Here is a 71,350-nt window from a genome sequence, read left to right as displayed (position 1 = left end):
TGTTGTCTGCATTAAGATAGCAGATTAATCTCAATGTTTGCCATATGGTTGACGTATGAGACAAGAAGATGGTCACAAGATTCTCGTAGGCATGCATTTAAAAGGTGGTGACTATAGCATGCCAAAAGTATATCTTTTTTAACGGCACAAATAGAGTAGGCATGAGATGTCATTTCTTACAAATTTGACTCTTGTTTCAAACTTGCATAGGTCTATAACACAAGATCATGTAAACCAAAAACATTATGTTTCAATATGAAGGATTTGCAATAGTTAGGGATGCAGCTCGCCATGAGTTGCGTTCTTGATTGGCCTCTGAAAATTTCGTCTGTCCTTCCATTGTCATATGGCGGTAGATAACTATATTTGGAGACTCTGTATATTCTAAGATACCAAGAAATTTAATGTTTGATCCAATTTCACAAAGTCAGTGCCTTGTTGTATGTCCTTAATAGTACACAATTTATGCCATGTTCAAAAAATTAGTAGAGGAATTGACGTGTCAACTTGCTACAGGATTCATTGACATACTTGTCAAGCTCTTCTTGAGTTTGGGCAGCCTACCTTGAGTGACAGACCACATGGGTGATAATAATGTCCCAAAACCAACTTGAGCGTCCTGGCCAATATCGACGTTCCTCATAGCCAGCTAGCTCCAGCTCGCACCCCAATGCAAACACCACCGCTGGGGCACATATATTTATTCATGAAACGTTGAACATTTTTCAAGTTTTTTACTATTTATAAGGCTGTTTCATAATTATTTTTTGTTGAAAGGAATCTCGAGTGACTTCTAAAAGAGCTTGTTGAATGATTGGTTGTCTTGTTTTTTTAATCTTTTTGTATTGAAACCGAAACTTCCAGTGACTTGGTTTGGACCTATTAATCACTGGCCTGGCCTGAGCCTGGTGAGGAGAGGGTCGGGTCGTGATGCCTATAGAGCTTATCATTTCTCCTGTTATGATTTAAGTGTGAATTAACCCTGCTACTAACAATGGCAACTCCTCATCTCAAAACTAACCGATGTATTGTGGTCTGGCATACGTTAACTTGGTTTATAACATGTTTACTTTTGCATCCATATGAAGTCCTGAACGATAATGACTAGCACTAATACATACATAGCAGCAAATGGTCACTACAAAGAATAAGTCTTTTACCGACGACTAAAAAACGTTGGTGAAAGTCACTATAATAATATTAATGGAGATCATGAATTCATATCTACAGCTGCTAAGGTAGAAAAACGTAATTATTCGAATAACTTGCAATGGCTCTATTAATTTCTGAGTTTGAGTAGTTCGGGTTTCTATTAGCAATGAACATAGAATGCAATGGCACTATTAATTTTTGAGTTTATGAGTTAATATATTCAACTATCGAATGCATGAACCATAAAATATTCACCTCCTTCTCCGTAAAACGTGCGAAACTCTGCACGCATCTTCAATGTAAATGTTTTTGTTTAGCACGTGCCGGTACATGTAGTCCCACACATCGGTGAGGACCGATGCTCATCAATGCAATTTGAAAAACGTCGCTGAAAATCTATCTTAATTGACACTTCTTATTGGAAGTCGGTAAAAACCAACTTTCAATGACGGCTAGCGATCCGCCAGTGATTCCATGTCTCTCTCTTTTTTTTTAAAGTGAGCATATAAGCTTTAATTTGAAGTTTTTTCAAAATCTTTAATTGTAAATTTGTTTTTATTGCCCTTTAAGTAAGAAAAACCAGATAGAAAGTATTGACATGAAATATGCACTTGTATATCCTTTGATCACATTTGCCTTTCTTTCAATCATTTGATATTCTTTTACTTCCTCACAACACTGGTTTAATTAATGTTATGCGAGGTAGGACGAATCCATTAATCCTGCAGATAGATGTGGTCAGAGATTTTTAAATTTGGAAATAAAAAGATCATTCTTTTACAGTAAGTCGCTGATTTTGAATCATTATAGAATTTGATCGACATATCGGGTTTGTTCCTCTTAAATCATATATTCTTCATCGGTTTTGGTTGATTTTTCCATTAGTCCCCTTTTTAATCAAAAGGGAAGTTTTATATAGATGCATTTAAATAGTGTCTGGCAAGAACTCACACAAATTAAGCTAAACCAGTCGGTGCCTAAAGAGAGGACACAATAAGTACATATATGGTGCATTTTATCTAGGAAACACGACGCAGCTTCTTGCCTTCCTCAAAGCCAGTGCCCGAAAACGCAGCGTGAGGATCAAATTGAGTACAGCAGGATTTGAACCTGCGACCATTAGGGTAAAATATCAACCAACCGTCATATTGAGTTGGTAGTCCATAAGGATTGGTGCGGAAAAGGCATGCACTTGCAAAGCGAATTGACAAATGAAACATGAGGGTCGAACTTTGGCTTTTGATTTATAAATTTTCAGTCAATGGAATTAAGATTAGAGATGCATGTTTCTTGAAAATGAGCCTTTTCGTAGTTCATCTGTATTAGTTAAGATTGTCACGGGCCTGAGCTTTTCTTGGTTAATTACTATAAGAGCTGAGCTTGAGCACAAGAAGGTTGGTTCATTTGGCATATGATGTTGCTCAAACCATTACTTATTTCATATGGTGGGTAATATTAAGATCTGTGGATTAAGCCCCGGGAGATCTGTTTCTCTGCCATTTGGAGAACAGAAATCTGAAGTACAAAGTATTACAAATCGGATAAAATCCATTAGGCATATCTTTACTTCTCCAATGCATGATTTGCTACGCTGGCAGAATGTCTTCCAAGTTCACATACATTCTGGTTGCAACTTTCGTTGCTTTCACTCCGTCGTGCTTTTAGAAGCAATAGTCCAAATAACAGAAGAACGAGGTAGGCTTGATCCTGCAATTTTTTCCGCAATAAGTGCAGGTTGTTTGGGCAAGGGAAGGTCCAAAGAATTGTTCCCAAGCATGAGAACTACCGTGGACATGGATGGCCTGGTTGCAGGATCTTCTTGAATGCAAAGAAAGGCAATATGCAAACACCTTAGCATTTGACCACTTGTTGAAGTAGAACCATCTTTAAGGACTGGGTCGATGAACTCTGTCCCTTTCCCTTCACGCCACAAGCTCCATGCCTGCTAGCCAATATAGTCTGAAGTTATATGTATATATTTTTTTTGTAGAATTTGTAGCACCCCATATTTAAGGACTTGACAACAATTTTTTGTATTCTTAGAGTTTAAACACTAGTCATAGGCTATATTACCAGTTGTAAAATTCATAACTTCAATGATTGAAGTCAAACTCATCACTCGGACCTTAGGTTTCACATACGCTGATGTGTGATTGAAGAAGGGGAGTAGATTGTAGCTACTTACACGTGAGAGCTTAAGAATAATGCTATGTTAATTTGGAGAAATTTTCAAAAATTTAAATGCTCAATGCCATAGCACCAATTGTCCTATTTGTAGGTTTTTGAGGTGCAAATCAAAGTTCAGGTCACATGTTGAGGTATAGATACAGATGGTCATTAAAGCTGTCAAGCGGTGAAGCTATAATAATATGGATGTTCAATTCCTAGGTGGCCAACAAGATCAGGAAGCGTTCTACTTAGCTTAACAACTCCATGAAATCCAATTGCCACATGGGATACTGCAGCGGATGAAGTTGCAAGTAGCAGACATGGAGAAACAGAAAAATTGTGAGTGCTTATGGTATCAGTAGTCGATAGCCGTCGTCTCATCGGCACCTCTGGAGACTGCTTTTTGAAAGAAACAGTTCTTTGTATGCAGTTGTATGACGAAAAGTGCTATTCTGTTCGAACATTTTTGGAGAAGATTAAGAGAGACTTACATGTTCAACGAGACCAGGACCCTGATGGGTTGCATGAAAACGTATATCCAGTTGGCTGCCAATGATTTCCAACAATAAAATACCAAAGCTGTAGACATCAGATTTTGTAGAAAACACACCATCCATGGCATACTCTGGAGCCATATATCCTCTGAAGAAGCAAAGGAAATGCATGGCAATTCAAAACTATTATTGTTGCTAAACGCCCCTTTAAAGGCTCTTTGAATGGCAATTCAAAACTCAATTTTAATAGTGTATGGTGGCGTCAAAATTATTGATTTTTTTCAAAACTCAGTTTTGACAAAATTCAATTTTCATAAAGGGCCTCAATGCTGCATCCGCCGGCGGCCTGGCCCCGGGTTTTTCATAATAAACTAGGTTTCTTCCCTCTCCTTCAGGTTTTAGTCTTATCATCCAAATACACAAGGGAGTTTTAGAACTCCCTTAAAAATCATTTTTTAATAAAACATGGTTTATTGAAAACCAGGAGATACTCCAGTTGCTAAAGGAGACAAGTTTAGTCTCAAACAGTGCCCTAAAAGTGAAATCGAATCTAAGGAAATGGAAAAGATTTCCTATTCGTCTGTTGTGGGAAGTCTTATGTATGCTCAGGTTTGTATTCGTCCGGATATTGCATTTATCGTTGGAATGTTAGGCAGATACTTAGGGGATCGTGGTATGGATGATTGGAAAGCATCCAAAAAGAGTTTTGAGGTATTTACAAAGAATGCTCACATACAGGAAGTCAGACCAGTTGGAGATAATTGGGTATTCAGATTCTGACTTTGCTGGGTGCCAAGACAGTAGCATAGCATGTTACGAGGCATCCAGTTATGCTTTGTGGTTACAGAATTTTGTCACGAGACTGCGCATTGTGAATGGTGTAGAAAGACCACTAAGGTTATTGTGTGACAATAATTCAGCAGTTATATATTCTAATAATAGCCACAGTTTGTCAAAGTCGAAGCACATCGACATAAAAGTTTTTGGCTGTTAAAGAAAGGATACAGAATGGTCAGGTGTCTTTAGATCATATTGGGACAAACTCTATGATTGCGGATCCGCTTACTAAGGGTTTAACACCTAAGGTCTTTCACGAACGTGTTGTTTGTATGGGGGTGTTATCATTGGATGATATGCTGGTTTAATGGGAGTTTGTATTTTGTTTGCTCTTATGTATGAACACATATTCAGTTTTATGCAGAATAAAGTTTAAAGTTCTTTGGTTTCATTCTGTATTTATGTGTTTTTTGATCTCCATAAGGTTTTTTAAAGTTGGACCAGTTGAGAATAGACATGTTGTAATCACATTACATGTAATTCTCATGTTATACATCCATATCAGATCTATGTCATTGGTTGTGTTAACATTTGTGATCATTGAAGGTTTAGCTAATTTTGATATAGCAAAAACCTCTTTGGTTCTGTGTTGATATGATCATAGATGAGATTGGTGAAAATGACGTTTAATAAGATAGCAGTTATGAGCTCTTAAGGTTTTATGTAATGTCTGAATGTATAAAGACATACTTGGCCCAAGTGGGAGATTGTAAGATCATTTAGTTGGCCGGCATAAGTTTATAAGGAATTTCAGACATTATGACTGCCTTAAGGTAAATATTCGCTTAAGTGATTGCGTTTTGGAATATTACGTTATTTTATATGGTATGAGGTAATTTTAAAATGTATAGATACCTGTACGTAATTACGGACTCTTTGAGGGGTTGAATCTGTAATTGTCCTTTATATAAAATGGTAGTGGTCCCTGGGGTCGTGAAGATGGTTGCTTGAAATGTTGGTTTCTAGGGTTTTCTCTTCCCCATTTGAGAGAGGCCTCACGCGCACCGCACGTACCCTGGAAGACCCTGCTGTGATCTTCCCTTGCACCAGTTCAGATGGATTCAGGTACGCTTTCGTTTCAGTTTAAGGTTTTGTTTAATTCAATAATTTAGCATGAGCATGATCCTGTTTAGGGCATATCGTTTTGTGTATGCATAAAGGGAAGAAATCTCAACATTTTATACAATAGAATTTGCAGTAGCTACCTTTAACATAATACACCTGCTTTCATAACAATTACTAACACGCAAACTCTTGTGACAAACGCATTTGCTTTCAATAAACCATGTTTTATTAAAAAATGATTTTTAAGGGAGTTCTAAAACGCCCTTGTGTATTTGGATGATAAGACTAAAACCTGAAGGAGAGGGAAGAAACCTAGTTTATTATGAAAAACCCACGGCCAGGCCACGGGTGGATGCAGCGTTGAGGCCCTTTATGAAAATTGAATTTTGTCAAAACTGAGTTTTGAAAAAAATCAATAATTTTGACACCACCATACACTATTAAAATTGAGTTTTGAATTGTCATTCAAAGAGCCTTTAAAGGGCCGTTTAAAGGCTCTTTGCTCCCGCGAGGACAGAGACTCCCGTGGCAAAGAAGCGATTATTAGGAGAGCTCTGCATCACCAGCGAGGTCAGGTTGGCTACAAGGATCTACCTTGCCGGTGAAGTTCTGGTCAGAGTAGCGCAACTAGCAGTGGTCGAGCCATATGATTGCCTTTCTTGGATTTTAGAAGAAGCCAGGGCAATGCACTCCCAGCAAACGTCATCAGGGATGTCGACTCGGCACAAGGCTTGGCCATAGACTTGGCTGGAGCCGACATAAACCTTCTCGCCGTAGAAGCCATAGACAAGTACATACACTATCAGATGAGAGAGCAAGGCCTTGAGGTTTTTGTGAAAGGGGCTGCCAACCTTGTGTTGGGTCGGGTCCAGCCTTAAGTGGACCCGATCCGGCCCGTCACTTAAGTGACGAGTGGAAGAAAAAGGAGGGCACGCGATGGTGCCCCCCTCTCAATCTTTCTCACGTCTCTCTCTCTCTCTCTCTCTCTCTCTCTAGGGTTTCTTTTTGGGGGAAAAGAGAGGTGTGCTCTCTCTTTGTGGCTGCACAACAAAAGGAGAGAAGGAGAAGAGGAAGGCTAGGAAGAGAAGGTTGCGAGCTTGGCTTGAGCAAGATTCGATTCCAATGAGGAGGCCAAACGCATCTCCTCTCAATCCACGTTTTGGGCATTCCATCGGTGATATTTTTCTTTGTTTTCTCATATAGTTTTGATGAGATATTATTTTTTGAGGGTTGGCTTTGTGTAGCCCCTCATCGGAAAACTTATATCATTGATTGTAGTGGATTGAGTTTTGGGTCGTACTACCTCGTGGTTTTTACCCTCATTGTTTTGAGGGGTTTTCCACGTAAAAATCCTCTTGTGCAGTTTGGGATTGTTATTGCTTTGGTTGGTTTGCTTAGCCGTTGATTTGTTGCTTATTGCATGATCGGTTTGGGTTATACTTCGTTGTTGAATCATTTGTAGTAGATTTGTGCTTATCTGCATTTTATCCCTGCAAAGTGGTATCAGAGCCAACATGGTGGATAACAAAATTGATTTTGGTACTAGTCGTATGATTAGTCTAAATGGGACTAATTATAGTCTATGAAAAAATAAGATGAAAGATCTCTTATATGTGAAGGCTATGCACCTCTCAGTTTTTGCCAAAGAAAAGCCCGATTCTAAGTCTGATGAAGAATGAGAATTTGAACACGAACAAGTTTGTAGTTTCATTCGACAATTTGTGGATGAAAATGTTTATAACCATATTCAAGATGAAAATCATGCATGTAGTTTGTAAGCAAAATTAAAAAATCTGTATGCCTCCAAGACAGAAAGTAGTAAATTATTTCTTCTGAAAAGATTGATGAATTTGAGATTCAGGGAGGGCAGTTCAGTGTCAGATTTTCTAAATGATTTTCAGGGGGTCATTAGTCAGTTATTCATTATGGGCGTTAAATTTGAAGATGAGATTTTGGGATTATTATTGTTTGCTACTTTGCCTGATTCATGAGAGACATTTAAAGTCTTGCTTACTAATTCTGCAGCTAATGGGGTTATTTCTTTAGAGACTATTAAGTCAGGTATTCTCAATGAGGAGATGAGAAGAAAATCTCAGGCTTGCTCTTCTCAGACAGAGGTTCTTTTCCCAGAGAACAGGGGGGAGAGTAAAATCAAGAGTTACAGGGGCAGAGATAAAAGCAGAAGCAAGTCCAAATCGAGATATAAGAATTTGGAATGCCACCACTGTGGAAAGAAATGACACATAAAAAAGTATTACTTTCAGCTGAAGAATGAGAATAAAATTGGGGAGAAACAAGAGAAGAAAAATGACCAAGATGACAATGTCGCAGCTGCGGCACAACATGAAATATTTTTTGTTTGTGATGCTAACATGGTTAATGTTACCAGAGACGATACTTGTTGGCTTGTTGATAGTGGTTCAGCTCTTCATGTTACTTTCCATAAGGATTTTTTCTCTTCATATATTTTTGGTGATTTTGGTACTTTGAGAATGGGTAATGGTGTCTCAGGTTGTAGGCAAAGGCGACGTCATTCTGAAGAATGCGAATGGAGCTCTATTGAAGCTGACAGATGTGAGGCATGCACCTGACATGCATCTGAACCTTATCTCTGCAGGAAGACTCGATGAAGAAAGGTATCACAACACTTTTGGTGATGGCCAATGGAAGCTTACCAGAGGTTCCTTGATTATTGCTCGAAGCAAGAGATGCAGCAATAATCTTTATACTATGCGGGCATCGATTTTTAGAGACATGGTACATGTGGCACAAGATGAGAAATCTATTGAGTTGTGGCACAGGAAGCTGAGACATATGAGTGACAAGGGACTACAATTCTTGATCAAGAAGAATCTTCTGCTAGATGTAAAGAAGGATAAACTTGATAAATGTAGTTATTGTTTTGCAGGGAAGCAGACACGAGTCTCTTTCAAGAGTCATCCACTTTCCAGAAAGTCAGAAGCACTTGAGTTGGTTCATACAGATGTATGCGGTCCTATGAAAGTAAGTTCACATGGTGGTGCACTTTATTTTGTCATGTTTATTGGGTCTATTCTTTGAAGAGGAAAGACCAAGTCCTTGGTGTTTTTAAGGACTTTCATGCACTGGTTGAAAGGCAATCAGGAAAGATGCTGAAGTGTGTTCACAGCGATAATGAGAGAGAGTATATTGGTCCATTTGATGAGTATTGCAGATCTCATGGCATCAGGTACCAGAAGACTCCATCTAAGTCTCCTCCGTTAAATGGCATGACAGAAAGGATGAACTAAACACTCATGGAGAGAGTTAGATGTCTCCTATCTGAAGCTAAGTTATCTGATTCTTTTTTGTGTGAAGCTTTACATACTGCTGTTTATGTGATTAACTTGTCTGCACATGTTCCTTTGGATGGTGATGTTCTTAACAGAGTTTGGTATGGGAAGGATGTATCCTATGAGCACTTACGTGTATTTGGATGCAGAGCATTTGTGCATATACCAAAGGATGGGAGGTCGAAGTTGGAATCAGAAAGCAGGCAGTGCGTGTTTTTGGGTTATGGCCATGATGAATTTGGTTACAGGTTGTATGATCCAGTTGAGAAGAAGCTTGTTAGAAACAGGAATGTGGTATTCGCTGAAGATAAGAATATTGATTATATTCAGAAAACAAAACAGGAAATGATTACTCTCATAGCAACTATCAACCAGTTGATGTGGAGCCTATTCCCTTACAGAATGCTCCAAAAGTAGTGCCAGATGAGGCTATTGAGCAGATACATGATAGAGAATGACAAGTAGACATGCCATATATTCCTAATTCAGATGACGAAGATGATGATCATAATTTGGAGGGTACTTCCTCAGATGTAGATCGGCAGCGGAGATCCACGAGGGAGCGGCGTCCGTCACTAGATATCTCGTACATGACTATATTTTGTTTAACTGACAGTGGTGAGCCGGAATGCTATGAAGAAGTTATGCATGATGTGCACAAAGAAAAGTGGATGGAAGCTATGAAAGATGAGATGTAGTCACTTTACGACAACCACACCTTCAAGCTTGTAGAGTTACCCCAAGGCAAGAGGGCAGTGAGAAACAAATGGATTTTTAGAGTGAGGCATGATGAAAACTCTCCAAACCCAAGATACAAAGCTAGGTTGGTTGTGAAGGGGTTCAATAAGATGAAAGGAGTTGATTTTGATGAGATATTCTCACCGGTGGTCAAGATGTCATCTATCAGAGTTGTTCTTAGTTTGGCAGCCAGTCTTGATTTAGAGATCGAGCAGATGGATGTGAAGACAGCTTTTTTTCATGGTGATCTTGATGAGGAAATATACATGATGCAGCCCGAAGGTTTTCTTGTAAAAGGTAAAGAAAACCATGTTTGCATATTAAAGAAAAGCTTGTATGATCTGAAGCAGGCACCTAGGCAGTGGTACAAGAAGTCCGAGTCATTTATGGGGGAGTATGGCTACACCAAGATTACTTCAGATCACTGTGTTTTTGTGAAGAAATTCTCAGGTAATGATTTTGTCATTTTGTTGATTTATGTTGATGACATGCTTATTGTTAGCAATAGTATCTCGAGAATTTCAACCTTGAAAAAGGAGTTGAACAAGTCTTTTGCTATGAAAGACTTGGGACCTGCTAGTCAGATTTTGGGTATGAAAAACACGCAAGATAGGAAGTCGAAGAAGCTATGGCTATCTCAGGAGAAGTACATTGAGAAGGTACTTCAAAGATTTCACATGGACAAGGCAAAACCTGTTAGCACCCTTCTTACAGTGCATTTCAAGTTGAACACCAAGCAGGGTCCAATGACAGATTCAGAAAAGGAAGATATGGAGAAGATTCTCTATGCCTCAGTCACAGGTAGTCTGATGTATGCTATGGTATGTACTGGACCTGATATTGCTCAATCAGTTGGAGTTGTTAGTCGGTTTGTCTCAAATCTGAGAAAGAAACACTGGGAAGCAATTAAATGGATTTTGAGATACCTTCGTGGGACTAGCAGTTTTTTACTTTGTTTTGGGGCAGAAAAATCTATTCTTATTGGCTATACAGATTCAGACATGACATGAGACATTGATAGGAGAAGATCTATATCTGATTTTTTATTGACATATGCAGGTGGTGCAGTTTCTTGGCAATCCAGACTTCAAAAATGTGTAGCATTATCTAGTACTGAATCAGAGTTTATTGCAGCTACAGAGGCAAGCAATGAGCTCCTATGGATGAAGAGGTTCATGCAGGAACTTCACTTCAGTCAAGACGAGTACATGCTTTATTGTGACAGTCAGAGTGCTATTCACCTTGGAAAGAATTCTAGTTTTCATGCAAGGTCAAAGCATATAGACGTGAGGTATCATTGGATACGTGTTGTTCTAGAGTCGAAGCAGCTTGTTTTTTATAAGATCCATATAGATGATAATCCTGCAGATATGATGACGAAGTCTCTATCTAAAGAGAAGCATGATATGTGTAGAGACTTAGTTGGGATGACTGCCTTTGAGGCAGTATATTAATTTTGTTCATTTTGTAGGTATGTTCCCTCACTTGAGGCTGGAGGGGGAGCTTGTTGGGTCAGGTCCAGCCTCAAGTGGACCTGATCTGGCCCGTCACTTAAGTGACAGGCGGAAGAAAAAGGAGGGCACGCGATGGTGCCCCCCTCTCAATCTTTCTCACGTCTCTCTCTCTCTCTCTAGGGTTTCTTTTGGGGGAAAAGAGAGGTGTGCTCTCTCTTGGTGGCGCACAACAAAAGGAGAGAAGGAGAAGAGGAAAGGAGAGAAGGAGAAGAGGAAGGCTAGGAAGAGAAGGTTGCGAGCTTGGCTTGAGCAAGATTCGATTCCAACGATGAGGCCAAACGCATCTCCTCTCAATCCACGTTTTGGGCATTCCATCGGTGATATTTTCCTTTGTTTTCTCATATAGTTTTGATGAGATATTATTGTTTGAGGGTTGGCTTTGTGTAGCCTCTCGTCGGAAAACTTATATCATTGATTATAGTGGATTGTGTTTTGGGTCGTAGTACCTCGTGGTTTTTACCCTCATTGTTTTGAAGGGTTTTCCACGTAAAAATCCTCTTGTGCAGTTTGTGATTGTTATTGCTTTGGTTGGTTTGCTTAGACGTTGATTTATTGCTTATTGCATTATCGGTTTGGACTATACTTCGTTGTTGAATCATTTGTAGTATTTGTGTCTATCTGCATTCTATCCCTACACCTTGATGCTGGATGTTGGTGGGGAGCAATTAGTTGAGACAGAAATGGCACTCCTAGGAGAAACCTCATGGGGTAGGGGAGTAAAAATGGGAAAGACTGTGAATCTTAGAAGGCATTGGGCGTCATGATAAACTACACTGCCATTTGTACCCCCAGCATCCCTAAGCATTCGGCCGAAGGCTATGTCTAAGCAAGATTTGCAGTGCTTTGGGGACCATAACTGAATGCACACCGCCATGCCGTAGATGGTCATGTTTTGAGTGTGCTTGAACTTGTCGCCCCAGAACAAGCGGCTCGAGGGGTTGGTGGTGGCGGAAACAATCAGCTTGTAGAAGAAGAGGGTGAGCATGGCATTGAAATTTCGGGGGTCAGGGACGGTTTGAACGCCCGGGGGGGACAAAACTCTATATGCTGGAGGTATGGTGGTATCGGCACCGGCGGCCACGATGCAGGCTTGGAAGGCAATAAAAGCCGATCTGATTTTGGGGCACTGCAGGGCGACCTGTGAGGCAGCGTCAGAGATAGACCTGGCAAGCTTCGCCGTCGAGGTCACCTCGACAACCGCCGATAGCAGTGGCTTGGTCAGGGCTCTTGCTCATGGTGCCATTGTAAAAGCCAGTGACACAAACGTTGGCCACCAGAGTGGCCAGCGCACGCTGCAGGTTATGGCCGAAGGTGCTGTTCGCCTCGTAGGTTGAGCTGCCGACGCAAGTCCAACAGGGGATCTCAGCCATGCTGACGAGCCATAGAGGAAGAAGAAGGGCAATTAAGACAATGAGAGTGCAGCTTCTTCTCCACATTTCCCCACCACTGTGCGGATGATGCTAGAATTCTTCTGCATAGAATTGGGAAACAAAGGAGGAGGAGGAACTTGGCAGGCATGCAGTATATACAAGGAATTTGAGGCGGTTGTTTCTTCATCCCTTCTGACATATTCTCTCTGTTCGAACATGGTGGTGATCATGGCGTCGGATAGATCGACATACTCCAAGGCTCCATGTACGTCGCATCTGAACACAGATGAACTAATTTCGAAAATGAAAGGCCTCGATCAAAAAATTTAATTAATCTTGTGATGTCATTTTCTGACGACCAAGTCAGCGAGTAACTTACGGAAGCCTTCGTTCAGAATTACGACTTCTCTAATATGGCCATATTCCCAAACACAGACATTTATATTTTTAGCGTCAATTTAATTATCCACAAGGTCATACGGACCTTTGGCAATGTGGGTCGACTTCTAACAAAGATGTCGTCTTCTTTTGCTTAAAAGATAGAATATCGACTTGAGCATTACAAAACAACGTCGCAAAATTAAGTATTATATGCAGAAAATGTCTACATCTTTCAAAATGTCATCAACTTGGATCTCTTTTTTAATATTGCTAGTGATATATCATGTAAATTAAAAATATGAGATTGTTGGCTATTACATTAATGCATTCTACCAACGTCCGACGCTAGAAGTAAGTTGTTGTCCCTTCCCCACCTAATACATGTTCGAGCCATAAGTCTAATACTCCAAAATTTGTTTGTAGATAACAAATTATTTTTGTTGCCAAACGGTCCTTTAAAGGCTCTTTAAGCATCAATCCAAAACTCGATTTTAATAGTCTGGTGACATCAAAATTATTGAGTTTTTCATAACTCAGTTTTGACAAAATTCATTTTTCATAAAGGGACTGAACACCTCCTCCTCCTGTGGCCTGGCCCGGGGTTTTCCATAATAAACTAGGTTTCTTCCCTTTCCTCCAAGTTTTAGTCTTATCATCCAAACACACATGCCAGTTGTTAGAACTCTCTTAAAAATCATTTTTTAATAAAACGTGTTTTATTGAAAGTGTAATCCAAACGTTAGCAAATGAGTTTGTCACAAGAGTTTGCATGTTAGTAATTGCTATGAAAGCAGGTGTATTGTATAAAAACTTGTAGATGAGTTGTGTTCTTTATTGGCCTCTGAAAACTTGTCTGTTTTTCCATTGTCATATGTCTGTAGATAACTATATTTGCAGATGTTTATACTTCTGTAGATTCTAAGATACCAAGAAATTTAATGTTTGATCCAATTTCACAAAGTCAGTGCCTTGTTGTATGTCCTTAATAGTATACAATTTATGCCATGTTCAAAAAATTAATAGAGGAATTGACGTGTCAACTTGCTACAGGATTCATTGACATACTTGTCATGCTCTTCTTGAGTTTGGGCAGCCTTGAGTCACAGACCACATGGGTGATAATAATGTCCCAAAACCAACTTGAGCGTCCTGGCCAATATCGACGTTCCTCATAGCCAGCTAGCTCCAGCTCGCACCCAAAAATGCTGGGCCAATGCAAACACCACCGCTGGGGCACATATATTTATTCATGAAAAGTTGAAGATTTTTACTATATACAAGGCTGCTTCATAATTTATCCTTGTTGGAAAGAATGTTGAGGGACTTATAAAAGGGCTTGTCGAAGGATTGATTGCGTTGCTTTTTTAGCCTTTTTGTGTTGAAACCGAAACTTCTAGTGAATTGTTTTGGATCTATTAATCACTGGCCTGAGCCGGGCGAGGAGGGGGTCCGGTCGTGATGCCTATAGAGCATATCATTTCTCATGTTATGACTCAAGTGTTAAATTAACCCTCCTACACCTCGAAGAGTGGTAGCGTACTGGGCACCAAAGTGGTTCAGCTCCTCTAAAGACTCAGATTCGAGTCTTGGAATGATCAATGTCATGTTTCAATGTTTTACCTCTAAACCGTAAAAAGTCCCAACGCATGCTTCCTGAAAACTGAGGGGCAGGGCAAGGTGGGGAGGGCAGTGGCTTCTCTTAGGATTTGTGCATCCATATAAAGGTCATGAATGTAAGGACTAGCGCTAATATATACATAGCAGCAAAAAGTCACTACAAAAAATAAGTCTTTTAGCAACGACAAGAAACCGTTGGTGAAAGTCACTATGATAATATTAATAGAGATCATGAATTCATATCTACAGCTGCTGAGTAGGCCTAGGCGCCGCGCCGGGTCGCTGGGTCCAGGTATTGATTTGCCGTTGTCGGGCTTTTGTTTGCTGTGCCCGACCCGGCCCGACATTAAAACGGGCCGGGTCCGTGTTATAAGTTGGGGCCCATTGAGACCCGTTGGGGCCATTAAGCATTAGGTTGAATAATGTCTTTCCCTTTGCAGGGAGGAGGAGTCGAGAGAGTTCACGGTGTTGGAAACTTGGAAAATTCAGAGAGAACGAGGGTTCTTCCACGGAGGTGGTGGAGGAGGAAGGTGGATGCCTGGACGGGCGAGAGACAGCGATGATCAGCAAGAATGGTTCCAACGGCGAGGAAGGCTCAGCATTAGGGTTAGGGTTAGAGAGGAGGAGGAAGGGGGAAGGAAGAGGTTGAGGAAGCGAGGAGAAGTTGTTGAGGTCATCCAAGAAGAGACAGGAAGGTGGAGGAAAATCTGTTATCACATCTTCCATTTCTTCTTCTTCTCCCTCTGCTTTCTTCCCTTCTCTACCACTCGCTTTCTCTTTCCACTGTGATTTGTGCGTGGTTTGAGGTCATCCAAGAAGAGACAGGAAGGTGGAGGAAAATCCGTTATCACATCTTCCATTTCTTCTTCTTCTTCTTCTCCCTCTGCTTTCTTCCCCCTTTGCTTTCTTCCCCTCTCTACCGCTTTGTTTGGTTGGAGGGAAAGGAAGAGATGGGAAGGGAGGGAAAGGAAAGGGAAGGGAAGAGAAAGGAAGGGAAATGAATGGAATGGAAAGAGTTGATTAAAAAGTTTGTTTGGATAGAAAGGGGAGAGAAAGGAATTGAATGGAAAAAAAGACTAAATAGCACATGGATTTAGAAATGATGGAAAGGAAAGAAAGGGTAGTGTGGGAATAAAAAACTCTTCCACTTACCTTTCTTTTCTTTCCTTTCCAATCCATTCGATTTGGGAGTGAAAGAACTTACACTAGACAATACCTCTCTTTTCTTTCATTTCCCTACCTTTGCAACCAAACACGCTTTGCCCCTTTCCCTTCCTTTCTCTCTTTCTAATTAGCCAACCAAACAAAGGATGGATTGCTCAATCCCTCCCTTTCCCTCTCTTTCCCTCCTACCAAACAGACCCTACCACTCCCTTTGTCTCTCCACTGTCATTTGTGCGTGGTTTAGGACGTTTTCGTGTTAATGGGTTGGATTTGAGTCCAATTCAGGACCGGGTCGCTCAAATGAAACCTAAAAATGAAAAGGCAAACAAGCATAAGGGGTACAAACTAAACCGATCCGGCCCAACCTGACCCGACCCGTTAATAATTGGGGCCTCCAAAATAATCGATTAGGCCCGATGCCCGGCCCGGCCCTGCCCAGCCCCTTAATAATCGGGCCATGTAGCGGGCCGACCCGATCCACATGCGAGCCATTAACGGCAGTGACCAAACGCCCGACCCGATGCCCAGGCTTACTGTTACTGTAAGAATGTAATTATTCGAATAACTTGCAATGACACTATTAAGTTTTGAGTTTGAGCTATTAGTTCTGCTAGCAATGAACAACTCAGCTGTAATGACTGTACATCGCAAAATATGTTATAAGTTAATATATTCAACTGCAAAATACATGAACTATAAAAATATTCACCTCTTTTTCCTTAAAACGTACAAAACTCTGCGTGCATGTTTAATATAAATGTTTTTGTTTAGCACGGTAGCACCTCTCAATACATGCAGTCCAACACATCGGTGAAGGACGATCTTCGTCGATGCAATTCGAAAAACGTCCGTCAAAGTCTATCTTCACTGACACTTCATGTTGGCCGTCCATAAAAATAGACTTTCACCGACTGCCAGGGTTCCACACGTAGATGATTCCATGCCTTTTTTTTCAGACTTTCATTTGAAGTTTTTCCAAAATCTTTAATATAAGATTCTCTCATTGTCCCACTTGTATCTCCTTTGATCACATTTTCCCTTTTTCTCGTCCATCCTCTTTCCTCCTAATTAATAGCTCAAGGCTGCTTTTCCTTTCTTTCAATCATTTGATATTCTTTCACTTCCTCACAACAACTGTTTAACTAATTGGTTTATGCGACGTAGGACGAATCCATTAATCCCAAAGATTTTAAATTTGGAAATAAAAAATCATTATTTTACACTAAGTCTCAGATTTTTGAATCATTATAGAATTTGATCGACATATCGGGTTTTTTTTCTTCTTAAATCGTATATTCTTCATCAGTTTTGGTTGGTTTTTCCATTTGTCCCCTTTTTAATCAAATGGAACTTTTATGTAGATCCATTTAAATAGTCTCTGGCAAGAACTCACACAAATTAAGCTAAACTAGACGGTGCACACCGAGTGCCTAAAGAGAGGACACAATAAAACATAAATGCTGCATTTTATCTCGGAACACAACGCGGCTTCTTGCCTTCCTTAAAGCCAGTACCCGAAAACGCAGCGTGAGGGTCAAATTGAGTATAGCAGGACTTGAACCTGCGACCATTAGGTTAAAACCTCAACCTACCGTCATATTGAGTTGGTAGTCAATAAGGATTGGTGCGGGAAAGGCATCCACTCGCAAAGCAATTCGACAAATGAAACGTGAGGGTCAAACTAAAATTTTATAAAAATTTTAATTTAACATATATAAAAAAATTTAAAAATTATTTCTGTTCTTATTAAAAGTTTTAAAACTATAGTTCTGCTCTGGATTTCCTTCCTTATCTCCTCCCCTACATAACAAGCAGTCAAGTCAAACATCATGTTTTCCTCCATTTTGATAATTAGAAATCAGCCGTCGAACAAGAATTGCCCAAAATTAGCTCTACATGTATGTCGGTATCTTGATGGGGATTTATTTAAAATCATAGCGATCTTTTATTATTGTTTTAATTAGTTTTCTCACTACATAATTAATATTATGAAAGAAGGAAATTGATTTTTCTCATCCTAAAGAAAACCTTTTCTACTTTGTCGTGATTTTTTCGTTGCTGAATAGAAAGATAGTGGCTATTATTATTATTAGCATGCGATCAACTAGCTAGGGTTCATATCTTGCTCCAGTTTTTTCAAGCAAAAACAAACGCTAATAATAATTTATAAGTGCAATCACGTGGCAAGGCAATTCACGTTCAAAGGGTTTGATGTTCGAATTCTGCGACTGTTGTCATGTTATAGTGCGTTCTTTCTTATCGGTTGTAAACAATAGCAAACACAACATTTAAATCGAAAGGTGTACTGTACACCCAAACCCTCAAACACAAAAGAACCTTGTAAGCATAAGGGCATGACTTTTGAAGGTTCTACACTAAAAAAGGTTTCTCTCAAGTAAACATTAAACAATCTATACGATCGTAACATTTTTAGATTTTTCATTATTAACTGCTGCACCTGATAAATAAAGCCTGCACGTATCAGGCCTACACTTAAAAAGCCATACACTCAAAAAGCCAAATTTTTCTTGGCAGTAAACATAGGGATCACAACCGGGATATATATATATGTATATATATAATGGATCCTTTTATTAGAGACGTGCACAAGTTACACTTTTTCTACACACCATCATCAACTGCTTGATATATCACAGTGGTTTCAGTACTTAGAAGCACTGAAGCTTGCTCCACAAGTTTATTTAGTATCTTCATTAACACAGATCCAGCAGAATTTCACCTGTCACATAATCTATTCCTTGAAGAAAGGATATATCTCATACCTAATGCTACAACTGCCAGTAACGACTCTTCCTCCCCGTTTTCCACCACAGCACGTAGGGATATCAGCAATCGCATCATCGATGCAGTACTTGCAGGCTTTACCAGATAGATCTCTAGTGCATTGCGCCAAGCCATAGATCTTCAAGGCATCGCCAAATTTGACGTCGCTGGTGGCGAAGAACGACGGCCGCTCGGCGGCTTCCTTTGACAGTTTGCCCATTAGCTTCCCCAGTTGATCGTTGAACAGCTCAGGCTGACTCACGTCCTGGGTGTTCCACATGTAAAACTTGGTCTGCGTGTCCATGTAACCAAAGAAGTCTACGTCTGAGTACCGCAACATGCAGTTGTCGTACCACAGTATCCCCTGTTTCTGGTAAGGACACAGCTGCCGGATTTCAGCGATGCCGTTGTGCATGCAGGCCTTGCAATCATCACCGGCGACGTCGCCCCGACAGAGAGCGAGGCCGTAAATTTTCTCGGGACCTTTTCCGGCGGTGGCGGTGCTGAACCCATGGATTGGTGTTCTTGCGGCAAGCTTTTGGAGAACAACGTCAAGGTTGTGGCTGAATATGCTTGTGGCGGTGTAGTTTGAAGGGCTGGGACAGAAATGATAGAGGGGATCTGATCTGGCCAACGTCGATTGCAAGACCAGAGTAAATATTGGTGCTAGAAAGAAGAAAGCTGCTAGGGGTGACGACATGTTCCTGGGAATGAGATGAAGGGGATATGTATTTTCGTTCGCCTGTTTCTTTCTCTGTTTCAGGTTGATGGAGACAATAAAGAAGATCGTTCCAATTTATAGAATCCGTATGAACATCTATGTGGCGACTGTAGCTATAGACTTTTTCAAATTATCGTTTAATTTCTTCAAGCCGCCATGGGAGACTAATATGAAAATTGAAGAGTTCCCTCATATCTGGCTGAGAAACGTCAAAAATTCAATTTCTCACCCAAAGTTTCTTGGAATAAGTCATATTTTTTTACTTGCTTAATACTATTCTTTCCAGTCCATAGATCGTTAGCAGCAAGCATGTAATAGTATTTAGGTTCTATTCTTACTGATAGGCTAGCTTTCTTTCAGACAAATTCGCTAGTTTCTTTGAATTTTCCTTTTTAGTGAAGTTAACCATAGAGTACATATAAAGAATCGATCTTTAGCTTGACAAAGAGGTATAATTTCAAATACCAAACATTTGGGAGGAATTTATATGATTTTTCTATAAAGCACTTTTGGGTGTTCTTTGTAAATAACTAATCCTGCTGAAAAAAGAGCTAGTTGATCAATGCAAACAAGGACCATTTTTTGTTGTATTAAATTTGAAAAAAGCATCTAATCTTCTGGTTCTGTGTGGAACCAGTTTTCTGATTGCGATAACTATTGTGAACCGTCGTCATTGCTTAGAATCTGATCACAAATTGAATGTTTCATGGTGGTTGGTGTAGGCCAAGTCTGCTTTACTTGAGCCTACAGCAATGCCAACTAACAGAAATATAATGAAAAGGCCAACCAGATTGACCCGCTAATATGTCAAATATCATTTTTTTTCTTTCTTCACAAGAAGCTTTGCCCGACGAGGATATAACAATGAAAAGTGAACCCATTTTCTCTATTATGCAGTAATTCTTTGAACGAGCAATCACTTTCTCGTTATGCATTCCAATTTCTTTAGTTCTGTTCCCCTTTTTGTTTTTCTAGTCTTTGTCTCTGTTATGGCACTGATAATGACTTCCTTATCCGCTAAAATTCTTGCTGTAGACTCATTAATTAGTTTGTCTTGATTTGCTTCAATATATACTGGTTGCAGTTATTTAGAATTATTACCTGAATGATTTCATTTAAGTTGCTAGTTAGATGTAACGAAAGGTTCAAAATTGAAGTGTGGTAGCATGCAGGTCGGTCACCTACATCTGAACGAGTCGTGTTCCTGATTGAGACCTATTCAATGGCAGGTCCTCAGGCCGAAATGATTTTCTTTTGTTGGCAGACTTTTCTCCATAGGAAGACATTGGTTTCTTAATTGTCAAGTAAAAGCTACATTAATAACAATCAAACACGCGTTCATAACAATTCCGCGCCTTTTGAATGAATCTCACTCTAGCGATGCATAAGAACATAAGTTTCCAGACTGCTAAACACATAAAAGGTCCAATGAAATTATATTTGGTATATAGGCAAAATGACAAATCTCTGTTATATAGACGGGATTTGGCCATGAATTTGCAACCCTATATCAAAAATATTATGTTTCTCATTTCATCAGCCCCCAAACTGAGGATCTTCAGGGAAGAAACAAAAGAAAACAAAGAAGGCCGATCTATGACAAATATTATGTTTCTTTGCATTATCGGCTCATACATGCATACAAAATATTAATAAATTTTTTTACTGAAGAAAGTATTAAATTGACAGAAAGCTACAATCCAGTATGTGAACATACTTTGAGTCTTGACACAGTTCCTCACAAGATGAGCTAAAAAGACTTGTCCTCCTTTGGAACGTGGAGCCATTTTGTGCCCAAATGGGCATTTACAGGAGCTCTCGGTAACGACAATACTCAAAACTCATTAGTTTTTCTTTTATGACATAAATTCTACCATTTATTTTTCATCATGAGCAGCTTCATAATGAAGAAAATCAACTTTCTTTTTTTTTTGGTTCGGTATAATTTACGTGAAGCCCACCTTATAAAGGCGGCGAGCCTCCTCCCAGCATGTTTGCACCGGAAACGCCTTGAAAAATCGGGAGAAAGAGCCGTTAAAGCGAGAGTTGTAACCGCCAAGAGAGGGCGGAACAGAGGAGTTGATCGAAGAAGTGAGAACGCCATGAGGAGGGAGCCTGCTTTCGATGCCGCCTCCCCTTCACCTCTCGGAGCTCTTTCAGCACTGCTTCACCACCCAGCAACTCAAGCAGATCCACGCTTACCTCCTTGTCACCGGCCTCTTCACGGACGAGTTCGTCATCAATAAGCTTCTCCGCCGTTGCTCCCAGCTTCGCAATGTCCCTTACGCGCGGCAATTGTTCGATGAAATCCCTCAGCCCAACGTGTTCCTCTGGACCGCCTTGATTCATGGGCATGTCGAGAATGGGATGTACGAAGAAGCTTTGCTCCTGCACCGATCTATGGTGGGGGTTGGCACTGCTCCTTTGAGTTTCACCGTCTCTTCTGTTCTCAAGGCAGCGCTCGGGTTGTCTCAGGTGCAATACGGTGAGTCGATTCATGGGCAGGCGCTGAAGTTTGGTTTGGAGTCTGATTTGGTTTCGGCTAACACCATTCTTGACTTCTATTCGAAAAGTGGGTGCTTTGATTCTGCCTATCGGCTGTTTGATTTAATGGTTCACAGAGATGTTGTTTCGTGGAACGTGATGATAGCTTGTTGCTGGAGGAATGGAGAAGTTGGTCGTGCGAAACAGTTGTTTGATGAAATGCCTGAACGGAATGTGGTTTCTTGGACGACGATGATTTGTGGGTATCTTAAGACAGGGGACATGGTTGCTGCACGTTTTCTATTTAGCCAGATGGGTCATCATGATGTCGCTTCCTGGAATGCCATGATCAGTGGCTACGTAGACTGTGGTGACCTTCAAGCTGCTCAAGATCTTTTTGAGAGGATGCCAGGGCGAGCTACTCGACCTTGGAACCTGTTGATTGATGCTTACTGTAAGGTTGGGGATATGAAGGCAGCGCGTGGTTTGTTTGATGAAATGCCTGAAAGAGATGTGGCATCATGGACAATGATGGTTGATGGTTATGCAAAGATTGGAGATATAGGGTCTGCTTGTTTCTTGTTTGATCAAATGCCTTTGAAGAACCTCATGTCGTGGACATCTATGATAAATGGCTACACAAAGAATGGGGAACCATACAAGGCACTGATGCTATTCAAGGAATTGCAAGAAACTGGGCTTAGGCCAGATGAAACTTGTGTTTTGAGTGTTATTCCTGCTTGTGCACAGTTAGGAACACTCAACATCGCTGAGAAGATTGTCCAAGATTATGTCCGGTCGGGTCCATGGTCTAACCTTCAACTAGTCACTTGCATAATTGATATGTATTCAAGGTGTGGGAGTATTGGAAAGGCATTTCAAGTGTTCAGGGAAACTTCCAAAAAAGATTTGGTCTGCTACAGTGCCATGATCACAGCTTTTGCCCATCACGGTATGGTGCATGATGCAATACAACTTTTTGAGGAGATGTTGAGAGAGGGCATCAAGCCAGACGAAATCATCTTTATTGGCATTTTGACTGCATGTAGCCATGCAGGGTTGGTTGACGAAGGCAGGAAGTATTTTAACTCCATGACTACGGACTATGAATATCTGCCCTGCGCTGCTCACTACTCATGTATGGTTGACCTTTTTGGCCGTGCTGGGTGCTTCGGGGAGGCTTATCAGCTTATCCAGAGTATGCCTATGGAACCGCATGCTGGCATCTGGGGGTCTCTGCTTTCTGCTTGCCGGCTTCATTGTAAAGTTGTGCTAGCTGAAATTGCTGCGGAACGACTATTCGAGTTGGAGCCACATAATTCTGGCAATTATATTCTTTTGTCGAACACATATGCAGCATCACGTCAGTGGAGCAATGTCTCCCAGGTTAGAGCAAAAATAAGAGGATTTAGAGTTAGAAAAACTCCAGGATGTAGTTGGATTGAAATAGATTCTTCAATCCATCAATTTGTCATGGCTGATAGGTCACACCCCGAATCGAACAGTATCAAATTAATGCTGGACTTACTTGGTCATGAAATGAAACTTCTTGGATATACATTTCAGGAAGCCTTATAAGCTTTTTCTTTTCTTAGCAATATGAAGCATCTGTCGTCAGTTTTTTGTTTATAACGTTAGGCCTTTTAGCAGTTCAATTCAATGTGGCTCAATAGCTTCTTCATGGCATGTCTCGTAATCATGTTTCTTGAAGCATGAATAGGTACATCCTCCACTTCTCCATTGGGACATCGGTTTTGTGACTTTCTGTGTTTGATGGTGGTTTTTACGTGCTGACTTCTCTCTGAGTGCTCTCACAGGCATGGGAACTTCAGTGAGGAAGTTAATGGTCATGTGTAAAACAGAACTTAATGTCGTCAAAGCTCCAACCAAACCTTTATTGGATGTCAGGAAAAATGGGATGAAAGGAATTCCAGTTATATATATATATATATATATATGTTTTTCCTGCACCCTTTAGCTCTTGTTCTGGTCCCATGTGATCTGAGAATTCAGAACCTTTCTGTGCATCCTTTAGGTTGCTTGAGCACCTTCTTTTTTATATGAGAATGTGTTGCTGTCTAACTTTAAAGATTTGTATTCGAATTCATTTATAAAGGAGGTCAGGCCGTGATTTTGACTTAAATCGCCTCTAGCGAGCTTTGATATGATGGGATCATCCCTTTCCCTCTTTTGGATAAGCAAAGTTAGTGTTTTGAAGACATTTGCCGGACAGTGCAAACAGAAATGCACCTCAGGGTCTAAACTCTTGACCTCCTTCAATTGGAAGCTGTTACGTCCAATTCCCTGGCCAAACGGATAGAACTCTTGGTGGCTGGCAGAATTTCATTTTCATTTATTTATTTCTTTTAGGTTTCTTTTATTTTGTTTTACTACTGTTCTGGATTTTATTAGACTATTTAAATTGCATTAGTATGTTCAAGCAGCTGGAGGCAATTAAGGATGATTTACATAAATTCGTTTGAATAATTTTGCCTCAAAAAAACTACCAGTATAATTTGTATTGGGGAGTTCATATTGTGCAGTAAGAATGTTAAATACGCCAAATAGCTGATGTATTAGATGTTAATGCCCATATTTACAGCATCTCTGACGTTCATCTCCACGAGGGTTGAGCTGGGTGGCTACCAACAGCAAGCCGCATGTGCACAACCTTGTTGATGTAGTTCTCTTGTATAAGGCGAACAGATTGACAAGCATGGCACTCAAATTGCACAAGGCGAACATAAATGATTAGATACCTTGTTGATGAGCTAATAAGTTCCATCTAACTTTTATAGATTCACATCTGTAATACTTTTTCCTGATAGTTTCATATCCATGGGTTTCTTCATATTGCAGGAAGGTATTTACAACGTTTGTTGCAGATAGATGACCAGATAGCGAGGCTGGTACCCTGCACCTTCCACATAACCGCTGTTACATAATGCATATGTCCCTTCAAGGACCTCCTTTCGTCCTGGTATTCATTGGGCTGACTATTATCAACTGAAAGCAAGTGGGTTCAAAATTTTCCGGTAGTAAATGATATAAATAACCCTAGCACGTTGTGCTTGTGCCTTCAAGGATAAGGCCAATCCTCTACCCAAGTCAGGTTGCCAGTATAAGCATTTTACTAAACGAACTCAGCGTGCACATGTATGGGGCAGTATCTGGTTAAGAGACCGTAGGGCCAATACTTGGATTTGTAGCATGCATTACATAATTAAAGATTTTGCCAAGCCTTAGAAAGCATTCTCTTTAAAGATGAATCATGTAGGGCCGAGAATTAACTTTGTTGTTCACCATGGCATTCCCTTAGCATGATTCGTTTGCTTAAAATTGAGGAGACGCTTTTGTTAATGGAAAACAAATGTATGCATCAGGTATGATAAATTCCTGTCGACATAATTTTGTGTAAGTATGGACTGGGTAACATGTAAATCAATTAATTAAAGTGCTTGAAGCCCTGAGAGATGCCACATAGATCCTCTGTGTCCGTAAGGTTCCTGGCAGCAAGAAGCTACCAACCGTAAAAGCTTGATCTCCTACCGCGCTTGCAACTCTGTGATGATTACTGCATTGGAAGATGTTGACAGTAAAGGTTGCAGAGGTTGGTCCTCGGGTTGACCATCGGAGTATGACATACTCGTTGCCTCCTGTCTAGACCAGCTGCCAGTATAAAATGCAGGTGGATGAGGAGCGGGAAGAGTGACAGAGCTGCTACCAAGCATAAGAACAACTGAGGACATTGTTGGCCTATTCATCATGTCCTCTTGAACACACAGTAGACCAATGTGGATGCATCTCAAAGCTTCTTTTCTGTTGTAGGACTCGCCCAGTGCCCCATCTACCATTTCGAGCGTCCTGTTTTCTTTACTTAGATTCCAAGCCTGCATCAATATGCAATAATATAAGAAGCAACTTATAAGTGGAGCTTTAGCATGCCAAAGAGAGCATGTACTTACATAAGTAAGCAGGTCTTTAGCACCATCTGCAGCTTTAAAAGAAGTATTCTTTTTGCCAGACACAATCTCTAATAGTAGAACGCCGAAGCTGAATACATCTGATTTCAAGGAGTAGTTGCCTCTGATGACATATTCCGGGGACATATATCCACTGCCAGAAAGTGGAGAACTTCAAATTGGGAAAGCAGGTTTCAGCTTAGAAGCAACATGGGTAAAGCCGTTCATTTTTTCCATTCATTCGGTTGCTAGAGGTCAAGACGAAATCTTGTTGTAACAATGCGAGAGTATTACTACCATATAATGCCATGGTGTCACAGTCCACGGCAAGTGCTACACTATGAGTAAGGGAAGCACAAAAATATTCCTGACAATTATCTCTCGTTAAACGATTATGTACATTCATTTTTCTTACGAAAATTCTTTACAGCAGTGATTGTAATAAAAGCCAAAAGACCGTTTTGTTGACTAATAAGAAATTCGGGCTCCTTCTGAATGCAGTAGAATGCAGTAAAAAAGGTCAGTTTGTTCGTATCCTTGATTGAGTGTAAACCGAAACAACTGTTATGGGAACAAGAAATCGCAGCTCAATGGGGGCGAAAACTTACTATGTCCCAGCAATTCTTTTTGTGTTTCCATGTGTCTCGTCCATTCCACATATCTTTGCCATCCCGAAATCTGAAATTTTGGGGTTCATCTCGTTGTCCAATAAGACATTGTTGGGTTTCAGGTCCCTGTGAATGATCTTGAGCCTTGAATCTTCATGCAGGTAGAGGAGACCCCTCGCTATCCCTGTGATGATCTTTAGACGCGTAGCCCAATCGAGTGGCAACCGTTTATCTGATTCTGGGAAACGTAAAAAGATTACACGTTGCATTACCATGACAATTTATTTCCAACGGTTGCCTGAATTTCCAATTTTACGCAACTTTAGAGGTCCACAGGATCCAATTTTTCTTGATAGTAGATTTGTGTGTGTGTGTGTGTGTGTATGTGTGTGTGAGAGAGGGGTTAAGTTTCAACATTACAAAAAAGTTCAACGAAGCGTTGGAGACACCACTACAAGCAGCAAAGCTACTGATCCCACACACAGAAAGAGAGAGAGATTACTTGCTGGCATTAAGGATTATTAACCTTACTTGGTGGCATTAAGTATTATTAACCTTTGTTTTGTTCTATTTTTATGATAATTTACATAACAGAGACAATATTGTCTTGAATTTTTGACAAAAACAAAATGCTCCAAATACGAAGAGAAAGGGAAGATATCATCTCTGACATTTTATACTGAACATCATACCTTGAACTACAGCTACAAATATTAGTAGTTTCTTGAACTTCCAATGTCAGATAACAAGCTAATAAAAGCATCTGCCGTCAGGTCTCTCATTGCAGTAATGACTGTTCCTTTTTCCAGGAAAAGTTTTTAACCATGATTTGTCTAAGCTAAAAGCTCCTTTCTGCTACCGTACTGATAATAATTCATAAACAAGTGAAAAGAAAAGATCATAACCCCTGTGTGGGTGTTTCTTGTCATCATTCGATGGAGTTGTATATTTATCATGTCTTACTGCAGTTGTGTGGATAATTTTTCTTCAACATAGCAAGTGACTTGAGGTCATCTGATCAGCTCAACCATTGTAGCCAATCCCTTTCCTTCCATGATTGATGGCTAGGTGGGCCAGAACAATGTCTTTGTCATTAAAGTCCTACAGCAGGTAAGAAGGTTATCAATCGATCCTTTTCGCTTTGAAAAGACATTTCCTACCCTGGCCCCTCATCGATTCTGAAAATCTCGAGTGGCCCTAATATGTTGCTTCTCCTTTCTCAGAAGGGCAGCGGACACTTATCCTAGACTGGCTGCGGACACTTATCTAGACGTGGACAGTGGTACTGACTTTGAAAAGGAGACTTTTCTGCATGACTTTACTTTCAAATGGAGTTAGCTGTCGCAATGATTTCCATATATTATTTATGAACAATATGAATGTTATAGAAGTTATTAAACAATAAAAGAAGAATTTTAGAATTATTTGTATTTTAGCTTTTACATGCGCCACATGCTTCAAACAATTCTATACGGCAGTTAAAAGAGTGACTGAGATGAAGCAGAAGTTTTACTGACCGAATAAAATACTGCCCAGGCTGTTGTTTGGCACATACTCATATACCAATATCTTTTCTTGACTTTCCATACAACAACCGAAAAGTCTGACGAGATTCCTGTGCTGCAGCTTGGCAATCAACCGCACCTCGTTCTTGAACTCGATTGATCCTTCACCAGACTGATTGGACAGCCTCTTCACTGCTATTTCTTTGCCATCAATGATTCCCTGCAAAACCAGTCACTTGTGAGGGTAAACCAGGCTTCGGATCCAGGCTTTTACTGAGTCCAACCTCACTGAATTTCAACTAATCAGAATTGGTTTTCGTTTCGGACTCGAGAACGATCCCTTAAAATTAAACCACGATCCGAACAGCTTAGTTAAACACCAAGCAAAGATAGAGAAACATTACCTTGTAGACTGGACCATACCCGCCTTCTCCAATCTTATTTGCCTCGGAGAAGTCGTTGGTGGCCGCTCTTATGCTGGCCAGGCTAAAGTCCAACAGCTCGGGGTCATCATCCCTGTCCCGTTTTACTGGAATTGGGCTTGGGTTCTTTGTTTTCCTTCTCCAGAGGAATAATCCTAAGATCAGGATGCAGAGCACTAGCAAAGAGATCGCTACTGCGACTGCAATAACGGCAGCACCTGTTTTTTTGCATCCTGTGCAAACCTGATTATTTAGTGTTTGAAAATATTTACAGGAAGAGAAAAGGGAGTTACTGTTCGAGAGATACTTTTTTTGCGACCAATTGGATTGGTAATTTCAATTTTGATAGACTATGGGATCTGACGATCTGGTAGGAATCAATTTCCGAATCTAAATGAACACGTACCAAATATTTTCCTCTACGAAGACAGCAGATTTTCATCCAAAGGGAAATTCCCTTTCGGAATAGATCACGTCCATCTCATGAGTTTAGGTTCAGAACCCAGAGGCACAATAAACATTTTCAACTGGAAAATTGTTGGGGAAGGAAGAGAGAAACTCACTGCTAGCGGACGACGGTGTTGGTGATGAAAGTTGCAGACCCAGAGCCGAACCCCGGAGGAAAGGGTACAGTTCGTACCTTATACTGCAGGCGGCACCAATAACCACAGCACCTTGTCTCTCGACGCAGCAATAAGGAAGAAAGGCCACTGCCTCGTTCAGACAGTTCATGCAATTGGCGGAGGAAAGGTCCCCTGTGCACTGAACTGCTCCGTAGATCATCTGAAACTCATTGTATTGAATCTGCCCACTCGCGAACATGGAGCTAGAATTCGCCGCCGCGGCGACAGAGAGGTGTTGTAAAAGCACCTTCATCTGCTGGTTGAACAGTATCGGGTCGGTCGCATTGTTTACGTTGCTGAGGAAGAAGAAGTTGGTACTCACAGTCCCCATGAAATTGCTGTTGGAATAGCGTAATTCGCATTTCAGGCGCCATATGGTGCTTGCTTTGCTGTTAGAGCAACTTTGCTGGATCTTTGTCGCCGCCTCTGCCACGCAGTTTTGGCATTCTGCGGCGGAGAGGTCGCCCCGGCAGAGAGCGAGCCCATAGACCTTGTCGGGACCTTGGCCGACCGTGGCGGTGGCGAAGCCGGAGATATTGGAGCTAAGGGAGCGGAGTAGGATCTTCAGATTCTGCTGGTAGGTGCTGTTCGTAGTGTAGTTTGAATCCGGGGAGCATACGGTACTTAGAGGATCATAAGTGATGAGCTCAACAGCCACGGCCAGGTGCACAGAGACTGCGAATAGGAGAACAAGTCTCAGTTGCAGCATTCTCATCGTCCTCTCCTTCTCTCTCCAACATCAACTCTACGCCCCATGTTCCCGATGTTAGACTATCAACCCGTAGACGATGGGGATGCCTCTACTAGCGGTCCCTCCTCCTATTCAAAGAATTTATGACAAAAACGTTTTTTCTGACCTCCATGTCTGAACCAGAAGGCGATAGCGATGGGCTACCAATCTACTCCGACTGCTTATCTGGGAAGACTTTATGGCCTCCACTTGTTTACTGTTAGACCGAGAAGGCATTCAGAAAATAACTTTTTCCCCTAAAGAAAAGATAGAAAAGATGGAAACCCCGTTGAGACTTGAGCCCTTAACCACGAAAAAGTCGAGGCAACGAAATTGCTGGTACTACAACAATGTGTAAAGCCTCTTAACGGTTGAATTTGGCCATCGTCGTTGAGGTCAGCTGTTTAATAATGCATCCGTCTTCTTTTGACTTGTGAAGAAGACTAAAATTGAAATAATGACCTGTCCCTGCTATGTCACGGGCAATGAATTTATTTGGTGGGAGCATTTCACCTTCCTCATCTGTTCATTCCATCCGTAGCGACCATCATTTGGCAAGCTCTCGTTTACCCCACTTACTGGTTCAAGTTGAAAAAAGACATTTCACCATCTTCAATTGTGTGTTGTCTTCTCGAATATGCATCATCAAAGGTAAGAGCTCATTACTTGGGCAACTCTTTGTTCAGCCAAGGCACCTGTCCATGTTTCACAGGCAATTTGACCATCTTCATCCAATAGTCGCTCCTTCTTCTTCTCAATTTACATCGTCTAAGGTAAGAGCGCATCTCTCTCTAGTTACTGATGACTTCTTGACACAATTTTGCTATTGCTTTTTCCATTTTGTCGCTCTCTCCCTCTCCCGGTGTTGCATAGTGGAAGGACTGACCATATTCACATACTTAGTTTTCTTCACTATATTTTGATCATTGCTGGTTATGTGATGCGTGGCAGTGGTGTTCGGGTACCACTGTTTATATGTAGAAACAACCATTGCAATGAAGACTTTGGCAATGCCAAAAACATTGCCTAGCCATATGATTATGTTGACTATAAGATTTAAATTGAATTGATTTATTTTCATGATTATCTTTTTCTGAATTTAACTATTCTGTTTGACTTTGACTAGAACCAAGTTTGCCTCCTCCTTTGAACTGACCAGCATCCACCGCGCCCTCGATAGAAACCTTTGTGTTTGTATTAATATAATCATGCCCTGACTGAGCAAAGAAAAAGACTGAACTGTTTCCAACTTTCCATTGTTTTTCTTTGGTCAAATGAGTCCAAGTGACGTGTTTGCTTTAAAAGCAAACTCTGAAGTCACAAAACGGGGGCAATTCTCTGAAGTGACAAGGTAATTATTTGAGCCAAGGTAGATTCAGTAACGGTGGCCTTTAATGATTTAATCTAGCTTAAGGCCAATTGATCAGATTGCCTCCATGCTAAAAATTCATCACCTAATCTTCCATTACTTCCAACAATTTGGCGGGGAAGGAAATCGTCTATCAACAAATTTTAGTAGATCCTGATTCCTAACTTGACATTATTTTGTTTGCTAGTGCCAAAGGAGAAAAATACTTCAATCGAGCGTTAAATGAAGCAATACTTCGAAAAGCATTCCGTTAGGGTACTCTTAGCAATGACAGATACAGTGTTCACAAGCTGGAAGGATTTCTTGCACGGGTTGAAGCAGCCATATCAGCAGCTTTAAGAGGAGAGATGGATGGGTAAGGATTCAGGACTCGGCAGACGATTGTTAGCAGGCACGCCACATAGCAAGCAGGCCATGATACCTTGAAAGAAAGATGGAGAATGGCAAAAATACAAGAGATACATAATATGTGTAGTTTGCATCTATTATGAACATCCATGAGAAAATGACTCATGATTCTCACTCTCGAGTTTTGGTTTATAGCAATAAGCAAGTTCCCATATTTTCTGTTATTTGCAACAAGAAGATAAATTTCCAGTGTTTTCTTCTTGAGATTTTGTTGCGCTTACCCTGTTGCTGGCTTCTCCTTGTGTGATATCCTCTTGCATATGGGGATATCATTGCGTGTCGTCTTAGTGGGAACAGATTTCAATCCAGTTGGCTTAACAAGTTGGCTGTTAGAGTGTTGGAGGCTCATTTTTCATACTGTTATTTGGAATCACGACGAATTCTTCTGGCGTCCTGTTTACAATGTGTAGGGCAGTATTTCTGTATCCTGCTCTAATAAGATCTGGTTCAGAAGGCTCCAGATGAGTGAAGAAAGGTCTCATAATTAGTGAGTTCCTCCTGATTCACTGAACTGTTTGTTTGACTAAAAGATGAGCTTTCAGTATGCCATGAAGGATTGAACATCCAATGCTACTATGTGGCAGATTGAGGTATTAAATTTCAATAGAAATTCTCTTTGGGGGCCGTGACATCTGGATAGGAATGGGATAGGGAAGTGTAATTTATGGTTGTAGTCTTGTAGATAAGGTGAATTTCTTTCTGGAAGTAGACGTAAATGTTGTAAATAGTTGTTCTACTGATTGTTGATTGGAATAAGTTGGATGTAATATCTCACAGTGCCATTTTGAAAAACAAAGAGAAGACTCAAATAGAACTGGTGAACAATGAGTAAATACGTGGTCTAATCAATTAAAACACAGAGAAATATGCTCAAGGAGCAAAAGGCACTAGAATAAAGGGAAAAATGACACCATAAACATAATTATTTAAGTAGCCACTCGTTTAAGGGTAGATGGAAGATACTATACTTTTGAACAATCATGTTCCTAAATATATAATGGGCTTGAAAACGTTAACCATGATTATTTTCTAACTTGGGAAGGAGCCCTTTACTCCGCCAATTCCCTTAGACTCACTCTGCTCTTGAAGGCACTCTTATAGTTGCCCCCTAGTCGATTTTGGTCAACAAGGGAGGTGCTGAAGGCATGGGAAGAGCGACAGAAGTATTGTTGATCATCACAATAACTGAATCAATTGTTGGTCGATCTGCTGCATTTTCTTGAACACATAACAAGCCAACATGAATGTATCTTAGTGCTTCAAATTCTCTGCATGAGTCGCGCAATGTCTGATCTATCAACTCCATGGCTTTGTTCGCTCTCCACAGCCTCCATGCCTGCAGTACAAGCTCAGATATTATAATTGTAAGAAGATTTATGGTGGCAAACCTATGCCAAAATGCTATTTTTTGTGTAATCATATATACTTACATAACCTAGAAGGTCTTCAACACCTTTTGATTCATAGAAAGCGGCACTATTCTGGCTGCTAAGAATTTCTAATAGCAAAACACCAAAGCTGAAAATATCTGATTTTGTTGAGAACTGGCCTTGCAGTAGACATTCTGGTGCTATATAACCACTGCAAAGCAAGCACAATGTCTTACTCATTTTAGTGAAGCCAAAGCTGGATTGTAGTTAAGTCATAGACGATGATAAAACATGGAACTCACTATGTGCCTGCCATTCTGCTCATATTGCCGCATGACTGCTCCAATTCAATAAGCTTTGCTACTCCAAAGCCCGAGATTTTTGGGTTCATGTCATTATCCAATAATATATTGCTGGCTTTCAGATCTCTATGAATAATCTTGAGCCGAGATTCTTCATGGAGATACAACAACCCTCGTGCAATGCCAAAAATGAACTTAGTTCGTGCTGCCCAATTTATCTGTTTACTTTTTGCAGGACCTGTTCAACAGCAAGCAGATTAATAGATTTTTTCTCCAAGGAGCAAAAATTTCTTCAGGTATGACAACTTGTACTTTGACTAGGAAATGGGATTTGTTGAGCAGATTCCTCGCATGTGTGTGTGTGTGTGTGTGAGCATTGATGTTTAGATCTGACTAACCAAATATGAGATCCTTGAGACTTCCGTTAGGCATGTACTCATAAACAAGTACGCTTTCACCACTCTCAATGCAATACCCAAGCAGCCGAACCAGGTTCCTATGTGCAAGCTTTGCAAGCAATTGCAGCTCATTCCTGAACTGAGCTGTTCCTTGACCAGAAACATTCTTCAGCCTTTTTGCAGCTATTTCGTTGCTGTTCGGCAGTTTTCCCTACAAATGTCCACGCTTATATGTCACTCTTCTCTTCGATCCCATAGTTAATAAAGCTTATTCTAGATGAAATCTTCAAGAATGATAATTCTGGTTGTTCACTCTTGGCAAAGTGAAAACATGCATAGAAATACATAAAACTATAGAAAAAGGAGGAAGAGTAATATAGTACTAAAATCCTACAAGTCCTCCTCGAAAGCAAGAGCTAATACCCAAGAGTTGGCTTATGCCAGGAACGATGTGCCAAAGGAATCAAACCATGACTGCCTGTTTGACAGCCATGGCCGACTCACCCTTTGGGTCTTTCGTGTTTAATGTTTTGACAAGTAACACATTGCATTTGTCAGTCATTTTATCAACTTTTTTGACAAAATTAAGATGTTTTCAAGGTATCTATAACATTTAAGAAGTCCAACTTTTAGTTTCAAATGAAACGGTTCAAGAAGAACACACATATACAAAGTACAAACTTACCTTGTAGACGGAACCGAAGTCATCCTCAGTAAGTTTGTTTGCTTCAGAAAAATTGTCTGTGGCAGCCTTAATGCTATCAAAGCTAAACAGTGGCCCCATTGAATCATTTTCTGCAGCATCTGAAAAAATGCCATTTGCTTACACTTTGAAAGACAGAGCAAGTCAGATGAAAGAGTATCTTTTAATTGCCGAATTAATTACCTGGGCCCTTGTGCCTCTTCTCTGTTTTCCTTAGAAATAAAACCCCACAAAGAAGAAAGACAATCAAAGATGAAGGAACCAAAACGGATACAAGGATGACAAGAACTTTTCTTCTCAATCTTCGCGTACTGGAATCTGCAGAATGTTTCATATATGAGTAAGCATTTTTCATCAAAAGGAGGTTAGTGCATGACTTGCTAAACCATATGGGGAGGCAGGATTATGTGACATTAGAAACCGCAGAAGGTGGTGGTGATACTCAACGTTTCTTATTCAAGATCAAGGGCCTTTGGTTCTACTAATCATGGTTCTATGATGCTGGTGTTTCGGTGCAATCAAACAGTGGATCTGTTGGATCTAGCTTACGAGGACTTGTAGTTGTAGGCATCTCAGGCACTGAATCGTTGCCTCAATGAATTTGGCATCTGGTGGAGACAAGTATGATTTGGACAGTTACTAAACAAACATTAGATGGTATCAATTGGATCATGCAGTACTTATCCGATCTCCATTTTAGTCTCTCACTACATGATTTAATTCTATATCAGAGCGATTCGTCTATGTGGTGCCGCATTCTGGTTGGGCAGTTCTTTTAGAGATTTTCTCATTACAGTCCTTACCGTTTTTCCAAATGATACTTTAATTTCATTATCCAACGGAAATGGGCCCCTGGGTTAACTTCCTTTATCTTTGATTTCCCATGGATTTCAGATCTGAGGAAATCTCAAATCTGTGATACTTGAAATCCAAAATTGTATCAAACTATGGATTTCAGTTTCTACCTCCAACGTGGTTTTCAAATTCACACTTTCAGTAAACAGCGGGGAGGGAGGGAAGGAGGGAAGGGGTGGGGGAGAAGGAAGAGGACTTGAAAATTGCTGATCTGAGATCCACGGTAATCACGCGCAAGCTAAAAGAAATAAATTTTGGGAGCATTTGACTGCCTTAAATTTTGACTCTATAATTAAAATCCTAGAGACAAAATCTATAATTTAATTTTGACTCTATAATTTAAGATGGAATTTTGTTCCATCTTAAATTGGAATTAGAAAAAAAAAATTAGTTCTAGTTTCCCTTTGTGTTTGACAGTCTGGAATTTTGATTCCAACATTGAAAATAGCGAATTTGGTAAAACATGAATTAAAATTTTAGAATTTATGAAATAAAAATATCATGATATGTGCCCTAAACAGATATAGAAAAATTCTAAAATTTTAGAATCATAATTCCACCCTCTAGGGTAGAATCACAATTGCGGAATTTTAATTCAAAGAATCTATAAATCCAGAATCAAAATTCTTTGTTTGATACTGCAATTCTCAATATTTCAAAAATGATAATTTGAATTCTAAAATTCCACAATTCCAGTTTCATCAAACACAGTAATCCTTTTGGTCCATTTTAAGGATGGACTAGGCAATTAAAAAGCAAAAAGTGGGTCCAAATTGCCATTGATAGTAGGACTATTTCGAATTTAAATTAACCAAAAAAGTGTGAAAATTAGCATCAGAAAATGCTTGAAGCAGCTGGAAGCAAGATCTGTGGATAAAACAACAAAAAAAAAAATAAAACACAGAGATGTGTCTCTGAAAAACTTATATATGCAAAAATAATTGGGTAAGTAAAAATGCTACAGCAAAAATATAGATGGAATAAAAAGGCATAAAATATGAGAGCGATACATGTAAGACAAAGGCTAATTTGAAGAAATTAAGTGTAAAGCTCTAATAAGTTTATATATGACTTCATATACTATCGTGAAAAAGAAAATGTATGGAGGAAGAGCAATAATAAAACGACAGAATATATTATAAAGAAAGATCAATTAATAAATTAAGAAGCGATCGTCAATTAATGAAATGATTTCCTACAAATGAGTTTACAAATCTCCCAAGCAAACTTCCCCTTCTTCGACTATAAGATTCAACTGTGCAGCATCTTTCGGAAGGGCTTACGGGATTGTTAAGTTAGTGCTCCTTGGAAAGATCAATCACTTTACGTATAATCTGAACAGCAAATTGTTTTGAAAATGCTTAAACATATATATCGGAATTAGCATAAAATTTGCCAAAATATCCTCTACCTTTCTCCAATCGGTGCAATGTGAAACAAGGTCTAAAAAAATTAACAGACCTGCTGCCGGAGGAGGGAGAGAAATGATTGGTGGCTGAACAGGTGATGTTGGTAGCGATGGTGGTGGTGGAGTCTCCTTGAAAAAGGAGTAGAGTTCATATCTCAGATTGCAACTACCAGAGAGCACCCTTCCCCCTTGCTTCCCACCGCAACAGTATGGGATATCAGAAACAGCATTCTTCAAGCAAGTGATGCAGCCATCGATGGTGATGTCCCTTGTGCACTGTACCAACCCATATATCTTAGACAGATCATTGAACGGCACGACTCCGGTCGCAAACATGCGGCCGGACCGCGCAATTGTGGCATTGGATGTGAGGTTTGCCATGAGAGACTGAAGCCGAAGGTTGAAAAAGAGAGCGGGCGGGATTACATCCCGAACATTCCACAGATAGGCCTTATCATTGGTATCTACTTTCCCAAAAAAGTTGATGTTAGAGTAGCGCACATGGCACTTGAAGAACCATATGATCGCTTCCATGCTGTTGGGGCAGAGTAGACGGATCTTGGCAGCAGCATCCAACGTGCAATTCCGGCATTCCTCGCCGGAAGTATCACCACGGCAAAGGAAGAGAGCATACGCTTGATCAGGACCTTCGCCGTAGGTGGCCGAGTAGAAATCGGTATAAGAAGCGTTAGCAGCTAGATTGAGAAGCAGATGGTTCACGTTCTGTTGGTAGGTACTGTTGGCCGTGTAATCGGACGTCGTAGAGCAGTTAGCAGATATAGGACGTCTGTCTCCCTCTTGAATGATTCCTGGGTCTCTCGTGTAGAGGAAAGGGTACAATTCATATCTTATGATGCAGCTTCCAGTCAGAAGCCGCGCACTGTCTTTCCCTTTGCAGCACCTTGAAAGATCAGAAATGGCACTCTTGAAGCATTTGTTGCAGCTTTCGATGGAGATGTCTCCTGTGCACTGCACCATGCCGTATATTTTCGTCAAATTCGCAAACGGCAACGTTACGAATGGGATCACACCGGAGGCGAACATGGTCCCGGATTGATCAACAGTAGCAGCAGAAGATAGATTGCTCAGGAGAAATCCAACTTGTTGGTTCAAGACATTGGTAGAAATTGTATCTGAAGTATTGGGCGCCAAATACACTTTTTCAATAGTATCTAAAGTTCCCAAGAAATTCACATCAGAGTAACGCAAGTGGCAGTAATCGAACCATATTATTGCTGTTTTGCTATTGGGACAAAGTCGGAGGATCTGGGTGGCAGCAAGAGACACGCAATTCCTGCAAGATTCGCCGGTGATATCGCCTCTGCAAAGGAAGAGGCCGTGAACCTGATCGGGAACTTGGCCGGAAGTGGCCGAGTAAAATCCAACGTCGGATGCATTCTTTTCTAGAGAGCCTAATAGAAATCCCAGGCTTCGTTGGTAGCTGCTGTTGGTTGTGTAATTGGACTTGGTAGAGCAAATCTTAGAGAGATAGTCGGCCCTGCTAACGGGAGCAGAGGCAGCAGCGAGGAGGCAGACAATAAAACTGGCCACCAATCTAAACATGGTGTCCCCGGAAAGAAGCCGCAGATGGGCTGACCGTATGAACAAATGAATCCACTATCTTGTTTTTTAAAAGGGATTCGTCCGGATGGAAGAGAGATTGGAGACGCGTGAGTTTAATCTGAAGAAGCAAGAGTGATCAAGACTTCGTTGACTGGTGGAACTTTCCCAACGGAGACGCCACCATGGTCTGCTCAAAGTCATTCCAATTTGGTTTGAAAGTGAAAGGCAAGAGGAATGAGGGGCTTGTATGACAGGTTGTAAACCTCGAAGTCTTATAAATTAAGTGTGAACTCATTTTTTGTTGACTCACGTCGTCAAGAATCCTTCTTAGCGAGTCAAGCGACCCATGACCCACGGAGAAATGCTCCGGGCTACACATATTACTGTGGGCTTGAAAATTAATTGTGAGAAACATGAGAACCTTCCAGATGTTTCTGTGTCAGTCATTTATTATTATGATGTCTAAGGCTTCTTATCTATAATTTTTTTTAGATGACAGCTTTCTATATGTAGCACCAAGATTTTAAGGGTAAAAATTGTTCAAACTTGAAGCACAGATCAAAGGAAAGGCTTATATCTTAGGCCTCATTGAAGCGGTTTTGACAAGAAAGCCGTGTAAAAGCCCTAGTTCCCGCTGGATATTTAGATCCAGATCCAATCTCGGCTCCAACTTGCACCATTCAATTCTTTCGGTTGTAATTTTTTATCCTCCTATCTGATTTGAATGTTTTTCCAATGTATGTGTGTGTGTGTGTATACACAAAAAAGAGATGGTAAGTCTTGGTTATTTTACCATCATGGGATTCATGGCAAAGGTTACAAAATAAATATTGATCTGATTCCAATGCAGTTTTGATGATCTTTATCCAATATATATACATTTTGAAAGTCGGGTTCTTAACATATTATAATGTGGTTTGGATTTGGTTATCTATTTAAAAGTTGGATACCAATGCAGATGTGAATCTGAAAATCAAATTTGAATTGTGAACTTTAAAAATCTGATTCCGATACGGTACAAATCTTTAGACTTTAACAGTTCTACATAGGAAACTTTGCTTGCTTTCAGTGTTTCCATACCAATCGATAGCTAACAAGGAAACTGGATGTTAGAATCATATGTTATAGCCTCAGCTCGTGTCTTATCAGATCAACCGCTAAAATGTAGTGAAAGGGTAGGTTCAGTGAAGCAAGCTGTAGCTGCCATCATTAGTCCAACATGTTTCAAGCACATATTGTAAGGAAGCTACCACATTCACCGTGCCTCCAGTTCAGAAATCGTCATCTCGTTTATTGATGGAGCTGCACTGGTTTCTAATCGGAACGAAGAAGAATTTGCTGCATCTTTCGGCCCCACCGTGGCCACATCCGGATCTTGTCTGTTTGTTTCGAAGAAAAGCGGAGGAGCTGATGGCGCCGGAAGAGTCATGCTGGGACTGCCAAACATGAGGGCAACCATGGCCATCGTTGGTCTATCTCTTGCATCCTCTTGAATGCACAGCAAACCTATCTGGATGCATCTAAGTGTTTCATGGCTTTGGCATGTCCCAATGATAGTTGGATCAATCAAGTCTAATGCCTTCCCTTCTCTCCAAAGTCTCCAAGCCTACAAAGTTGTAAAGCAGGATTTAGCTTATGTATTTGGAATGAAACATACCTACTTATCTAAGTAACTACGTTGGAGAATTTGAAGCTCTCCTGCTCCCTTCACACTTACGTAGCTTAAAAAATTTGCTGCCAATTCTGTTTGGTGGAATGTAGTGATCCTCTGGCCGCTCACAATCTCCAGTAGCAAAACGCCAAAGCTGAAAACATCAGCTTTAGTGGAGACTAGTCCACTGATTGCATACTCTGGTGCCATGTATCCGCTGGAAACAAGAGTGAAATATGTTAGTTTTGTCTATGCATCAGGTCTAATTGGGATTTCAGGCTTTGAGAAAGGTGCTTCTGCTTATATCAACGATTCAACATCATTCACGTCTATGAAAAAATTAGATGCCTGCAAATGTTTAGTCATGAGATTGTTTTTAGCATTCACTTTATGTCTCAAGAAAATGCTAGCGACAACAGTATTCATTTCCAAAATGAAAAGCGCACACAAATTTGTCAATCCCATTATAATCTACTTTAGATAGAAAGTGCCAAAAAATACAGGACAAATTCCTTTCTTCCCTGTTCACAAGTGTTTCTTGTGTAGTTGTCCTCGTTTACCAAACTTACTAATTTCAGTGGGTTTGCCATGCAACTCAAACCCGATAGGAAGAAGCTGATATAAAGGATCACTTGCTTCCTCTTTTGTGCTTGAGAAGACAGAAACATTCCTATTTGTTGCCTAAAAAATCGGATGAATGGCTACGTGGAAGCAAGAAGAACTGAACTTACCATGTCCCAGCAATTTTGCTCGTGGATTCATGTGTGACTTCCTGCTGAAAGAGTCTGGCCAATCCAAAATCTGAAATCTTGGGCTTCAGTTCTTCGTCTAATAAAATGTTGTCTGCTTTGAGATCCCTATGAATGATCCGGAGTCGTGAATCTTCATGGAGATAGAGGAGCCCTTTTGCTATTCCTTCAATTATGCTAAAACGAGCCTCCCACCATAGCTGTTCACGTTTGTTTGGGTCTGCATTCATGTGGTAATCAATCTAAAAGAAAAAAACAAACGTGTGTGCCCATAGATTTCTGCTTAAGTTTATAATTCAAGATGTTTTGGCCTGATCTAATGTTGTAGATGTGTTCAGCATAATTGAAAGCCTGCAAATTAAACTCCTTGTTTGTTTCTTTTGAAAGAAAAACGGTTGCTTTTTTAGGCTATGTACTATTCCTTTCTATCCATTACTTTGTGTCACTGTCGTTGCCTCTTTCATTTGTTTTTCATCCTTTGTAAATCAAAATCTGCATCATCCAAGAAGTGGGACGTATACTGAATGTAACAGAGGTCATATTATGAACTGATCATGTCTTCCAATTTCGTTTCAGGAAATGGTCAAAGCAGTTTCATCGATCAGGCCTGTCAACCACATTACCAAAGAGAAGCTCTAGTAAGCGTGACTGTGTTCTCCATGTCAAGAGCGACTTCACTGTTATCAAAATAGGAATCAATTGTTGTATACAAGATTTGGCAGCAAATTCGATCAAAAGCCACAAAAGTTACCATCTTTTACTGATCTAACCAACAACCTCTCACGGACATAATAAGTGGGTCATGACAAGATTAATTTGAAAGAAAGCAGAGCAAGTCTAAGTTAAGGGAGTCGATTACCAAATATGAATTTGTCAAGACTTCCATTGGGTGCATATTCATATACCAATATCCTCTCGCCTCCTTCTGTGCAGCAGCCAAGAAGCCGAACCAAATTCTTGTGTTGAAGTTTCGCAACCAACTGGACCTCGTTCTGGAATTCCGGAGTCCCTTGGCCAGATTCGCTTGACAGTCTTTTAACGGCTATAGCTTGACCATTTGGCAGTTTTCCCTGTAAAGCATAGTAGAAAATCGAGGACTATTCATGGATGTAGAATCCGGCAAAAGTATGAATTCCAAAGAAGTGTCCTCTACACAAGCACAAGCGCGCGCGCGAGAGAGAGAGAGAGAGAGAGAATCACCCTGTAAACAAGGCCAAAGCCACCCTGTCCAATTTTATTCAACTCAGAGAAGTTGTTCGTGGCAGCTCTGATGGTGTCCAATCCAAACATTAGGGATGCACAGTCAAACCCATCTGCTTTATTATCTACACAAAGAAATGGAATCATATACCTAGGAGATGGTGTCGCGGAGCATGCGAAAGTCCATGCACGATATGAGGTCAGATTTTGCTTACATTTCCTTTTCCTACTTCTCTTTGCTCCTCTCCAGAGTAAGCAAGCTAAGCCAATGAAAAGTAGGCTCACCATGAGAACAGAAAGCGGCAGGATCCATGCGAGTGGCCCTGCAATGTTGGAATTGATCAATTTACTGCTCATATTGATGAATGGAGAAGATTTGAGCTATTTTCTAGCCTGTGATTGGGCAGATTATATGATATGCTTTCTGGATATCGGATTGATTTACAAGAAGTATAAACCGGGCAGGCATCATTCATTGCCAAAAACTTTGAAGGCCTGTCTTCGTGGCCTTCAAAAGAAAACCATTTTATCTTTCCAGGAACACCACAATTCACCTTGTTCAGAGAATCAGGTACCTTATTAGTCTACGCCACTTGAGTTCAGATCACATCTGCCAAATTGCACTGTTAAAACAGTGGTCTTGCATCCAGCACCTTCAACTGCTCCCTTCTAATTAACCACTCTCGGACCAAACGGTGGCGCTTATAATAAAGATATTGGCAGATCGCGATTGTCGACGTCAAAAGTCGGAGACAGATGTCTCCCAGCATTTAAACAACTTGAATTGACAGATTACGTGTTCTAGATTCGATGAGTAGCAAGCAATCGCCCATGAGCATATTTCACAGAAGTTTGAGAAGTGAGGACAGACCCATTACAGAAAACATGTCCTTAAGTCCATGTTTTGTTATTATACTGGCAGCAAGAAGGAAATGATACTGACCAGGAGACTTTGGAGGAGGAGGAGGACGGACGAACCCTGGTGAAGCCCCTGCTGTTGCAGGTGGAGATGCAGAGGCCGAACCCAAGGCGAAGGGATACGCCTCGTACCTTATGTCGCAACTATAACCAAAAAATCTCCCAGCTTGTTTGCCGGCGCAGTTATTTTGGATGCTCGCCACCGTCGATCCCAAGCATGACCCGCAATCAATGCTGCTCAAGTCCCTCTTGCACTGCACCAAGCCATATATCGCCTGGGAGGTGTTGTATCCGATCTCTCCGACCGCGAACATGCGGGACGGATCGGCAACGGCGACGGCAGAGAGGTTTTGCATCAGGGCGCCCAATTGCTTGTAGAAGAGATTAGGATCTGCGACGGTCTCAACGGCACAGCTGCTGTAGAAGGTGATTGAAACACGCCCAAAGAAATTGGTATTGTCATACCTCAAGAAACACTTCTCCATGTAGACGACGGCACTTTTGCCTAAGCGGCAGCTGCTGGTGCTCGCCGTAGCTGCGAAGCCGAGGCAGTTCTTGCAGTCGGCGCTCGAGATATCGCCGCGGCACAGGACAAGGCCATACACTTGATCAGGGTCCGTGCCTTTGGTGGCCATGCTGAAACCGGCCATAGGTCCATACTCGGTAAGATGGAGAAGCAGCTCGTTTAGGTTCTGTTGGTAGGTGCTCTTTGCTGTGAAAGTTGCAGAGTTTGGACACTCAATATAACGACCGTCGGGGACTGTCCAGACAGAGCAATCTACCGGATGAAGAACACCAAAAGAATATATCAGCAGGACTGTGTATCGGAAGAAACGTAACTTCCGTTGCATCTTTAGAGACAGAGAGAAAGATTTAGCAAACAGGCAGGCCAGTTTCCTCTTCCCCCCTTTTGTGATTGAAGGCAGCAAAATTTTCAGTGCGATCTGCCATCTGGTCTAGTCCAGTCTTGTCGTCCAATTTCATATTAATGGTTTGTTAGTCCGCGTACGAACAAGTCGACGCGGGTCTTTGCATGGAAAAAATCTTATGTTTTGGTAGAGTTATTCAGGCATGGTGAAAAGGCTCAAGTCTTCACCCTTCTCCTCATTTCATTCCTGAAGGTAAAGGTCTTTCCGCCGTAATTTAACTTGAGTATTAACAAAAAGTTCCTTAATATAAATGGCTTACTTTCAAGGTCTCCGGATGCTATTCAGCGGTGCTGGTTTCGAAACAGAAACAAAAACTGACGGCCTTACCAGTCTCATTTAGTCCATTATGTCAGCCTAGGATGTTTTAATATATCTATTTACTTATCTAATGTGTAAACCGTCAAATTATTATGTGATCGTAATCCTACCTAACAGCACCTGATTTTTGATCTATATTAGGACAATGAATTGACTCTTTTGTTTCTTTTGTCGGCGTTTCTTGGGGGATATGAAACATTGACCAACGGGTAGGGGTTGGACCCAGATGGAAATAAGCGTACACAGGTTGACACATGATTGTCAGTCTGAGTCGTTCTTGCTGTTTTTTTTTTTAAAAAAAAAGTGAACCTAAAGTGGTTGCAATGTCTAAAGACTAAAAGTATGAGATTTTAGGGAAAGAGGAAAAAACAAAGATTGGACTTTGCAGATGTTTTGAACGATCATTGATCTTAAATCAATCAGCTCGACATACATGATTACGACGTAACAATTTGAAAATTTGTGCATCTAACTCTATGGTTAAACTTTTAAAAGAATTGTAAGTTGGTACATCTGAGGGTAACCAACCATTGTTTCTCCTCTTGCATAGCTTTCCTCTCTTTTTCAGCGCAGGAGCCTTGTGGTTTCTTCTGAAAGATATGGGCTCCCTCTTCTGTCATGAGTTGCCAAACAAGCCCCTTGATGTCCAGATGCTGTACTTAGAAATGTATAGCTGGGAAATTCAGGTTCCCACGACTCCTATATTTCAGTCTGTAGCCACGAAAGGCTATGGAGGGAGAAAGGCTATGAGGAGGGAAAAACATTTGCGCTCAAAAAGCTTGCTTTCAATCCTTGTTGATATAGAAATCCAAACATAAGCACAAATAGCCTTCCAACAGATAATCCATCATTAATTATCAGTCATTTTTCAATGTTTTGCAATAATAGTGGACGTAGAGTGAATGAAGAAGTCCTTGTTCTCACAGGGCATGAGGTCTTGAAGCAGTGGTTCCAATGTGGACGAAAGGCTTCGATCCATTGGTTCACCTTCTCTTGGAACCATCACACTGACAACTGCTTGTCACTCATTTGTACTCTTGTCCGTGAAGAGTGGAGGAGGAAAAGGAGTTGGAAGAGACATCGAACTGCTACTAAGCATGACCACAACAGAAGACATGTTCGGCCTGTGAAGTGCATCCTCTTGAACACACAGCAACCCAGTTTGAATGAACCTTGATGCTTCGGCGGCTTCATATAACTCACCCAGTGTTTGATCCATCAATTCTAACATTCTGTTCTCTCTCCAAAGCCTCCAAGTCTGCATGATCAACAAAGCAAGATTGAAAACTAATAGAAAAGTACTGGAGAAGCTAAAACCAAGTAATTACAAATACAATGGTAGTAGAACCTCGCTCCACTTACATAGCCAAGGAGGTCTTGAGAAAACGCTGATTGCTGGGAAAAAGTATTATTCTCACCACTGACTATCTCCAGTAACAACACCCCAAAACTGAAAACGTCGGATTTGACAGAGAACTGACCTCGCATTGCGTACTCTGGGGCCATGTAACCACTGCCAACCAAATAACAGATGTAACTAACAGTGCTATTAGGATTACATTATTTATTGTTTGTATTGCTTATTGTTTATATTATTACCATTACTCATTGAGAATCTTCTCTTCATTTTTTCTTTTTTGGTTTCTTTAATTTTTGCACCGTTCTTGACGCTCTCTCTCTCTCTCTCTCTCTCTTAATGCTAATCATAAAATAGTTCCGGTTACAGTCTGGGTTTTTATTGTTATTCAAATTTTGCCATCTGTTTTAGTGCGAAGATGTAAGCTTCCAACACCCTGTTGGAAGTGTGTTTTAGTAATGTTGAATTATACACACACTCTCTCTCTCTCTCTCTCTCTCTCTCCCTCTCGAGCAAAAAAGATAGGTATTGTTTTCTTCTTCCTTTTTTTCTTGTTCTAAAAGTGCATAATCAAGTTGGAGAGTTACTAGGTCCCAGGGGCATAGCTCGTGTCACAATGTGTCTGATCTATGGCGACAAGTTTTGCTGTCCCAAAGTCCGAGATTTTAGGGTTCATTTCCACATCTAACAGAATATTGCTGGCTTTTAGATCCCTGTGAATGACCCTGAGGCGAGAATCTTCATGAAGATATAGAAGCCCTCTTGCTATACCAGAGATGATTTTGACTCTAGTCGTCCAGTCAAGGTGTGTGCGTTTAAAAGGATCTGTAATGAGCAAAGCAGAAAATGAATTTCATTTGCTCAAATATTACATTCAAATAAAAAAAACTGGTAGATAACACTTCCACATCATAAAATTCCAAATAACATACATGACGCAGAACTTGCGGTAGTTATGTCTCCTTGTTTACCATGTCTTACAAAGTTAAATAGTAGGGAAGCCAAAAACATAGCAGACATGTGCCCTTGCATGATTGCATCAGCAGGCTTGCAAGCAGAATATCTGAGGACAAGAGAATTCTAATAACCAAGAAAAAAGTTCCAACAGATATTATATTTCGAATGACTACCAAAATTCTCATATTCTCAATTAAAAATGCAATGCTTTCTAATCGTGTTCATGAAAGGTTATGCCATGACGTGCATTTGTTATAACCAACCTAAGACTTAAAGCATGTACTTTCAATTTACAGTGTTAATAATTTAGGTTATGTATGCTCCCGAAAAGTAGCTCAGAGAGAGAGAGAGAGACCAAACAAGATCTTGTCCAGGCTTTGGTTGGGAACAAACTCGTAAACAAGCAACTGTTCAGAACGGTCCAAACAGAAACCAAGAAGCCTGACGAGGTTCCTGTGCTGGAGTTTTGCTACCAAACGGACCTCATTCTGAGACTCTGTTATTCCTTGACCTGAGTTTCTGGCAAGCCTTTTCACTGCTACCTCCTTGCCTCCTCGCAGCATCCCCTATAAATTATGAAACACTGTGTTAATATGAGGCTCTTACTTTCACTGATGCAAACACAACTCTTAGAGGTTCATTGCTTGGTGTAACAATAAATCGCTCAGGCTGCCGAGTAGGTCACATGTTGGAGTACTTTGAAAGGCGGTTCACTTCTTCCACAGTGGGGAAAATTAGGACCATCTTCAGATTGCCTGCCCAAACATACACGATGGACGACCGTCCATATTCTGGCCACCACGTTCTGACTTAAGTACCTTGTAGACGGGACCAAATCCACCTTCCCCAAGCTTATGTGCCTCAGAGAAATTGTTGGTGGCAGCTCTTAAGCTCTCCAAGCTGAAAACCAGCGACTCCATGTCCCCTGTTTCTCCATCTCCTGCACATACAGTTCCGAGGTCACTAATTACATTTCTGACAACTGAAGTTGCCCCTTGGCATTTTGCTACCTCCATCTTGACCTACCTTCCCTTCCATTGTAAGATGTTGCTTTCCTCTTCAGTAACAGCAGAGAACAGACAGCTCCAAGAAGTAACAATACTAATGGCACCATGATGGAAACAATGATGAGTATTCTTTTTCTGGAACTGTTGCTATCTGGGCCTGCATAAATTGCAGAGACAGAGGTCATAAAAACAGGTTCCACAGTGAAGTTTCCAGCATTACAATGTGTATAAAGGGTAAGAAAGTGGTCACTTGGGGCTATTGTGTACTGGCAATGAGATAAAGGCTTTCATGCAACAGAAAACAATGTCATCATGTTGACTGCGATGTCTGCCCATATTTGGCAGAGCCAATAATGAAGACTACCGAGGGATCATACAATTCAAAACATACGAAACATTTTTTATTGGGTGTTTTACTTGTGTCCCACCTGAATAACTTACCTTTCCCTTTTCAGGATCAGGGACACAGCTTCTTCCATGAGTGGACCTATATGATTTCCCACATTTTGAGAGGATTCTTAATAAAGGGAATAACATTTTGATGGATGCAAGTTTTTTGCAGAGTTTTGTTGAGGTGGATGGGGAATTCTCAAACCTCAGTTAAATTTCAGATAAAAGGTACTTCTTCCCTTCTCACACACCCTTCTGTAAACTCCAAGCTGCCCACATCTTCTAGCGAACAGAGCGAAACTCAAGACTTGTACTAGGAAGTGACGGTCAATGTGCAATATCTATGCATCCAATAAAGTCCCATAGAGTTCAGGTTGGCAGAAACCCAGACACCTGATCGGAGGTCTTAAAAAGTGAGATCCCAAACAATTCAGATCTTCTTCAATTTTTTCTTTTTTTCTTTTTTCAGAGAAGGATATGATTGCTTATGCGTCAGATCATCATGCGTCAGATCTTCATAGGAAAAGTCGGCTTTATAGGGGTGCATCAAAGAGAAGGAAATTGTTACTTACTGATCCGATTGGAGCCAGGCGAGGAGCCATAGGGGGTCTGACTCTCAGGTGGAGAAGCCAGGACCCCAGATTGGAAGGTGAAGGGGAAAGCCCCATACCTCGCCCCACAGTTCACAGTATAGACGATTCCCTCGTTCCAGCCTCTGCAGCAGATTGGCATCTCCCTCACCACGTCCTCCAAGCAGGTGGTGCAGTTGGACAGGGTTACGTCCCTCGTGCACTGCGCCATCCCGTAAATCCTTTGGGAGCCCAGGAAAACAATGTCTCCCACAGCGAACCTCGACGCGCCACCGATGACTATCGACGAGAGATTAGCCATGAGCCGGCTCAGCTGCCGGCTGAACAACACCGGGTCGGAGTTGGTAGTCGACCGTGGCATGCTGAAATTGAAGTCTGTAGAGGCGGTACCAATGAAATTGAAGTCAGAGTAGCGGATGAAGCACTCTTCCATCCATAAGACGGCCGATCTCCTGCCGGAGCAATCACTATCAACCTGGGAGACCGAATTGTAGGCGCAACTGCTGCAGACGTCGGAGGGAACGTCTCCGCGGCAGAGGAGGAGGCCGTACGCCTGGTCGGTGCCATGGCCGGCCGTGGCGGTGTAGAAGCCGGTGCGTGGGGCGTTGGTGGTGAGGTTGGAGAAAAGTTGGTGGAGGTTTCTCTCGTAGATGCTGTTGGCAGTGTAGTTGGCTGTGTCATCGCAGAAGCTGTCCAGGAAGGAGGACTGGATGGGACGGGTGAAGACGGAGACGGAAAGGAAGAAGAGGATGAGTTCCATCACCACGCCCAGTTGCCGTTAATGCCTCATTGATTAAGCCTTTTTCTCGAAGCAGTTTGCAGAAGAACAAAAAAATGGCTTGAAATTAAAATTTTAGCAAAATTATACAATATACATTGCCAAGAGGTGAAATGCTTCGAAAAAACAAATCTCGGTTACCAAACACACCCACGGAAAAGTATGAAGGGCCAACAAATTTATTCAGAAGATGGAATGGAAAAGTGCGTATTTTTTTTCTTTTAAGTGGTGAGTGGAACAACTGAATAAAACTTTAAAGTCAATTCTGACCTGTCAGCAAGAAATTTTCATTTGGGTAGCGTTCGATGAGGGCGGGGAAATAATGTAGAAGAAAGAAAATGGTAAGGTTTTTCCTACCCCATGAAATACCGGGAAAAAACTTCACCCGAATCAAGCGATTTTAGGAGAGTAGAACTTACCATCATGGGCCGATCTTTTACCGTGGTAATTTTCTCTTGCCACACTCGTGGCCCAGTAGAAGCAAGCTGTTCCTGGTAATCGCAGCTTCCAGCGATCATGAAACTCCCCACTCATGAAGAATTAGCACGTTAAATGAATCTTTGGTGCCTCAGGCTCCATGCCTCTCCTGCGCATTAGCTCCATGCCTCTCCTGCGCATTCGTTCTAGGGTTTTAAGTTCGTTTTGTGGAAAGGGAAGAATTGGGCGTTTCTGGTGTTGCAGTGCAGCAGAAGACGGTGGGTCTTGCTGCTTTGTGTAAGAACGTGAGGACCAAAAGGCCGCATCTGTCACAATTGCTTGCTTAACAGGTGGTAGTAGGACTATCTTCCTGAGCAAATCAAAGCCGATCTCTGCGACATGTGAGTTCTCAGAGGTTTGTTTGGAACCTGTTCAGGCAGATTCTTATGTTTTCAAAATTTGTTTCACGAAGTGTATGCTGAAAGTCATGCATATAAGGCATTAAAATCTTAAACTTCTTCACTTTGGAGCTGCTAAATCCTACTCCCTGACCAGAGTATTGGAGCTTCTTGTTGGGTCGGGTCCAGCCTCAATGGGACCCCATCTAGCCCGTCACTTAAGTGACCGCGGAGAAAACAAAGAGGGCACGCGATGTGCCCTAATCCCTCTTACGTCTCCCTCTAGGGTTCCGTTTTTTTTGGGAAAAGAGAGGTGTGCTTTCTTTTGTGCTTGGTGGCTGCACAGCAAGAGGAGAGAAGGAGAAGAAGAGAGGAGAGAAGGAGAAGAGGAAAGGAGAAAAGGAGAAGAGGAAGAGGAAGAGAAGGTTGCGAGCTTGGCTTGAGCAAGATTCAATTCCAACGAGGAGGCGAAACGCATCTCCTCCCAATCCACGTTTTGGGCATTCAATCGGTGATATTTTTCCCTTGTTTTTCTCATATAGCTTTGGTGATATATTATTGTTGGAGGGTTGGCTTTGTGTAGCCCCTCGTGGGAAAACTTATATCATTGATTATAGTGGATTGAGTTTTGGGTCGTAGTACCCCGTAGTTTTTACCCTCATTGTTTAGAGGGGTTTTCCACGTAAAAATCTTCTCGTGCATTTGTGATTGCTTGGTCGTTGATCTGTTGCTTATTGTTTGATCGGTTTGGACTATATTTCGTTGTTGAATCCTTTTTAGTAGATTTGTGCATATCCGCATTTTATCCCAACAAAGTGGTATCAGAGCCAGGTTGATGGATAACAAAATTGATTTTGGTACTAGCCGTATGATTAGTCTAAATGGGACTAATTATAGTCTATGGAAAAATAAGATAAAAGATCTCTTATATATGAAGGCTATGCACCTCCCAGTTTTTGCCAAAGAAAAGCCTGATTCTAAGTCTGACGAAGAATGGGAATTTGAACACGAACAAGTTTGTGGTTTCATTCGACAATTTGTGGATGAAAATTTTTATAACCATATTCAAGATGAAAATCATGCATGTAGTTTGTGGGTAAAATTAAAAAATCTTTATGCCTCCAAGACAGGAAGTAGTAAATTATTTCTTCTGAAAATATTGATGAATTTGAGATTCAGGGAGGGCAGTTCAGTGTCAGATTTTCTAAATGATTTTCAGGGGGTCATTAGTCAGTTATCCAGTATGGGCGTTAAATTTGAAGATGAGATTTTGGGATTATTATTGCTTGCTACTTTGCCTGATTCGTGGGAGACATTTAGAGTCTCGCTTACTAACTCTGCAGCTAATGGGGTTGTTTCTTTAGAGACTGTTAAGTCAGGTATTCTCAATGAGGAGATGAGAAGAAAATCTCAGGCTTGCTCTTCTCAGACAGATGTTCTTTTCACAGAGAACAGGGGGAGGAGTAAATTCAAGAGTGACAGGGGCAGAGATAAAAGCAGAAGCAAGTCCAAATCGAGATATAAGAATTTGGAATGCCATCACTGTGGAAAGAAAGGACACATAAAGAAGTACTGCTTCCAGCTGAAGAAGGAGAATAAAATTAGGGAGAAACAGGAGAAGAAAAATGACCGAGATGACAATGTCGCAGCTGCTGCATAACATGAAATGTTTGTTGTTTGTGATACTAACATGGTTAATGTTGTCAGTGACGATACTTGTTGGCTTGTTGATAGTGGTTCAGCTCTTCATGTTACTTCCCATAAGGATTTTTTCTCTTCATATATTTCTGGTGATTTTGGTACTTTGAGAATGGGTAACGGTTCTTTGTCTCATGTTGTAGGCAAAGGCGACGTTATTCTAAAGAATGCGAATGGAGCTCTATTGAAGCTGACAGATGTGAGGCATGCATGCATCTGAACCTTATCTCTGCAAGAAGGCTCGATGAAGAAGGGTATCACAACACTTTTGGTGATGGCCAGTGGAAGCTTACTAGAGGTTCCTTGATTATTGCTCGAGGTAAGAGATGCAGCAATAATCTTTATACTATGCAGGCATCGATTTCTAGAGACATGGTACATGTGACACAGGATGAGAAATCTATAGAGTTGTGGCACAGGAGGCTGGGACATATGAGTGACAAGGGACTGCAATTCTTGGTAAAGAAGAATCTTCTACAAGATATAAAGAAGGTTAAACTTGATAAATGCAGTCATTGTTTTGCAGGGAAGCAGACGCGGGCCTCTTTCAAGAGTCATCCACCTTCTAGAAAGTCAGAAGCACTTGAGCTGGTTCATACAGATGTATGCGGTCCTATGAAAGTAAGTTCACATGGTGGTGCACTTTATTTTGTCACGTTTATTGATGATTTTTCCAGGAAAGTTTGGGTCTATTCTTTGAAGAGGAAAGACCAAGTCCTTGGTGTTTTCAAAGACTTTCATGCACTGGTTGAAAGGCAGTCTGAAAAGAAGCTGAAGTGTGTTCGCAGCGATAATGGGGGAGAGTATATTGGTCCATTTGATGAGTATTGCAGATCTCATGGCATCAAGCACCAGAAGACTCCACCTAAGACTCCTCCATTGAATGGCGTGGCAGAAAGGATGAACAGGACACTCATGGAGAGAGTTAGATGTCTCCTATCTGAAGCTAAGTTATCTTATTCTTTTTGGTGTGAAGCTTTACATACTGCTGCTTATGTGATTAACTTGTCTCCACATGTTCCTTTGGATGGTGATGTTCCTAACAGAGTTTGGTATGGAAAGGATGTATTCTATGAGCACTTACGTGTATTTGAATGCAGGGCATTTGTGCATATACCAAAGGATGAGAGATCGAAGTTGGAATCAAAAAGTAGGCAGTGCGTGTTTTTGGGTTATGGCCATGATGAATTTGGTTATAGATTGTATGATCCAGTTGAAAAGAAGCTTGTCAGAAGCAGGGATGTTGTATTTGCTGAAGATCAGAATATTGAGGATATTCAGAAAGCAGTAAAGAATTCTTCTCATAGCAGCTATTTGCCAGTTGATGTGGATCCTATTCCCTTGCAGAATACTTCAAGAGCAGTGCCAGATGATGTTGTTGGGCAGATACATGATAGAGAAGGACAAGTAGACATGTCATAGATTCCTAATTCAGATGACGAAGGTGACGATCATAACTTGGAGGGTTTTTCCTCAGATGTAGATCAGCAGCGAAGATCCACGAGGGAGCGGCGTCTCTCAACTAGATATCCCGCACATGACTATATTTTGTTGACTGATAGTGGTGAGTCTGAATGCTATGAAGAAGCTATACATGATGTGCACAAGGAAAAGTGGATGGAAGCCATGAAAGATGAGATGCGGTCACTTTACGACAACCACACCTTTGAGCTTGTGGAGTTGCCCCAAGGCAAGAGGGCATTGAGAAACAAATGGGTTTTTAGAGTGAAGCATGATGAAAACTCTCTAAACCCAAGATACAAAGCTAGGTTGGTTGTGAAGGGGTTCAATCAGAGGAAAAGAGTTGACTTTGACGAGATATTCTCACCGGTGGTCAAGATGTCATCTATCAGAGTTGTTCTTAGTTTGGCAGCCAGTCTTGATTTGGAGATCGAGCAGATGGATGTGAAGACAGCATTTCTTCATGGTGATCTTGATGAGGAAATTTACATGATGCAGCCCGAAGGTTTTCTTGTAAAAGGTAAAGAAAACCATGTTTGCAGATTAAAAAAAAGCTTGTATGGTCTGAAGCAGGCACCTAGGCAGTGGTACAAGAAGTTCGAGTAATTTATGGGGGAAATATGGCTACACCAATACTACTTCAGATCACTGCGTCTTTGTGAAGAAATTCTCAGGTAATGATTTTGTCATTTTGTTGATTTATGTTGATGACATGCTTATTGTTGGCAATAATATCTCGAGAATTTCAAGCTTGAAAAAGCAGTTGAGCAAGTCTTTTGCTATGAAAGACTTAGGACCTGCTAGTTAGATTTTAGGTATGAAGATCACGCGAGATAGGACGTCGAAGAAGCTATGGCTATCTCAGGAGAAGTACATTGAAAAAGTACTTCAAAGATTTCACATGAACAAGGCAAAGCCTGTTAGCACCCCTCTTGCAGCGCATTTCAAGTTGAGCACCAAGCAGAGTCCAAGGACAGATTTAGAAAAAGAAGATATGGAGAAGATTCCCTATGCCTCAGTCACAGGTAGTCTGATGTATGTTATGGTATGTACTAGACCTGATATTGCTCATTCAGTTGGAGTTGTTAGTCGGTTTGTCTCAAATCCAAGAAAGAAACACTTGGAAGCAGTTAAATGGATTTTGAGATACCTTCGTGGAACTAGCAGTTTTTCACTTTGTTTTGGGGCAGAAAAATCTATTCTTGTTGGGTATACAGATTCAGACATGGCAGGGGACATTGACGGGAGAAGATCTATATCTGGTTTTTTATTGACATATGCAGGTGGTGCAGTTTCTTGGCAATCCAGACTTCAGAAATGTGTAGCATTATCTACTACTGAAGCAGAGTTTATTGCAGCTACAGAGGCGAGCAAGGAGCTTCTATGGATGAAGAGGTTCATGCAGGAACTTCAGTTCAGTCAAGACGAGTATGTGCTTTACTGTGACAGTCAGAGTGCTATTCACCTTGGAAAGAATTCTACTTTTCATGCAAGGTCAAAGCATATAGACGTAAGGTATCATTGGATACGTGATGTTCTAGAGTCGAAGCAGCTTGTTCTTGATAAGATCCATACAGATGATAATCCTGCAGATATGATGACGAAGTCTCTATCTAAAGAGAAACATGATATGTGTAGAGACTTAGTTGGGATGACTGCCTTTAAGGCAGTATATTAATTTTGTTCATTTTTTGCAGGAATGTTCCCTCACTTGAGGCTAGAGGGGGAGTTTGTTGGGTCGGGTCCAGGGTCCAGCCTCAATGGGACCCGATCTAGCCCGTCACTTAAGTGACGGGCGGAGAAAACAAAGAGGGCACGCGATGTGCCCCCTCTCTCTTAATCCCTCTTACGTCTCTCTCTAGGGTTCTGTTTTTTTTTTGGAAAAGAGAGGTGTGCTCTCTTTTGTGCTTGGTGGAGAAGGAGAAGAAGAGAGGAGAGAAGGAGAAGAGGAAGAGGAAGAGAAGGTTGCGAGCTTGGCTTGAGCAAGATTCAATTCCAACGAGGAGGCGAAACGCATCTCCTCCCAAACCACGTTTTGGGCATTCAATCGGTGATATTTTTCCCTTGTTTTTCTCATATAGCTTTGGTGAGATATTATTGTTGGAGGGTTGGCTTTGTGTAGCCCCTCGTAGGAAAACTTATATCATTGATTATAATGGATTGAGTTTTTGGTCGTAGTACCCCGTGGTTTTTACCATCATTGTTTAGAGGGGTTTTCCACGTAAAAATCTTCTCGTGCATTTGTGATTGCTTGGTCGTTGATCTGTTGCTTATTGTTTGATCGGTTTGGACTATACTTCGTTGTTGAATCCTTTTTAGTAGATTTGTGCATATCCGCATTTTATCCCAACACTTCTATTGGTGGTTAAACTTTGGTTTTGGTTAACCCTTTTTTGGATTTTGTATCACGAAGTTGTGAAGCAATTTTAAAGAGGACTTACATAAATTAATGGTTAGACTGTCTTTCCATGTTTATGGTATCCGCCTTTTGGCAATTTTGGAAGCAGGTTGATTTTTGCTGGTAGTAAATGGGACTAGCTCTAACAGAAGCAGTATTTTTGCTTATCTTGTGGGCTAAGACCAACCTTGTATCAGCCAAGTCAGGACACCAATAGAATCACTTTATTTATGAGATTGGATTGGCGCAGACATACTTGGAGAAGTACCGGATTAAACTCAGGGACAGTGTGACAGATTCTTGGATTTGTAACATGCATTACATAGTACACGATTCTGCAAGACCCCTGAAAGCGTCCTCTTTGATGATGAATGATCATGCTGGGCAGAGAATTAACTTGATCACCTCAGCATGGCAATTCCCCTAGCACGATTCATTTGCTCAAAAACCCGAAAGGAGACGCTTTTCTTAATCACAAAAGAATGTATGCATTGACAAGCTTTCATTAAAGAGGTATATATGCACGAAGGAAACATGTCACGATCAATTAGTTAATGTGCTTGAAATGTTGAGAGATGTCATCAGTATTTCCTCCGACCAAACTTTGAAGTCTCAGTCAATTAACTAAACTGCTTGAAATACTGAAAGACGCCATGAATATAGAGTCCATTAATCAATCCTTTAAGCGAACCAATAAATTAAGCTGTGAATTTCAACTGTAACAAACTTGCTAATCTGAAACAATATAATCAATCATACAGGTGATCCATGCGTAATGTGATCAGGGATTCTTTTGAACTACCATAAGGTTACTGGTAGCAACAAGCTGTCGAGCATAAAAGCTCTATCTCCTAGCGTGCTTCTAACACAGTGACGGTTGCTGAACTTGTAGATGTTGACTGTGGAGGAAGCAGAGGTTGATACTCTGCTCCTTGCGTGGAATCCGAGAGACTGGTTTCGTATCTGCTGCCCACATAAAATCCAGGTGGGTGAGGGGCAGGAAGAGTGACAGAGTTGGTACCAAGCATGAGAACAACTGCGGACATTGTTGGCCTACACATCAAGTCCTCTTGAACGCACAGTAAACCAATATGGATGCATCTCAAAGCTTCATTTCTGTCATAGGATTCACCCAGTGCCCTATCTACCATTTCTAGCGGCTTGTTTCCTTCAGATAGCTTCCATGCCTGCATCAATTTGCAGGTGGTTTTAGATGCATGCGACATGTAAGTAGAGCTTAATTTAAATGCCAAAGAGAGGATGTACTTACATAATTAAGCAGGTCCCTGGCACCGTCCGCATCAATGTTGAAAGAGCTATTCCTTCTCCCAGACACAATCTCTAACAGTAGGACGCCGAAACTGAAGACATCAGATTTCAAGGAGTAACTGCCGTTGATTGCATATTCTGGGGACATATAGCCGCTGCCAGTGATATAAAACGTAATGATTAAGCTTTCAAATTCGCATCTGCCAAGAACAGTAATTCTTTCTTCGAGAAATACTTTTTACAGAAGAAAGTGCTTGAATGTTAACCAAAACTAAAAAAGTGTAATGGAAACAAGAAATCGCAGCGTAATGGTGGGCTGAAGCCTGAAATCTTACTATGTCCCAGCAACTCTGTTTGTGTTTCCATGTGTCTCGTCCACTCCGCATATCTTTGCCATCCCAAAATCTGAAATTTTGGGGTTCATCTCATTGTCTAGTAAGATGTTGCTGGGTTTCAAGTCCCTGTGAATAATCTTGAGCCTTGAATCTTCATGAAGGTACAGGAGACCCCTCGCTGTGCCTGTAATGATCTTGAGACGCGTAGCCCAATCGAGTTGCAAGCGTTTGATTGGGTCTGGTAGATCAGAAACATAAGATTACGTTGCCTCACCATGTCAACTTTTTATTGTTGAGGGAATTTGCAAATTCCTGCTTGTTCTTGCTTTTTTTCTCTCTCTTTTTTTTGTATTTTTATCATAAATTGCCTATAAAAAGTACATAAACAGAAAAATATTGTCTTGAATTTTTTTTGGCAAAAACACTAACTGCTTTAAATTAAAACTAAGAGAAAAAGGTTGTAACCTCTGTGACATATTATACTGAAAATCATACCTTAAGCATATTACAGATTCTTGGAAGTTCCTTCGTTTTACCATCTACTTCCCAATAACAGATAAAATGTTAATTAAGAATTTATCTATCACCAGATCTCTCACTGCAGAGATTTTTTTCTTTTTTGTAGGGACAGTTCTTATGAAGTTGTACAAGTGATTCTTGTCTACATTTAATGGAGTTGCATATTTTTTCAAGTAGTCTACCCAAGAATATGACCTTTTGTCCATCCCTGCACCATTTGTCTATGGGCGTGGGCCTCTCCTTGATTGGCGGAAACAAATATCTCTTCCAATTCAATGACCGTCAATAATTCATACCGAAATTGTTGAATTCAAATATGCTGATAGTTTGTCGTTCTTAAATTTAATGCTTGAAAGAAAAGACCAAAAATCTCCTAACTAGGGAAAGGACAACTAAGAAAGTGACCCCCTGAAATGCAAATAATTTTTTTTTTTTGAGAGAAATGACAATACGACTGAAAGAAAAAAAAAATACCCAAGAAAAAACAAGTCTTTGTTTAAAGTAAAAAAGGCGGAGCCACAACTTTTCCTTTGAAAGATTGAGTTGGGTGGGTCGTTGGGTACACCCCAACTCACATAGGCCAAAAGAAACGAAGATATTTTGGTAATTAATTTTAAAAAGCTGTTTTTTGAATTTTTTGAATTTTTTATTTTTTTTGTTTTAAAAAAAATCTATCATTTTTGTCATTATATTGACACATTAAAATTTAGTGCTTAGCACACCAGCTTCCCTTCCAAAGCGCGGCATGGTCAATTTGAAAGATTCCTAACCGCCTTATAAGGTAGTGCTTACTTTAATGGCTGTCGGCAGCTTCACTTTAAAATGAATGAGACTTTTCTGCGTGACTTTATTTGCCAATGTAGTCGATGTTGCAATGAATGATCATGTACCCATTTTAGAAACTATTAAATAACACTATAAACAAAATCTTCCGGTTATTAGTCCTTGGTTTTTTACTGTGGTATTTTGCTACACATGTTTCATACAATGCAACAATAGTGAAAAAGTGATCGAAGTGAAGCAGAATTTCACTGACCGAACAAGAAACTGCCCACGCTGTTGTTTGGCACAAACTCGTACATCAATATCTTCTCTCCATCTTCCATACAACAACCAACAAGTCTGACCAGGTTCCTGTGCTGCAGCTTCGCGATCAACCGCACCTCGTTCTTGAACTCCACTGATCCTTGACCAGACTTATTGGACAGCCTCTTCACTGCTATTTCTTTGCCATCAATTGTTCCCTACAAACACAAAAGTGATCGCCGGTGAGGGTTTACGGCGTTTGTCAATCAATCCGGCTGGGGATCAGTCATTTTTAGTTAAAAAAGCATTGTTAATACGTGAGCATGGTTAAAGAAGCATTACCTTGTAGACTGGACCATACCCACCTTCTCCGAGCTTATTGGACTCTGAGAAGTCGTCGGTAGCTGCTCTTATGCCGGCCAGGTTAAAGGCCAACAGCTCCGGGTCTTCAACCACCTTCTCCCGTTTGACTGAAGTTTCGCTTGCCTTCTTTGACTTCCTTCTCCATAGGATTAATCCACAGATCAGGATGCAGAGAACTAGCAGAGCAATCACTACTGCGACTGCAATCACGGCGGCGCCTGTTTTCTTCGTTCCTGCACCAACTTGATGATTTATCGTCTGGAAAGATTTACAGGAAGAGAAAAAGCAAGAACCATTCAACCTTAGAGTGCAGTTCTTCTTAATAAGATATAGAATCACACTTTCTCTGCGACCAACATGGATTGGTATAAAGTGGTAGACACCAGACATGCTTTCATCTTTAGCCAAGACGACGGGCAATTCGCGAACAACGTATTAGAACGGGGAATTAGGAAAACGTAGATTTCCTTTGATAGGAATCAATTGCTGAATCCTATTTTTACTTTTTTTATTTGTAGATTCTTAACATTCAGTGGCTTACGGCTGGCCACATACCAAATATTGTCATCCAAAAGAGAAATTTGCATCCGGAACAGACCGCATCCCCTCTTATGAGATTATGTTCAGAACCCGGAGAAACAGTAGACCCTTGTAACTGGAAAATTTTTGAGAGAGGAAGAGAGCAACTCACTGCTGGTAGCTGGCGGCACTGATGGCGACGGAAGTTGCTGGCCCGTAGCCGAACCCCGGAGGAAAGGGTACAGTTCATACCTTATACTGCAGGTGGCACCAATGACCACAGCACCTTGCTTCTCGGCGCAGCAAGAAGGAATAAAGGCCGCTGCTTCGTTCAAACAGTTCAGGCAATTAGCCGATGAAAGGTCCCTTGTGCACTGAACTGCCCCATAGATCACCTGCAAGTCAGTGTATTGGATCTGACCGCTCGCAAACATGGAGGTCGAATTCGCCGCCGCAGCGTCAGAGAGGTTTTGGACGAGTGCCCTCATCTGCCGGTTGAAGAGGACGGGGTCGGTCGCGTTATTGACGTTGTTGAGGTAGAAGAATTTTGTGTCTACAGTCCCCAAGAAATTGCTGCTGGAATAGCGTAACTCACAGAGCACGCGCCACATGGTGCTTGATTTGCTGTTTGGGCAATTCTGCTGGATCATTGCTGCTGCGTCGGCCGTGCAGTTTCGGCATTCTGCGGCTGAGAGGTCGCCGCGGCAGACGGCGAGGCCATAGACCTTATCGGGACCTTGACCAACGGTGGCGGTTGCGAAGCCGGAGATGTTGGAGCTAAGGGAGAGGAGGAGGCTCTTCAGATTGTGCTGGTAGGTGCTGTTCGCAGTGTAATTTGACTCCGGGGAGCATACGGTGCTTAGTGGATCATATGTGATGAGCTCAACAGCCCCCGCCTGGTGTACAGAGACTAGGAAAAGGAGAACAATGCTCAGTTGCAGCGTCTTCATCCTCGCATCTGTCTCTTTTCCCCTTCGCTCTCTCTCAATTCAAGAGTCGTCTGGCTTTTTATGGGAGGATCTTTATGACCTCCGCCTGTTCTTTTTGACACAAACACAATAAAGCGAGACAAATCCACTATAACTTCTTCATCCATTTGACTTAGAATGACAAATGGACGGATGGTGATCTCAATCTCAATACATGTTTTTTAAACTTAAACTTCACATCACAAAAGCGGACGCCATCCCCTACTAGGGGCAAATCGGCCTCGGTTCAATCAAGCTCATCCCAGAATCCGATTCATATTTTTACTCAGGGCAAAACTATGGCCATAATTTTCCAGGCCTATGATTAGATGTTACCGGTCCAAGTTTGATGACGTACATACAATTATGTCTACTTGTTTGTTGTTATTATAAGCTTATGTACCCTTTTAGCAAGGTTTCTATATTTTAAAATTTGTACAATTATTGTATTAGAAAATTACAATCCTCTCACACACGTTAACAAAAACAATATAAAAAAAAACAAATTTATTTTAAGAAATTTGCTTCCAAATTCATAGTCATCCAAGATCTTCCTTACTACAAGTAGGGCTGCATAAGGAGTCGAGTCAGCTCGAGCTGATTCGAACTCACTTGTTAAGACTTGACTCCTTTATAAATGAGTCGACCTTGAGTTCAAATTTATGTTCAAAATGTGAAACGAGGCTCGACTCATTTAAAATGAACTTGGCTCGACTACACAATGAATATTGAATCATAATAAGAAAATAATTAAATAAGTAGCAACTAAATGAGTTAATCCAGTTATTTAAAAAAAACAAAAAAAAAACATGACATGTTTAAGCTACACTAATTAAACAAGTTGAGTTTGAGTTTAACATTGTATTGTTGAGTTGAGCTCGTGCTTGTTCTATCAAACTCTACTCGGGTTCAAGTTGAATTCAAGAATCAAGTCGAGCTCGAGTTGGCCCAACTAATGTGCAGCACTACCTAGAGAGGCTCGACTGTGTGCTGCACTACTGCTGTTTTGTGGATGAATATTGGTGAAATATATTGGAGTTAGGAGTTTGATTATCTCAATGATGCAATTTTTTCATTCTTTTATTTTTCTGATGTAGAATGAGTGAGGTTCTATCCATTGGTCATTCCTGACTATAACTTCCATGATGATCAGACACAAACAAAGGGAACGTGGATCTCCATGCCAGAGTTAGAGGCAGGTTCGAGGCTAGCTTGGGTTCGAGCTTGAGTTTGAGTTTGGCCTGGTTAAAATAAATAAATAAATATATATATTTATATTTATATATTTATATATAATAAAATTTTGAATATAAAATGTATTTTTAACAATAATATATATTATTATTAAATAAAAATAATATGAAAAATTAATCAAGCTGAATCGAGCCCCATCAAGTCTATCCAAGCCAGACCTAGGTCGGTTTTTTTAAGCCCGAGCCAGCCCAGGCCGGTTTTTTCGGGCCAAATGCCCAGGCTTAGCCACAGTCCATGACTACTAATAAATTATCACCGTCCTGACCATGAAAACCATGCTAGTAATAAAGGTTTTTATAATCCTACTTACCTATTCCTGATGAAAACCAAAATAGCTAGAAAAGGGCTGCAATCTACTTGATCATGCTGCCTTAGAATGTGTATTTGGATAGTAAGACATGTTGCCCTACATTATTACCAAGTAAATCATCTCGGGTTGGAGAAAAATACTCAGATGTTCCTTCAAGAAAAGTTCCCTAGTTCAAAGAGACGATTGCATTAAGAAAAAACTTCATAAGCGCCATAATTATTCTAAAGATAAATTTAAAACGTTATTGCCTAAGGCAATCTGTTTGAAGTCATCCACATGCCTCCATTCGTGCTTATTAGGAATAAGCACTCTTACTACATCCATTCCCATTCGACTTGTTAGATGTGAATGTAAAAATTCAGTTTTGAATCGGATTTTGAAATCATATTTTAAATTTGGATTTGGATTTGATTTTTCTTTGTTCGTATTTGAATCCAAATTTCAATTTGAACATGTGAATATCCAAAAAAAAAACACGTACAGCTAACAGTATTGAATTTCATCTTTTGACACCCTGCCTCCAAAGAAGAATTTTCATGAAAAAGATCCCAAAATGATCATTACAACTTGTAAAAATTTGGGGAACATCATTACACTCCCATTTTTGTAGTCATATAATTAATTTGATTCCCCCTCTTTTTTCTCTATGAATTATTTTCATTTTCCTCCTTTACACAATGCAGTCTAGCCTTTTGCTGCCACAAAAATTGCTCTCTCTAATATGATTGCATTAGTATATTGTGCATAATGGTGAGCAACTGGCCCGGTACCGGATGGATAGTTGGGTACCGTGCCCATGATGGGCTGGGCTTAAGCTGGCTTTTTTACTATTGAGTGACCCAATTAAAAAAATTCATCGAACCGAGTGGGTCATTAGCAATAGACTTACTTAAAAACTTTTGGTGCATCTATGATAACATTCTTAAATACTTTGTAAATACTTTTTATGTATAGCCAATGGCACCCATAGAAATTCTGTCCATGACACTCTTAGAAGCTCTCAACACGACACTTTCAAAAGCACTCAGCATCTTGTTTAGGATTTATGAAATATTAAAATATGGAATATTATGCAAAACTGATTAAGGTTTACTTAATCTGTTCACACTTACAACTAAGCTAAAAACTAACTAACACTCAAGCAAATCAATAAACGAAAGGGAAGAACAGAAACAAGGTTTAGAAAGAGCCTACATTTTCATTTTCAATTTTCACTTCAAAATGAACCCATACCCCTCTCCCCTGTGGATCGAAGGGTGGCCGCCCGTCTCCTTCTTCCCCGGCAGTCGGCAAATCCATGAGCGGAGCCTGTTCGGGCGGCGGAGGCTGCAGCAACATTTCGCTACCCATCGGAACAATGCCATTTCTGCTGCCGCAGGCAGCATTCCCAGCTCTTCCACTGATCAACGACGGGCCTTGAAGATTCCGGCTCCCTTAACGATGCGCACCGGCGAGTGGCACACCCACTCGTGGAACATGGTCCTATCGCATGCCCTATTGCGTCCACCCCCAAGCGGAAGGCATAGTGGCGTTTCTCCAAACAAATGACTAGACTAAAAAGGAAGGACAGAGATAAAACTAAGAAAGAGCCTGCATTTTCATTGCACTGTCTTCGAAATGAACCACGTAAAGAAAGGGATGGGTTGTGGATCTAGATTCATTTACAAGTAGATTTAATTACAAGATTTGGATCTGCATTCCCTCTGCATCAAGCTAGGCTTGGGCTGCCAACAAATGCTTGGGCCCAACCCGAGCTTGACTTTGTTGAGTCTTGGGCTATCCGGCCTAACCCGATGCCCAGCTAATTGAAAAGCATGCCATTACATAGGACTTACGTAAGTGGTTAGACATTCCTTTTGCCCATAGTGCCAGCTGTTAGGAATTAAAAGCAGATTGTGGAGTTAATGGAATTAGATAGTCTTATGGTAGAAGCAGCCTTCGATTGTGTTACAGACCTTCCTACGAGGAGAGCCAAATCCAGGGCCAACAGGGCCGAAAACAGTCATGAAGCAGAAGCCAGGGCAATAACTAGCCTAGACGCAGGTCCAGATGCGCCTAATGAGATTAAAACGATGATCTAAGATGCAACTGAGGGCGGAGTGGGCGGAGCACCAAGGGCTGGACACGAACATCAGACGAATGATCCACAGGGTGAAGAGGACTTCTTCCTGGTTTTAGACCAAGTAGGTCAAGAGTAGTCCAACCCAGGTCACTCGGGTGAGCCTAGCACCGAACCTAAACGAGTTAACAGCCTAAGCCTAGCGGCAATGCCAAAAAGACAATATTTACTTGTTTGCTTTAGTGTTTGTACTTTCGAGACAATTAGTCTCGCGCACTTTGCTTTCGTATTTGGATTGGAGTCGCGGGTGGGTCAAGTACTTAGGACTTAGTCCACATTAGGTAGTATAAATTGTTTTTGTTCTTTGTATTTCGTATGTTTTGAATTAAAGGGAATTTCATTTGGAGCATGATTGTCTCTCTCCTCTCTCCCTATCGTCCTTGCTCTCTCTCCCACGCATCTCTTTCTTGGTGTCGACCAAAGAGCTCGTCTTCTCCATGTAGTGATCATAAGCAAAGAGGGATTCAAGGACACTTTCTTCTCCTCAACCCCGCTAGCATCTCCTCATTCATCTCGCGCGTCCAATGATCTTCAACGGTAAGAATACCCTCGACCTCTCCTTAGATCTCGGGTGTTTCTCTTCACGCAAGTCCCTCACGGGCAAAAGGATATGCGTATGGGGAAACCTTCCCCAAACAGCCGGAAGGTTAGAGGCCAGCATACCCTTGACAAGTTCCTCCAAAGACGTCGGATTCAATCTCGAGCACCGGCTCCATAAAACAAGAAAATCGAACCCGACGTCCATCTAAAGGCAAGTGCTCAATTTCCTTGGAATTAGCTTTTTGGGCATAATAGATCGAGGGAGTGTTAGCAAGATTCAAAGCCATACGGCTAGGTTTATCCCTCGGCATCACCGAGAGGTTGGTCTCGCCCAAAAGTCACGGTGAAACTCCTTCAAAGAGCCCTTAGAACGAGGCCAAGCGAAGTTCGGGCATGTCCCACAAGTTGGGCGTTTGGAATTCGAAAGAGTCAATCCTAAGCCGAGAGTCGTCTTATCGGGTTTGGGCTTGCTCAACTAGCCGAAAAACATACTTCCAAAGATGTCCATAGTTTAGACCAAGTGTGATTTTTGGCTGAAATCAATAGCCCAACGATCGCCCAAGGCTAAACTCATTTTCGGTGCATTTTGGTGCATTGGAGTACCTTCGCGGGAGCACTAGTCTTGGCCGGACCCTTTTCCCATTCCATCGCCGTGCCTAGTATTCCGGCCACCGGAAGTCACTGAAAAAACCATTCCCAAATTGCCTTTGTGTTGGATTATTAAGTTGTTCAATAATTATTTCGTGTAAGGGTAGTTTAGTCCTCCCCGTTGGCGATAGGAGCAAGTCTCCTAGCCGCCGCCGGCTTCTCCACTTTCCTTAGTCGTTTTCTAAATAACGAGCTAGGGTTAGTCCTTCGACCCCCATCTCTTCATCTCAACCTCTCCTTTGGCCATGTGTCATGCATCCATCTCTCTAGCTGAGCCACGTGATCCACCTGCCTTAACTTTTCATTCCCTAACGGGTGAGCCAATCTCCTCAATTTGGTAACCGTCGCCCGTTAGCCTCCCTTTCCAATCTCATCTCAATCATCTCCTTGGCGCCACCATCTCTTGGACGTTACCTTATTTACTATAGGTCTCGCACTTGGGAAAGTCTAGCGCCAGCCTTCACCTCGTCTTTCCTTATCAGAAATCGGCGTCACTCTTCATTGCCGCGTTACCCATCTTGCCTAATCAGCACCTTCCTTGTGCGCCTCATTTTTCCCCACTTTCCTTCTTTACCACGCACTAGCCTTTCCACGCGCTTTCCATTCTTGTAACCGGCGCCAACTATTTTTCTCCCTTCCTTAACAGCTACAAAAGGAGTGACGGCATTGCCTTAAGTGCAGCTCGTCACCTTGCTCGTCGTTACCTTCCTCAATTACTCCCTCAATCAAGCCAATCATCTTAGTTAGGAAAGGGCAAACTCACATTAATCTTAGCCGCCGTCCACCTAGCTCCACCTTCCTAATCTGTTATAGTTTCACCTTAACCTCGCATGACCTAAACCCTAAGTCAAACCCTAGTTGACTTACCTTGGTCAAACCTAGTCCAGACCTAGCCAACCTCAAGCTAGACCGAACCTAGTCAACTCTAACCTAGTCAAACCTAACCCAAGTCCAACCTTATCGGACCCAACCTACCTTCTTAACCTAGTCGGTCTAGTCAAACCCAGACGTTGACCTAACCTATCCAAGTCTTGTCTAACCTAGGTCCGCACCTACCTGAGCCTACCTTTTGACCTCACTCACCTATGAGAACATCAAGAATAAGAAGGTCAGTCACCAAGTCCGAACCCTTATGTCTCCCTTGTTTGAATCTAGTCGTCCTACCCGAGTCTAGCATAGGTCTACCTGAGTGAAGTCTATAGGCAACCGTCGCCTAGCCAGTCCTCGCGGCCAGGTGGGCCGCCACTCGCCAACCTTCGTCGCCAACGCTCCGCCAGGCGGGCCGAGCCTAGCAGCACCAGTCCCCGCCATGCTTGCCCTCACTCGCGGCTGCTCACTCCTTGCATCGGTCCCTTCCCAGCGCCGACGGCAGCCCTTCCCTCGGCAAGGCAAGTGCTCTTTCCTCGATGGCACTCTCCCTATCTGTCGGGTGGGTCAGGCGTCTTCCTGCCATCTTCGGCACAGCTCGGTCAGGAGGGCCGGGCCTTGCTTCTTCACCTCCTCTCATCTCTCAGCTAGGCGGGTCGAGGTCTTCTCCTGCTTCCACAACCTTCTCCCTCTCGGCCAGGTGGGCCGAAGCTTCCTCTCCTCTCAACTCCTCTCTTTCAATCGGTTAAGTGGACCGAGACCTCTCACCTCCTCATCCTCTTATGTTGAGATACTCCAGGGAGTGGCTTGCTGCTGGATTTCACCTAGGGTCACCTGCAGTGTTGCCTAGATCTCTTAGGCGGGTAACGTTCTTTTCCCCCTCGTAGATATCCGGGGCGGGTGTTTTTGCTTTTGTTAATATTGTACCTTTTCTGCTTTAGCCTGGCACAAGCCAATGCTACTCCGTGCGGTTCCTCGGAGGTCTAAGGCCAAAGACACAACCCCAGGGCAGCCAGCCACCTCCGGGTATCTGGGTGTGGTTTGTATGGTTTGTGAATGTGAATGTTGAGTGAGTTGTGCATGTTTATTTGTAATCGTTCGCATTTGCACGGCCTTTACCCCTAGTTTTTGTAGTAGGTTATATTTTTGGTTTTGAGAAACCCTACCTGTACCGCTGACATAAGGGAATTGTGTCGGGGTGCCTGTCCGGCCGGGTAGAAAATCTGTATTAACTTTCTTAGGTTTCGGTTTCCACGTTGATGCAAACTCGAGAGCCCTGGCTAGTAGGGCTGATCTTGGCCTAGAGTGGTCTAAGTCGGGATAAGTCCTAACAATTGGTATCAAAGCCGGTTGAGGCACAGCGGGCACATCTCAGTTTATTCGATTTCAGATTTGTCGGTGGTTTTCTCGTCAGTGTCAGTAGTCTTCTTGTGGGTATATTCGTGGACTTTGATCTAGTAATTGGTATCAGTCGAGACTGGTAACAGATTGTCAGTGTATAGTTCAGTTTTCAGTCGTTTGAGTAGGTGTGCTCATGGCCAGGTCTGCTACATAGGCAATCAGGCGTGGGTAGTGTCCACGTGCATTACTGAGGGCTTACTAGGTTCGCGGTACGTTGCCGAGGTGTCAGGTGGGCGCAGCAATTTAGGCCTTTCTTCTTAGGCCCGACCGAAGACCTGGTAGGGCAACCGTGGTGCCAGGTGGGTGCGGTTGCAGGCAGGTCAACCCGTCTCCTTTGCCAGTGAGTACACGAGCAGCAGTAGAGTCAGTTTAGCAACGTACAGTCAGTGTTAGAGCAGTTTCAGTGGTTTTTTGCAGAGTTGCTAGTTTTGTTCTTTTTAGTTGTTCTGTTGTATATACCATCTTAAACCTTACTTCAAACTGGAGAGTATGGCTAAGAAAGCAAAACAAACGGTGGGCGAAACATCCGGGCATGAGGAAGATGCCTCCGGTCATGGGGAACAACTCGGGGGAGACTCGGTTGAGATCCAGACTTTTACTCTCGATCGGGTCAATCTCCTAGAGAATGAACTTGCATTAATGAGGTGGAAAATGGCAAGACTAAAGGAACTCAATGAAATTCAATCCATGTTACGTTCCTTAACCACAGCTTCAGCCTCTACCATCACCTTCGGTGGACCATCCATTTCAATTCCCCCGAACATCCTCAACTATCAAGGGCCTAGTCCAATAGTCGGCTATCACAGACCCAATCATATCGGCTTTGATAGAGGCTTGTTAGTCAAATGCCAATAGAGCCAACACCTCTGGTACCCAAACTGTGACCTTACATGTTGGAACCAGCCAACAAGGGGCTAGTGCCAACATGGAACCACCTTCGTTTGTCTTCACTGGTTTCCTAATCAGCCCACCTCAGAACCTCAACCATAAACAACACAATCAGGGCTTAATAAGGAGCAGTTTGTACCACCACCACCAGTCCAGGATCCTCTCAATCGTAGGAGAACATGGGCTGATGAAGACGAGGAATACTGGGGAGCTCGGGAAAACCAAAACCAAAATCAAAATCAAAGGCGTTTCCCTACACTTAGATTTGAGTTCCCACGTTTCAACGGTTTCGGTATCAAGGAATGGATTTACAAGTCAAAGCAATACTTCGTTTGTCAGCATGTCCCATGCGATGAATGGATAATGACGACAGAGATGAATTTTGAGGGTGAAGCCATGAGCTGGTACCTATGGTATAGGCATAATCACCCCATAGTCGAGCGGAAACGGCTAAAAGCCGAATTGCTTGTACGATTCGGAGAATCAACTCACATCGACTATGATGTAGAGTTGAAGAACTTGCAACAAACCACCACAGTGCAAGAATATCAACGTCAGTTTGAGAAATTATCAAGCATGGTCAATTGGACACAAAGCGCATTAGTAGGAGCCTTTATTGGTGGGCTCAAAGAGGAAGTTAAAATTGACATGCAAACGTACAAACATACAGAATTGGTGGAATGTTTCAATATTGCACGTTCCATTGAGGACCAAAAGAAACGCAAGAGTGCATTGTACCGGCCCAATCGAAATTTTAGAGCCGGCACCTCAAGAGCAAACCCCACTAGGGCTTTTCCAACGAGAAGGGAAGAGCCACGTCTAGTAAGAAGAGAAGAACCAAGGGCCTCTAATCGGGGAAAAAATAGGCCTACTTTCCGAGACAGGGTCCCGGTGACTTATATTACAAAAAAAGAACGAGAAGAGATGAATAAGAATAACCAGTGATTTAACTGCAAAGGTAAGTGGCACAAAGGCCACGTATGTAAAGAATTCAGAGCTTACGAGGTGATAGACAGGGACGATGAAGAAGAACCTCAAACTCCGAATGAAGAGACCCACTTTCCCGAACCTGAAACACCGATGGAGGCAGTTATTGAAAAGGGTTCATGTCATTTCATGATGGAGCCTAACAGACCCAATGCCATGAGGGTCATAGGGAAAATAAAAGGGAAAAAGATTATCGTACTGTTGGACTCTGGAGCTACTCATAACTTCATGAGTCTTGAGGCAGCTGAAGTCATCGATCATCCCCTTACAGAGCAAACCCCTCTCACAGTTGTGGTAGGAAACGGTTCTCGTCTATCTTGCACTCACTTGTGCAAGAATGTACAGTTAGTGATGCAAAAACCACCGTTTTTTGTTGATCTTTTAGTTTTACCGTTACAAGGAGTAGATGTCGTACTTGGAGTCAAATGGTTGGAAACCCTTGGAGTTATATTTTGGGACTTCAAGAATATAACTATCACATTTGCTAAGGAGAGAGGCGACGTTCCCGTCACCCTCACCGCAGTCAGTTCAGTGGTGGCACCCAAGGCTGCCTTAAAATCCATAGAAGCCCAACAACCGGCATATTGGGATGTGGCTATGGCGAAAAATATACCGGTATCCAATCCGGAAGGGATAGAAGAAGTGCCTGAAGAAGTGCAGCGGGCACTTGGAGAATTTAAGAACATTTTTGAAGAGTCCAAGGGATTGCCCCCAGAACGGTCTTATGACCATCATATAATGCTAAATAACGGGACATAACCAGTTAACGTAAGACCTTACAGATACGGTTACAACCAAAAGGTAGAAATTGAGAGACTCGTGGAAGAAATGTTAAGAGATGGAATAATACAACCAAGTAGTAGCCCATTTTCCTCACCAGTTCTATTGGTGAAGAAAAAAGATAATACATGGAGGTTCTGTGGTGATTATAGGGCTCTCAATGAGGCTACTGTGAAAGACAGACACCCAATCCCAGTGATTGACGAACTACTTGATGAACTTACAGATGCCACCATCTTCTCTAAGCTTGATCTTAGAGCAGGCTATCACCAAACAAGAATGTTTGAGGAAGACAGAGAAAAAAATAGTTTTTCGTACACACGATGGTCATTATGAATTCCTCGTAATGCCCTTCGAGTTAACTAATGCACCTGTAACTTTCCAATTGTGTATGAATGACACATTCAGAAGCCATCTGCGTGATTTTGTGCTAGTCTTCTTTGATGACATTCTGGTCTATAGCAACTCGGTGGAAGAGCATGTGAAACATCTTACCAATGTCTTATCTATCTTGCGGGCTAATACACTCTACGCAAAGCAGTCCAAATGCAATTTTGAACAAACGTTCATTGGTTACTTGGGGCATATCATGTCCCGAGAAGGGGTTGGGGTAGAACCCGAAAAGTTGCAAGCCATCGAAGCATGGCCACTGCCCAAAGATCTCAAGGGCTTGAGAGGCTTCCTCGGCTTCACTAGGTACTATAGACGCTTCATACAAGGGTACGGGTTTATTGCAGCCCCACTGACACAAATGTTGAAAAATTGAGCCTTTGTGTGGAACGACAAGGCAAAAGCAGCTTTTGAGAACTTGAAATCGGCACTCATGTTTGCACCGGTATTAACGTTGCCGGATTTCAACAAAGAGTTCGTTGTTGAAACCGACGCCTATGACACAGGAATTGGAGTGGTTCTTAGTCAAGAGAAACACATTGTGGTTTATATGTCTAAAGCCATGACTAACAGTGCTAAACCCCTGTCTACATATGAAAAAGAGCTATTGGCTTTTGTGTTAGCAGTCAAGAAATGGAGGTCATACTTTATTGGCCGTTGGTTCACAGTAAGGACGGAACACAACAACCTCAGCCATATGCTGAAGCAAAGAGTATCCATGCCAACACAACAGAGGTGGTTAGCTAAGTTACTTGGATACGATTTCAGTATAGAGTACAAACGTGGTCTAGAGAATAATGCAGCAAATGCGTTCTCCAGATTGAGTGAACAATTAAATACTTTTTATATTGAAAATAGACTTATGGAACAGAATTTCGAATGAACAAGTAAACGATGAAGGGCTCAGACTTATCAGAGCCTCAA

At 41.5% G+C, this 71,350-nt stretch overlaps 4 protein-coding genes, 1 long non-coding RNA gene and 1 pseudogene across 5 annotated transcripts; 2 read left to right on the top strand and 4 right to left on the bottom strand.

Annotated features, from left to right (window-relative positions):
- Positions 1-18,272: 18,272 nt before the first annotated feature.
- Positions 18,273-19,355, bottom strand: LOC116263936 (cysteine-rich repeat secretory protein 38-like). The gene has a single exon (XM_031643769.1). It carries the CDS (start codon positions 19,294-19,296, stop codon positions 18,565-18,567), a length of 732 nt encoding a protein of 243 aa, XP_031499629.1. The 5' UTR covers positions 19,297-19,355; the 3' UTR covers positions 18,273-18,564.
- A 1,660-nt stretch (positions 19,356-21,015) lies between these two features.
- On the top strand, positions 21,016-23,399 carry LOC116263933 (pentatricopeptide repeat-containing protein At3g29230-like). Its single transcript, XM_031643766.2, has 2 exons — positions 21,016-21,138; positions 21,274-23,399. Exon 2 carries the CDS (start codon positions 21,442-21,444, stop codon positions 23,377-23,379), a length of 1,938 nt encoding a protein of 645 aa, XP_031499626.1. The 5' UTR covers positions 21,016-21,138; positions 21,274-21,441; the 3' UTR covers positions 23,380-23,399.
- Positions 23,400-25,053: 1,654 nt separating this feature from the next.
- On the bottom strand, positions 25,054-29,773 carry LOC116263932 (cysteine-rich receptor-like protein kinase 44). The gene is made up of 6 exons (XM_031643764.2): positions 28,862-29,773; positions 28,281-28,531; positions 27,889-28,096; positions 26,372-26,609; positions 25,767-25,917; positions 25,054-25,691 (listed from the first exon to the last, which is right to left on the bottom strand). The coding sequence occupies exons 1-6, from the start codon at positions 29,634-29,636 to the stop codon at positions 25,347-25,349; spliced, it is 1,968 nt and encodes a 655-aa protein (XP_031499624.1). The 5' UTR covers positions 29,637-29,773; the 3' UTR covers positions 25,054-25,346.
- A 195-nt stretch (positions 29,774-29,968) lies between these two features.
- On the top strand, positions 29,969-31,592 carry LOC126410514 (uncharacterized). Its single transcript, XR_007574622.1, has 2 exons — positions 29,969-30,424; positions 31,208-31,592. It is a non-coding gene; the product is annotated as an uncharacterized LOC126410514 (long non-coding RNA).
- Positions 31,593-32,287: 695 nt separating this feature from the next.
- LOC116263652 (uncharacterized) lies at positions 32,288-43,686 on the bottom strand. Its single transcript, XM_050080376.1, has 14 exons — positions 42,571-43,686; positions 41,843-41,950; positions 41,628-41,752; positions 41,287-41,497; positions 40,410-40,647; positions 39,745-39,895; positions 39,292-39,633; positions 36,518-38,081; positions 34,385-34,519; positions 34,184-34,302; positions 33,499-33,709; positions 33,101-33,338; positions 32,859-33,009; positions 32,288-32,764 (listed from the first exon to the last, which is right to left on the bottom strand). Exons 1-14 carry the CDS (start codon positions 43,394-43,396, stop codon positions 32,537-32,539), a joined length of 4,647 nt encoding a protein of 1,548 aa, XP_049936333.1. The 5' UTR covers positions 43,397-43,686; the 3' UTR covers positions 32,288-32,536.
- Positions 43,687-44,607: 921 nt separating this feature from the next.
- LOC116263651 (uncharacterized) lies at positions 44,608-60,383 on the bottom strand (annotated as a pseudogene).
- Positions 60,384-71,350: the final 10,967 nt, after the last annotated feature.

This window comes from Nymphaea colorata, chromosome 11 (genome assembly GCF_008831285.2).
Source record: "Nymphaea colorata isolate Beijing-Zhang1983 chromosome 11, ASM883128v2, whole genome shotgun sequence".
NCBI lineage: Eukaryota > Viridiplantae > Streptophyta > Magnoliopsida > Nymphaeales > Nymphaeaceae > Nymphaea > Nymphaea colorata.
This window is presented reverse-complemented; position numbering and strand designations above follow the sequence as displayed.

Excerpts from the sequence above, each read along its gene's own strand:
- LOC116263936 (XM_031643769.1), bottom strand. The coding sequence starts at position 19,296 with ATGTCGTCACCCCTAGCAGCTTTCTTCTTTCTAGCACCAATATTTACT.
- LOC116263933 (XM_031643766.2), top strand. The coding sequence starts at position 21,442 with ATGCCGCCTCCCCTTCACCTCTCGGAGCTCTTTCAGCACTGCTTCACC.
- LOC116263932 (XM_031643764.2), bottom strand. The coding sequence starts at position 29,636 with ATGAGAATGCTGCAACTGAGACTTGTTCTCCTATTCGCAGTCTCTGTG. Across the intron at positions 28,097-28,280 it reads GGTATGGTCCAGTCTACAAG|GGAATCATTGATGGCAAAGA; the intron begins GTAATGTTTCTC and ends CTGGTTTTGCAG. Across the intron at positions 26,610-27,888 it reads CCTGGGCAGTATTTTATTCG|AATCAGATAAACGGTTGCCA; the intron begins GTCAGTAAAACT and ends TACGTTTCCCAG.
- LOC116263652 (XM_050080376.1), bottom strand. The coding sequence starts at position 43,396 with ATGCAACGGAAGTTACGTTTCTTCCGATACACAGTCCTGCTGATATAT. Across the intron at positions 33,710-34,183 it reads ACTTCGGTTCCGTCTACAAG|GGAAAACTGCCGAACAGCAA; the intron begins GTAAGTTTGTAC and ends GGACATTTGTAG. Across the intron at positions 33,339-33,498 it reads TCTCAAGGATCTCATATTTG|GTCCTGCAAAAAGTAAACAG; the intron begins GTTAGTCAGATC and ends GCTGTTGAACAG.